The 72,089-nt window shown below is 35.6% G+C and overlaps 1 long non-coding RNA gene across 23 annotated transcripts; it reads right to left on the bottom strand.

Moving 5' to 3' along the window:
* Window positions 1-14,405: 14,405 nt before the first annotated feature.
* Window positions 14,406-63,991, bottom strand: LOC143238642 (uncharacterized). Of its 23 annotated transcripts, none has more exons than XR_013020684.1 (5): window positions 51,780-51,954; window positions 48,842-48,963; window positions 28,762-28,826; window positions 19,931-20,060; window positions 14,406-14,742 (listed from the first exon to the last, which is right to left on the bottom strand). It is a non-coding gene; the product is annotated as an uncharacterized LOC143238642 (long non-coding RNA). The 23 variants fall into 23 exon arrangements; XR_013020681.1 differs by lacking the exons at window positions 14,406-14,742; window positions 19,931-20,060 and adding exons at window positions 21,687-24,573; window positions 25,231-25,462 and having other exon boundaries at window positions 28,750-28,826; XR_013020686.1 differs by lacking the exons at window positions 14,406-14,742; window positions 19,931-20,060 and adding exons at window positions 21,687-24,573; window positions 25,231-25,341.
* Between the last annotated feature and the right edge of the window lie 8,098 nt (window positions 63,992-72,089).

Here is a 72,089-nt window from a genome sequence, read left to right as displayed (position 1 = left end):
ACATGAACATCAGTAGAGATTCGTGCTGCTGATTTTAACGCTAATATAATCATGTCATTCGTTCATTAAATTCAACTCCAGACATTTGTAACGTAGCCACAAAACGTGGTTTGTTTTCGTAATCCCCTAAGACTGGCTACTTCGGAACATCAGATATTACCATCATGTTTGTAGCTACGCAAGTCTCACCAGCATGAACACAAAGCACTTTAGAAAATGAGTTAACAACAACAGGAGCATTACGTATTAGTGAGATATGTGATGTTTATCAAACGAATTTACATATTTAACCTTTGAAACGGCGTCAAATGTATAATATTAGTTATATTTACATAAACAACGATGATATTTTTGAAAAGCTTAACATTTTCGGAGATTTCTTAAAAGACAAACGAAATATTTTAATTTCAAGTTTAAATTTGTATATAAATATTAAATGCAAAAACAGACAGCTTTGTTGAAATAATAATCAGTGATGTCGAGAAAACCCACTTGTTTTCTTGTTGTCGAGAAAAATATATATGTAAAAACATCTCGTTTGGTTTGAGATTTTTTTTTTTTTTTTACGTAGAGGGAAACTGACGATGACCGAAGAAGGACGAAACGTTGTTCGTTCCTCTCCTCTACGTAAAAAAATTTCTCAACCCAAACGAGCCGTTTTGACATACATAGCTTTGTTTAAAACCCATAGAGTGATGAGTTTATGCCTCACGTATATTTGCAGATCCTACGAGAAAAATTAATTGGGTGGTACTCTGGTAACGGAAACTTCCTACCAACGCTAAAGTTACCTCTCTTATGAAGGAAGGCTAAGGATGATTTACGTGGTAATTCTTCACCGTTTATCTTCTGCTGGCAACTCAAAACCCCTTAATAGTATTGTAATCCAAAAGACAAACGTATGGTTTGCAGTAAAATTTAAATCTTGAAACGTAAACATTTATTCAAATGTTTCGCATACAACAGCTCTCTTTCTATCGAAACAAACGAGATGGATATTTCTGCAGTTGATATGTTTGTTTGTTTTTTGAATTTCGCGCAAAGCTACCTGAGGGCTATCTGCGCTAATTGTCCGTAACTTAGGGAAGGCAGCTAGTCATAACCACCCACCGCCAACTGTTGGGCTACTCTTTTACCAACGAATAGTGGGATTGACCGTCACAGTATAACGCCCCCACGGCTGAAAGGGCTAGCATGTTCGGTGCGACCGGGATTAAAACCCGCAACCCTCGGATTACGAGTCGAACGCCTTAACACACTTGGCCATGCCGGGCCCTTCTATATTTGAAGAGGTCAACAAAAACTGACGGGTTGAGATGTTCAATCTCAACCCGTTCAATTTCGTTCAGAAAGGCCTCTTGGTAACTTGTAAGAGACACGAAATGGATCTGAAACATTATTATTATTTTTTACTCACCCATACCTCAGATTTTGAATCCAAATCCAAAGAAATGATTTTTGATAATAAATCATAGTTGATTTAATTTGATTGACTAACTAATACTATTACAGTGAGCTGCGTTATAATCAACTTAGTTAACAATTATTGCAGCAAATTTAAACTTCATTACCTAAATTCCTGAGTGATACAAACATTATAAACAAAAATTATATTGTTTGTTTTTGAATTTTCGCGCAACGCTACACGAGGAAACACTAGAGCAGTGCAAGACTAGAGGGAAGGCAGCTAGTCATCACCACCCACCGCCAACTCTTGGGCTACTCTTTTACCAACAAATAGTGGGATTAATCGTAATATTATAACGCCCCCACGGCTGAAAGGGCGAGTGTGTTTGGCGCGAAGGGGATTCGAACCCGCGACCCTCAGATTACGAGTCGCACGCATTAACACGCTTGGGCATGCCAGGCCTTGGTAAAAGAATAGCCCAAGAGTGGGCTGTGAGTGTTGATGAGTATTTGCCTTCCCTTCAGTTTGACATTGTTAAATCAGGGACGGCTAGCGCAGATGGCCCTCGTGTAGCAGCTGTGTGCAAAATTTGTAAAACAAACACATCATTGGAATTACCTCGGAGATTACATTTCTTTTGACAATGGGATAAAGAAACTTGCATTATATTTCTAATTTATTTTCTTCAGACATAATTTGATTTTTGCCCTATTCTGAAATATTAATAAATGTTTATAAAGTTATGTTTCAAGATATTTTTGTTACTCAAGTTTTGAAATAATTCGATAATTCGCCTAAAATTTTCAGATAAATGAAAAAAACTCACAATCTTCATCGTGAGGTAGACTTTAAATGTTTTTATTATCCGCTCTTTTTGTTTGTTTAAAATTAAGCACAAATTTACACAATAGGCTATCTATCGATGTGTTCTCTGCCCACCATGGCTATCGAAACCCGATGTTTAGCGATGTGAGTCCGCAGACATCCCGCTGCACCAGTGGAGGGCTTTATTTCCTTTGTTTTCTCTTTTCGTACTTAGTGTTTCCTATCTTATGACACGTGAGGAAGGGGATTAAGGGCTTTGTTTGTTTGTTTTTGAAATTCGTGCAAAGCTATACGAGTGATATCTGCGCTAGCTGTCACTAATTTAGCAGTGCAGAGGGAAGGGAGCTAGTCATCACCACTCACCGCCAACTCTTGGGCTATTCTTTTACTAGCGAATAGTGGGATTGACTGTAACATTATAACGCCCCCACGGCTGAAAGGGCGGGCATGTTTGGTGTGACGGGGATTTGAATCCGCGACCCTCGGTTTGCTAGTCGAGTGCCTTATCCAATTTGCCATACTGGGCAAAAAAATATTATATCTTAGGATAAAAGTAAAACTAACTGAAAAAAAATCAATGCATTTGGCTGTGATAATCACTTTAGTTATATCACAATATAGATCGGTAGTTATATGCACGTTTAAAGTATATATTTTAAAATAATATTCTTAATTTGAAAATACATTTAACATTACTTTTATTGGTTTAAGGAAACGTATATAGATACACGTAGTGTTGTTGTTGTTTTTTTATTATTTTGAATGGTTTCATGCGAAGAAAAATATTATAAAGGAGCGGCATTCTATCTATTTTAGAATCATTTTTCATTTTTACAAAGTCTATACGTTTCTTCAATTTCATGTAATTCGTGACATTTTGATATATTGTACACGCTTCAACGGGTCCGGCATGACCAGGTAGCTAAGGCACTCGATTCGTAATCCGAGTGTCGCAGGTTCGAATCCTTATCACACCAAACATGCTCGCCCTTTCAGCCGTGGGGGCGTTAGAATGTTACGATCAATCCCGTTATTCGTTGGTAAAAGAGTAGCCCAAGAGTTAGCGGTAGGTGGTGATGACTAGCTGCCTTCCCTCTAGTCTTGCACTGCAAAATTAGGGACGGCTAGCACAGATAGCCCTCGAGTAGCTTTGTACGAAATTCAAAACAAAATTCTTTTACCAACGAACACTGGGATTAACCGTATACTGTAATACCTCCACTGTTGAAAGAGGGGAGTATGTTTGGTGTGACCCTCAAATTACAAGTCGAGCGCCCGAACCACCTGGCCTTGGCGGATCTAATTCTCATCTCCTACATAAACAAGAACAAAAATTAAAACTAATTTAAATGGTGAGAGGACGTGTTGGTGTCAGTAGCTATCTTTTGTTACTTTGTTCTTCTGTTGAATTGGTCAGCATACTGTAGATTTGTCTTATTTATGGATCCAACTTTTTTATTTTATTACGTGAGATCTTCTTACTAAATAAAAGTTGTTTTATTAGCTTTTATTTAAACCTGTTTAGCTAGTTATAATCTGGAGATGTAAATCGATACATTGAATTAAACCTAAAATAAACTATAACCTATCTTATCTTTCCCCAACCCTCACAATTAGCTCGGAAGTAAATCTCAAGGCTTACAACGCTAAAAAAAGGAGGTCTCGATATACGCTTTTAGCAGAGCATAGATAGTCAGCCTCTCGTATAGCTGGCTTTGTGATTAATAATAATAACTCGTAACTTAGATAATACGGTAGAGTGGTGTTGATGTATTCTCCTTGTGAAAGGTAGATTTTTCTATTCATGCCGTGATTTCTATTTGCCAATGGGGTAAAATGGGTAATTTTTAAAGATTGTTGCTGATTTCAGTTTTTTTTTTTTTATCATTTCACGCACTGAGTGATCTTAATCATGAAACGTAAATATGAATAAATGAAACGACCATGAACTCCGAAGAACCTGTCAAGGTGCTTTTTTTTTTTTTAGTATTCGCTGCTCACTTTTTCAGTCTTACACCTTCCTCAGGAACGTAAATTATATGTTAGGAACTCTGTAATTCAACTCATTCTCTGTAATTCATATTCGTTTCATTTTTTCATCCAGTAAGTATCACGTAATTTAAGAAACGTAAAATTGAAAAACCATAATATTGAAATCTGCAAAAATAGGACTTGTACTGAGTTTGTTTTAATTATTCTTCCCCCCTATCACACCAAACATGCTCGTCCTTTCAGCCGTGAGAGCGTTATAAAGTGACAGTCAATCCCACTATTCGTTGGTAGTAAAAGAGTAACCCAAGAGCTGGCGGTGTGTGGTGATGACTAGCTGCCTTCCCTCTGCTATTACACTGCTAAATTAGGAACGGTTAGCTCAGATAGCCCTCGTGTAGTTTTGAGCGAAATTCAAAACAAACCAAAGTGCTGGTCAGTAGATAAAAGACCAAGAGTTCACACGATTTCTTCTTGATTTTTTAATCCAAGGTTTCTTGAAATGTGGCTTGTTAATTAGATATTTATCGACATACTGCGTAATTGTTGTCTGTTGAAAATATGTTGTTTGCATAAACGCAACGAACTGCTCGTCGTATAAATTTTGTTATGTTGGCTTTTTTATTACAACTTTACAAATTTACTGTCTTTATTTCCTTCACATATCTTATTCTATGTCCTCTTATAATGCCTTTTGCCCAATTAATTTGACAGTCTAAGAAAAAGTAAAGAAAAAACTAAAAGTGGTTGTAGATTTATGCTTAGTTTTCATAGTGATAATTTAAATATATATATAAATATGTTTGGCGTATTTTGTAAACAAAAAATAATAATATTAGAATAAATAATTTTTGTTATTCTTCTTTGTACACAGCAACACCTTGGGCTACCATCTGCATTCTGTCCACTTTAGTGAATCGAACAAGGGATTTTTGCATTGTAAGTCCATAACTTTACTTCTGACTAACTGGGGTACCTCGAATCATTCTTATTGGTTGACTAAACGAAACAATATTGTCTGGATGGAGGACCAGTAGGATGTGCGTCATTTCAAAAAATCGTTTCCATGTCTCGCACTAAATGTTATCTCTGCGAAATGTTCAAAGCGCTCTTGTTGACCAGTTACTAAGTGTTAAAAGTGTTTACCCTAATATACGTGAATTTAACTCAATAAACTCAATAATTCAAACGCTTTCGGAATGGAACCTTCTCTTTTTAGGGATGTGTCTTTTTTTTTAACCTCCTGGTGGTTGTGATTATAACTACCAATAAATTTTAATGCGAGCCTACCAATCGACATAGTTTGAGTCTGCTGAAAAAAAAATTACAATTTATATATATGTTTTGAGACAATCTCCTAAGAGATCCTGAGAGAGATAGTATGTTTGATAAGATCTTCTCAGTTGCTTAGGTAGGATTCTCTTGTAAGAAATTACCTAAAGGTTGAACGAGCCAATTTCGAGCTAAACATATACTATATCTTTGCTACACGTACTTGCTGTTACAATACGCTCAAGTATACGTATGCTCTAAAAGCTTCGGCGTAATGAATTTCTTGAATCATCAAGGTCTGTATTTTCTACTTTTACAGTTTCTATATTGCTTTGCATTGATGACGTTTTTGTTTCTTTTCCTTGTCGCAATAATGTGAGGAATTATCCTGTCTCACCAAGGACACTTTTAGTCCTGGCGCTAATCTGTCTAATATGAACAGAAATTGTTCGTGTTTAAAATGATTTGTGACAGCTTGAATTTTTCAAGCTTATCTTGTTTTTTTTTTTTTTTAACGTCGTTTCCTCTTTCGAATTGTCAGTGTGATCTCCACTTTAGAGGGCACTGTATAAATCATGTCTGAGTGATCCCGCAAGATTTTGTTTTTGAGAAGCTGCTTTATGGAATTGGAATAGTAGCCATTATTTAAGATAAAGTTAATTTTCTGTAACTCTTTTATATATATATATATGTCAATTTGACTTCTCTAGAAAAACGTTCAAGGCACATGCTATCAGATATAGAGAGAGATGTTAGCCTTTTTTATTTATTTTCACTTCAATGGGAAAATATGTCCATTTATTGAATCATTTTCGACTTTCTGGAAAGTAATGGTATATCCATAGCGCCAAATCGAATTCCGCTTTCACACAGAGTTTAAGTTTTTTCGTTTTTTTTACCAGTAATGTACGGTCTACTACTAAACTGTGCTAATATTTAAAGATTAAAAGGAGGGAAGCAAAAAACATTGAATTTAATTTAGAGGCATGATTAAATCACCCTCTGAAACATGAAATATGAACTAATTATACCACCCCTGATGTTTCAGCAGTAAGTGTGAAAGCTCATAACGCTAAAAATCGGGCTTCGATACCCACGGTGGGGAAGTATGGATCGCTCGTTGTGTAGCTTTCTTTTGTGTGCAACAAACGTTTCTCTTATAACCCAACCGTCATGTTTACTATCACATGAACGTTACAGGATCATTCTGGTTTGAGATATTATCGAATATAAAACCAAAGTGATGTATACTATAAATAGTAGGTTAACTTTTTACAGTAAAGCTAACTATATATATCATAAACGTACAGTAATCTGTAAATTAATTACCCCAATTCTACACGCACATACATGTCGTATAAAACTTTATCAATCCAGGTACAAGAAAAATAAAACCTATAACGGTTAGAACGCATCAATCATCAGTTGGGTACCCTTGACGCAAACGATATATTTTCTGCTGTACCAAAGTACGAAAAATGAAATAGTAATTTTTGAAGGAGCATTTTTGTTTGTTTTTAAAAGTTTTCACGCAAAGCTGTACAAAGATAAATCATGGTATAGGGCCCACCATGAACAAGCGTGTTAAGGCGTTCGACTCGTAATTCGAGGGTCGCGGGTTCGAATCCCGATCGCACCAAACATGCACGCCCTTTCAGCCCTTGGGCGTTATAATGTGACGGTGAATCCCACTATTCTTTGGTAAAAGAGTAGCCCAAGAGTTGGCGGTGGGTGGTGATGACTAGCTGCCTTCCCTCTAGTCTTACACTGCTAAATTAGGAACGGTTAGCGCAGATAGCCCTCGTGTAGCTTTGCGCGAAATTCAAAACAAACAAACATGGTATAGACGTCCATGATATTGAGCTGATAGGGTAGAGGAGAGCTGGCTAGTCAACCAACGCTTGGTCTGTTCTTTTCTGACCATTAGTGGAAACTGATTATCACTACTGTATTGAATTTATTTCCCTTATGTGCGGAGTGCGTTCTTGCGGCAACAGGCCGAGATCCGAACTGGGGATTCTCTGAAGAAAATAAAACGCCGGATAAAAGTAATAAAACTTTATACAATGTTTGTACTAAGGACTTAATTGCCAAGTTAATACGTTTCAAAAATTTCGGAAGTCTAGCAAAGTGGAAGACACTGTATGAGGGGTTGGAAGAATTATCGGAACAGGTAAGGTAAGAAGGGGAAGAGGTTCGATAACGTAAAATTGATATATTTATTTAGTATCTTGTTTTTATAACACATAATTTTAAAGTATATTAATCGATTAAAACAAAGCCAACAACCACTTGATGCAAAAATGTAGTTCTTATTTGTAAAGTACGTAACGACCAACACTCATTACATGTCAGAACCCTGTCTTCGTAATTATGTTTATAAACGTATCTATCTCTTCACGTGGCGGACAAATTATCTACTCTGGTTTTAAGAAAAACTACGGAAATTGATTTATTTTCTCGCGAAGTTTCTCTAAAAGCAGATTACTTAATGACAACAAAGCAAAGAGTAAAAATGCTTTTTCAAACTACGTGACCCATTGACCTTTCGTTGGTAATCTACCTTTAATTGGATAGTCATTTAAAATATTTTATTGAAATTGCACAACTAAATATTTATGAGCGCTAAACAACCGCAGAAGTTAATCGGTGGTGTTGCGATAGAGGTATTTTGTTCGGAAGAAAATGGTAGAAAAAAATACGGTGGTTAGTCTTAGACATTCCTGAGCGTAACTCAGAAATTAGTGTATCAAAGATCTGGGGCTTGTAACATGCGTTGTACTCTCAGCCTCGGGTGCATTATAAAAGTGACAGTCAATCGTTAATCCTACTGTTCATTTGATTATATCGCTGTGCCACTGGGGGCCAATAAGCAATAGACAACAGAAACCTTATTTTATAATAAATCTCGTGAATTTTGTATTTCACAAATGTTTGTTTGTTTCCGAAATTCGCGCAAAGCTACTCGAGGACTGTCTGCGCTAGCCATCCCTAACTTAGCAGTGTAAGATTAGAGGGAAGGTAACTAGTCATCACCACCCACCGCCAACTCTTGGGCTACTCTTTTACCAATGAATAGTGTGATTGACCGTAACATTATAATGTCCCTACGGCTGAAAGGAACGAGTATGTTTGGAGTGACGGGGATTCGAACTCGCGAACCTCGGATTATATATAATTCGAGTGTCTTAACCACTGGACCATGCCGGGCCCACTTCACAAGTCCTACAAAAGTGTAGACCGAGAGTTGCCTAGTGTTTAGTGCGAGCTCAAGCTGTGAACACGACGTTTCAAATTTCTCGTTGCGTTTCCTCAAAAACGCGCTCCGCGTCTTGAACCGTAGAAACGATATAAGAACGTCAGTGAAACTTTACAATTCGGTCGGATCAAAGTAACCCCAGCGTTGGTGGCTGAGTGCTGTAACATGTTGCCTTGTTACTAATCGCTCAGTTCCAAATCAGAGTCATTACTGTAGCTTTGCACAAAATTCTGAAAAAAAAACTGATTGTACAACTATCACGATATATTAGTTTAAGCTGTTTTAAAAGTAAAAATAAAACTCTTATGCGGTGTAAAGATACAGTTTTCACGATATTTAACTATTTTTTTTTCTGCTATAGAATGTTATTTTCAACGGTAATCCCCCCTAAAGTATCTCAGGTCTTATAATCGTACTAGAACCCCGTAATGGGCTTAAATTAAGTTCAATAATAATCAATGTATATACTTGTTTTTCATTGGATAAGCCCTTTAAAAAATCAGCGTATATATATACTTGTTTTTCATTGGGTAAATATTAAAAAATAAACCTGTGTATTAACTTGCTTTCCATTGGATAAGCCATAAATATAAACAACAAAAACAACACTTATTTCACAACACATCTGAGCTATTCTTCAGTTTAAAAAATTGTCGTTTGTAGATAAAACCGCAGTAGTTAACGTCGTGTTCAAATTTACTCTGATTGTCGATAATGGTACGTGTTTGATTTATGTTAGAAGTGTTAGCTTAAAATTAATAATTCTTGACATATATACCTACGTTTGTCTAGTAATTGTTTTTTGGCATCGGAAAGGCATGAGTGAACGTATGTGATATGATATAATAACCGGTGTATATAAATATTAACACAAGCGATATGCACCTATACGTATATTAGCTGCTCACACATGTGTGGTAGTTGGTGGCGTAAATACACATCTATAACATAAAAAATGTTGATATGTGGTTATCAGCTGTTTTTATATACTTGATAGCTGCTGGTTTGTAATATATATATATTATAACAAGGATTTAACGGACGTTAAACAGTGACTGTTGGTGACTGGTGAGTAGAGAGCTGAGTAGACAACTCGTGTTAATGTATAAAAAACTGTTCCTGAGTATTTTGTAAAGTTTTTGTTTGTCTGTTTTTTTCTCTTACTGGTAATTTCGCCTGAAACATTTTTGTTGTTAAGTGCATGTGTGACTTTGAATGAGATAAACAAAAGGTTACCGAGTAGCTTCGAAGTGACAATTAGTTACTCCAGGGACTTAAAGAACAAGAACAAAGAAAAAAAAAAGAAACAAAAACTCGTAATAGGTTTTCCTGCTTTTCGTGAATGTCAACTCCAACAAATTCCTTAAAAGTATTATGTTCTATTGTTGTTTTGAAAACGTGTTTCACCAAATGCAATTTCATAATCCTCATAATGTTGTTTTCTTCTTACACAACTGAATTCAAGCATAATTAGATATTTTTAGTTTTACAAATGGCATGTTATCATTATTTTCTTGTATAAAATGTGGTGTCTCATTGTTATATCTTCGTATGACGTATGACATTTCACTGTTATATCTTCGTATGACATATGACATTTCACTGTTATATCTTTGCATAAAGTACTTTAATTCAGAATTTTAGACCAGTCGAAAAACGTTTACTTTCTGTTTAAGTGCTTAGAAACCGTTGGAAGAACACTCTCAGAAAGTAATCAGAATTATAGATAATAAAAAGTAATAACAACAATAAACTTGGCTTACAAAACTTAAATCTAACCGGTTGAGCTTCAGATGTATACCTTGAATCGTAGACTTAACCTGGTGGGCCTAGTTATTTTTAAAATACTTCTATTAATAAACAACTCCATTGATTCATCAGATAAGTGCTTTCAGCTTTGGGCCGGGTGTATCTTAGTAGTTAGCGTGTTCTTGTTGTGAATCAGACGGTTCATGGTTCGCGGACCGTTGCCATGAAAAAACAACAACAAAAGAAAAACGTTCTTCCCTCTTTGGATACGTGGATGCACTGTAAGAGTAACAATTGAATTTCATTCTTCCTTCAGACAAAAGTAGCTCAAGAGTTGGCGGCCGGATGTTGGTAAAATGTAGTTAACTAGATATTCTTTAAGGTTATACTTGTGGTTAGTTCTACGTAGGTAGCTTTTGTGTAATAAATTTGCTCATAAAATTTAAACAAAAGCCTTCGGTTTTATACATAACACAGCATACTTTGGCTTTGAAGCATATTCATCAATACATTAAAATGTTTTCCCTCAGGAAGTAGTACTTAACATGTTCAGATGTTTTCGTTTAACACAGGACGTCACTGTATAAAATATAGCTACTTAAAAATAAAACTAAAATCTTATGGTGGGGTATAATCCTGATTTCAACATCGACAAACTATAGGCTTACTAAAAGGTCAACGTCATTGAAAGTACACATAAAATAATATTGTCTGCGTGTATCTGTGTATACAGTTTTACTTACTTTGGACTAGGGCCAGGTATACGCTTAAATGTCTAGTTATCTACAAGAAAATGGGTCTCGGCGGGCTTCTCATTCGTACCAATGTTATTCATCAAGCGAAAGCAAACAGGGAGGTGGGGTCTGATTAGTTTTAGAAACAAACAAAAACAGAGAAACCCTTATGAACAAGATCTAATATAAAAACAAATTGGTCTTGACTTTACACAATGATTGTTATGTTCTAAAATCAACCATTTAAGTTTCACTCTATAATTCGAAAATTCACTCTTAAAAATAAAATTAAAATACAAATATTTAATTCCTTGAACTGGCGCCAGAGTGTTAGTTTCAAACATTAAACTAACAGGTCACATCTTAATATTACGTTTCTTTAATGTAACATTTTAGTTAATTAACAGAACAAGATGTGTGTTTGTTGCGAATTGAACTAAATAAAATTTAAGACTCTGCACTTTGCGGTTTAAACGACCAAAGCTGGCGAAACATTAGAAATCATTAGGCCTAAAATTTAGGACAAAAATCATGTCAACTTGCAGATGTCTTTTGTACACATTTTTCTTAATTTGTCCAACATAGCTTCAAGTTCGGAGACGCGTACAAATATAATTTTAGATCTATCTTTTGTCTCCCACAAGTCATTGACCAAAAGGCCTTTCATTCAACACTAAAACTCTTCAACTGGGCTAGATGACGAAAGAAAGGAGCGTGTTTGCTTCTTTGTTTGTAATTAATCACAAAGCTACACAAAGGACTACCTGTGGTCATCACACCGTGGATATTACCACAACTTTATACATTTAAATAACATTTCTATAACGCAGCATAATATAACATTAAGTTAGATTTTCTCGAATACAGTAACTTAGCAGTGTATAAAACCTGAGGACTCCAGTAGGTGTTAGCGAAACAAATTAGAAAAGGAAAAATGGAGGATAAAGAATAACACAATACACACACACACACACATATATATATATATTTGTGTATTTATTCTTTGCATGATGTGTGAATATATGTATATACAAAGTATTACTATTTTTCTTCTTTTCGGATTGTTCTTCATTTCAGTTGTATGTTTTTCTGCGCGTTACCGAAGTAAGTACATTACGCCCCTAGCGACAGTTATCTTCGTAGTCTGAAATCCTCTCTATATGCAGTGTTTTGCTTTGAGATTACTGGGGAAGGGGGGAGTTGGCTTTTATCTAAAGAGGAATCGAGGCAGTGACAGATAGGATGACTTACTTTTCTTACAGTTATAACATTTATCCACAAGTGACGACTATAAGTCACTCTTAACTAGCCTTTCGTGATGACGAGAAACCCACTTGAAATAAAAACGTATCCACAAGAAAACAAAATTACGTCAACTCATTTCTGGCTGAAATATCTGCTTTTAATCAAGTCTTAAATGTAAGAACTTTGGAATATCCTTAAACTTAACTGATTTCACACTTGTTTGTTTTTCGCGCAAAGCTACACGAGGGCTATCTGCGCCAGCCGTACCTAATTTAGCATTGTAAGGCTAAAAAGAAGGTGGCTAGCCATCACCACCCACCGCCAACTCTTGGGCTACTCTTTCACCAACGAATAGTGGGATTGACCGTAACATTATAGCGCCTCTAAAGCTGGAAGGGCGAGCATGTTTGGTGTGATGGGGATTCGAACCCGCGTATTAGGAGTTGAACGCCTTAACCCACCTGGCTATGTCGGGCCTCTGATTTTACGTAATAAAGTAATAGTTTTTTTTTTTTTATTTGTCAAAATGCAATTATTTTTCATTTTCAGTTTGGTGGGTGTTACAAATAAAAGAGAGCAGTGAATGAGTAATTAACTGCGTTGAGTTTTGCATAATAGGTAGATAAAGTTTGTCGAAAGATTTGGTATGCAAATTTAATGTTATATGATAGCTCTGGACGAGAATCGTATTGTCCACAAAAATCCTTTTTTTTTAAACATGTATATTACCAAAACAAATTTCTTTCAGCACGCAGTCCGGCCAGGTGGTTAAGGCACTCTACTACATTGTGTCTTGGAGTAATTTTGAGTTGCATGAGATAACATTGTGAAGAACCCAGTTTCTTCTAGGAAGCTCATGGTTAAAACAACTCTTATCTTGGAACCGGAAAGAACCGTGCCTTCGTTTCCCACGTACCTTTTCAACGGGTGAACCTTGTTCGTGTGATTCACGTCCTCCGTTTAGTTCTCTATCATTCCTACGGGAATAAATAAAATATGTGTTATAAGTCATAAGCTTGTTTATTTTATTATTTTTTTAATTTCAGCAAAGCTACACGAGGGCTATCAGCGCTAGTCGTCCCTAATTGAGGGTCGCGGGTTCGCATCCCCGTCGCGAACAAACATGCTCGCCCTTTCAGCCGTGGGGACGTTATAATGTTACGGTCAATCCCACTATTCTTTGCTAAAAGAGTAGCTCAAGAGTCGGCGGTGGGTGGTGATGACAAGCTGCCTTCCGTCCAGTCTTACTCTACCAACAGTAGGGACGGCTAGCGTAGATACCCCTCGTGAAGTTTTGTGTGAAATTCAAACGAAACCAAACCAAACTTTCAATACGCTCTTCGTCTACTAGAACGTGCTATAGAGAGTTGGGCATGCTACTCTAAAACGATTTTTGAGACTCACCACGTCTCATGCCGGTACATCCAGTCGTATTCTATTTGACGACCGTGTATCGTGACAATAGTTCTGCATCTGCTTTCTAATGCAAAAGCTTCCGTTGTAAGAATGTCATTCCAAAGTTCATCACTCCCCTCTGTGTGCTTTCCAATGAAGCATCTGTACAAGCAGTTTTTTTTTTGTTCTTTAATATCCCTGACTAAGAGAAACAAAACTTTGCTCATATTTTGAGGGTGCAGTAGTCTTCAGTTCTCTTACGTTTTATAGCTTGCATGTTAATTCAATGTATTATCTGAATTTAAACTCAACATTTTGTCTGTCTTATGAGTATTTACTTTAGTAAGGCATTAACAAAAAAAGAGTAAAATGGAGTGTCGGTTTTCTCCGTTAAAAACCAAACGACATTACAGATCATGGCGCTGTTGTATTTCCGTGTTGGTGTCTTATATCATGACGTTATATATATACTAATATATCATATTTGTAATAGTTTATATATTACTATACAACACACAATACAGTTACATATAAGAAATAATTTCTTTTATTAATTTACTACATTTATATTTCTACATTATTTTGTCTTTTGAAGTATTTTTTACAAGTTGTTAAAAAACGGATTTGTTTTCACTCAAATTTATAGGTGAGTAAATCATGTAATATTAAGAGCGTAATTAATAACAAAGCATATGAATTAGTTTGGACCAGTGCTCCTCAGCCGGATCTACCAGACGACCACCGCATCCGGGCTTTAGTCGTCACAGTTCATAACAAAAGTGATATGTGCACCTCTAAGATACTTCTAGGACTAAAAAAAAAAATTGACTCAGGGCAGACAGCTCATGACCCGTGGGGTCGCAACCCTGGAATATATAATAAACACCTATGATAGCTGTGGCTGATTCAATAGAACTTTAGAGAGAGTATACATAGAAGGTTTGAGAACTTTAATAAACTGCGACTACCTCTTGAATGAAAAGAAGATGGCGGTTGTTGTTGTTGTTTTGTAGCGAGACCTAGACCTACCTTGACGTAGAAGACGAAACTTCCTTGTGCCCTTTTCATTCAACAGGTGGCTGCAGTTCATTAATGTTTTCAAATCCACTTAACCTGGCTGATATTACATCATCTTGAACCGTTAGCAATCTCTGGTTGTGTACGAATACTTATATATACTAAAACAGAATAAATAAGTTGGTTGATTAACAACGGGTATCTGAAAGAACTGATATTCTCAGACATTGCTCCTTGAACACTTTTATAGATATATTCTATGATTCAACACCTGTTATTTTATTTATTCTCAATGAAACCTCTGGCATACTTCCTAGTTATTTGATTGTTTCTACATTTTGAGTCAACATACAGTTGGTAAAATGTACCATGTGTCACGCTGTTTTAACGCACATACCTAAACTTGCAATTTAAAAAGTAATAAATTTATAAATGGTTGTGTGGTTTAAGCAAGCGTTACAATAACGTTGCGCAAATATATTTGTTTATTTTTGTAGTTATTGCATAGGCGTTTTGTTCGATGATGTCTTTGTATAAATACAGTTTGTCTGGAATTAAGCACAAAGATACTCAATGGGCTATCTGTGATATAGAGTTACTAATGGACATATGTATTCAGTAATGGGGTGTTTAGAAGGAATTTTTGTTTGTAACGCAGAGCTACACAATAGGCTACCTGCGCTTTGTCTGCCAGGGAAGGAGGGGAGAATCCTGGATTCTATTGTTTCAAGTCGTCCTTACCGTTCACCTTTCGGGGGTACATTTAGAAGAGAGCTAAGAATCTGGGACATTTCTACCATATTGTATTAGGCTTTGGAAAGTTGTTTGTCAAGATGGTTTGGTTTGTTTTGAATTACGAGCAAAGCTACACTAGGGCTATCTGCGCAAGCCATTCGTAATTTAGCAGTGTAAGGCTAGAGGTAAGGCAGCTAGTCATCACCACCCACCACAACTCTTGGACTACTCTTTTACCAACGAATTGTAGGATTGACCGTTACATTATAACGCCCCCACGGCTGAAAGGGCGAGCATGTTTGGCGCGATGGGGATGCGAACCCACGACCCTCAGATTACGAGTTGCACGCCTTAACACGCTTGGCCATGCTAAGCCTCTGACTAAACTTATGATATCACTCCAGCCATTCAGTATTTACTCGAAATATATTAATCAGTCCATTCCAACAAAGTTATGGAAGGAGGAAGAGGTCTAGTGTACCTGACCCTCCTGGGTATACAAATAAATATACCCATTATAAAAATTTGGCGAAGAATAAACTATGCTGGGAGTCTAACTGGTAAAAACTACTAACTACTACTTCGACAGAAAGAGGCGCTTCAGGGAAAAATATTTGGGTCGTCATTGACGTTTCACCCGTCTATTGCAGTATACAGTACATAAATGAATACCTTTTTTCAATGAAAACAAATATAAGTCCTTGAATAGTCTTCGACATAAATTTCAATATTTTATGTGTGTAACTTCTGCGCTGCATTTGTTATACATTTACTTATCTAGGACAAACTTGTTTGTCGCTTTGAAATAGTCTTTCAAACTCTGGCATTGTTTCCTCCGAGAAATACCTTCAGTCAGCAGTTACACGGCGGAAATACAAACAGAAGCAAAAATGTGTGCACTTAAAAATCGGAATGATCAAAGCGAAAGCCAGGGGGAAAAATAGAACACGGACTGAAATGCTAGTAAATGCTGGAGTGGCCAGCGAGAGACAGCGGGAAGAATTATACATATAGAGGGTATGACGGAATTGAACACCAACTGCGGTATATACATTCTTTTCAGAGCAATAGCAGATGGTAATCTGAAAATAGATGAGACAGTTGAATATTATATATTGAATAGATATGAGACAGTTACCACTGATACAGCACTAAATCTACAGACTTAACGCTAAAATCAGGGGTTCGATTCTTTGCTGTGAACTCAGAAGATAGCCCAAACTCAGTAGTCTAAAATTAGTAGTTTTGCCATAAATGTAGAAGTTAGAAAAATGCTGTCACACATTAAAAATAAAAGTGAATAAATAATTGTGTAAGCTGTTTAATGAATCATATTGATGAAGTTTAAATGTCAATAATATCTCAACTTCAATAGCCAACTTAATCTGTGTACAGTAACCGATAGCCAAGGTGGTGATGATTGCTGTAATTTGCATTTAAACCGAAAAATGTGGATACATTCTCAACGTTTCAGCAGGAACCTGATTAAGTTTTTTTTTACTATTACATCAGAGCAAAAAGTTGGTGTTTAAAAACAAGTATTTTTGTTTCTACGTGTAGAATAATTTAGAATTGATATAACACCACAAAGGACATACAGTTTACTCCTAAATAATGTTTTAATCCCATCTCGTGTTAAAATGTGAATACGATTGCGTCATCTTGTTTGACGGATGAATAGACGGAACCGATTATTATGGGCGTAGGATGTCGCAATAGAGGCATCACGAAAACATCTCCTGCACACAAAAAAGAAATGAAAGAAAAAAGAAGAGCTTATCTGAAAAGAAATGACAAATTGAGAGTTATGGCCAAGAACGTGGTTTGGGAAGCGGGCGTCAAAGAGAAATTAAAAATAAGAATGACTTGGAGCATTTTAATAGAGCGTGTGATTTTGCAGTACATCACGACGAATAATAAAAATAAAAAATGCTTCATTGGGCCTAACAAAACTAAATCCTCTCACGAGCATCATTATTCCCTATAGAGTATTATGTATGGTCCACGAGCAAAAAAAAGTTTAGTATCAATCCGGAATAAAATCTGCAGAACAAACGGATTATTTATGTCTTTGGTGGATTCAATAAGAGGCTTGAAAAGAAATTGTTTTTATCTTCTAGAGATAAGTTGCAAAGAAATAAAATCAATTTGATATTCACCATTTATTCAAACTCTTTCTTTATTTGGTTTCGGACATAAAAACATCTAGTTTGTGATTAGTATAAAAGTTGGGAAGATTCTACTCATGAAGGGAATATTAGATAAAACTTAAAACTAAAAAAAAAAAAAAAAAAAAAAGTGCTATCCATAAATTAGATGTTCGTGTTAGGTTTATTTTGTATTTCACGCAAAGCTACACGAGGACTATGTGCTAGCTGTCCCCAATTTCGCAGTGTAAGACTACAGGGGAGGCAGCTAGTTATCACTACCACCGCCAATTCTTTTACTAACGAATAGTGGGATTAACCATGAGATAATAATGCTACCACGGCTGAAATGGTGAGAATGTTTTGTGTGACGAAGATTCGAACCTGCGACCTTTGTATTACGACTCAATCGCCCTAACCACGTGGCCATGTAATACATGATATACAGCATTACTTAATTACAAGGTATTTTTAAACAGATAAATACACTGCTGGCCAAAATCTTAAGGCCAATGAACATAAAGAAAAAATATGCATTTTGCGTTGTTAGGCTCAACCACTTATTTGAGTAGAGCTTCAAATTCTTTTATTCAGATACATGTTCAGACATGTAAGATAAAGAAAATAAGATTTTCTTAGGTAGCGTTTTTTTTTTAATTTGCCATTAGGTAATTAATTAATAATCATACAATGAAACAGAACGGCCTTTTCCCTGAAATTTATGTATCGTGCTAATTTGTGTTTGTTTTTTGAGTTTCGCGCAAAGCTACTCGAGGGCTATCTGCACTAGCCGTCCCTAATTTAGCAGTGTAAGACTAGAGGGAAGGCAGCTAGTCATCACCAACCACTGCCAATTCTTGGGCTACTCTTTTATCAACGAATGGTGGGATTGATCGTTACATTATAACGCCCCCACGGCTAAAAGGGCGAGCATGTTTGGTGCAACCGGGATTCGAACCCGCGATCCTCAATTAGGGACGACTAGCGCTGATAGCCCTCGTGTAGCTTTGCTGAAATTAAAAAAATAATAAAATAAACAAGCTTATGACTTATAACACATATTTGTATTTATGTACAAACAGTTCCATACATAATTCAATTTCAAGTGGCTTCAGCGTTCTGAGTATAAAGTGGAGTGACAAGGTTTTGTTTGCTTAGACCCAAGTGAAGACTGCCTTAGTTGTAACCATACAAGGAAACCATTTAGTTCATGCATATAAAAAAGTTCCAGCGAGATGGCTGTCAGGATCTTACACAAGAGAAACAGGTCATGAAACTGTGTAGTTCAATAAGCATTTACGTTCTCTACCTCACATATTATAAACAACAGACAATGTCGTAAAACTGCACTAATTGCCTGTCTAACTGTATTTGACAGAGCAACAAATGTATGTAAAATATTTGTAATGGGAGCAGTCAGTATTGATATAATTTCAAAACTCCTTCATCAAACAAGTATATAAGAACCTCTGCATAAATCTACGCGGTAATAACGTAACTGGTCACGTGATTATATCATACCGTATTTTAAGTAACGAGTCACTAGGGTTTGGGTTTATTTATACGGTTAAGCCACACCTTATTTATATTAAAATGTTTTTCCCTATGACACATCCAAATATTAGTTTTAACAGCTTAAAGTGCAGTTTGTCCCCTTATTGGCTCAGCTGTCAGTCTGAAGGCTTATAACGCTAAAAAACTAGGTTTCGATAACCATGGTAGGCACAACACAGATACCCCATTGTTTAGCTCTGCACTTACCAAAAAACAAACCAAGCGTAACTTTTTATCATTGTTAACATAAGAATCACACATAAATTGGCAAGTTAATAATTTGTCAATCACATTAATTCCAAAACGTAGCAGTTTTTTTTCTTCATATTTCAACTTTATTACGACCACATATGGCTGAAACTAATTACAACATATGGAAAAGAAAGAAACGGATATTTAATTTGCAAATGTTCAGGTTATTTCTAATTTTCACATGCAATGTTCTTTTCTAGTCATATTCACAAATATACTCGTTTCTTGTACGAGTTTTAAATGAATAAAGTGCATATTTCTTACTTTACTTTTTGACGGAATGAACCACGTCCTTCTATCTATTTTACATTATGAGCATTGCTATGGAAGAATAATAATATATAGTCACCTTTGTCGCGTGTCTACAGTCGAAACTGTGATAAGTGTTTAGAAACACAACACCTCATCACGTCTCAAGTCTTGACTTCTTCGACACGCTGAACCACTAGTCCACAATGAGCTATCACTACTATAGTCTCCTTATACAAAGAAACGAATTTTTTGTGAAGAATAAAATTAAAATACCTGTGCTTATTTGTTTACTATTGTGTTACATTGATTATTTTTGTACTGTAGTGTACCACATTGTGAACCTTCTCGTGTTTCTTAGGTTATTGTGATTATTTTTATACTATAGTGTACTCTATTGTGAACCTTTTCGTGTTTCTCAGGTTATTGTGATTATTTTTATACTATAGTGTACTCTATTGTGAACTTTCTAGTCTTTATCAGGTTATTACGATTATTTTTATACTATAGTGTACTCTATTGTGAACTTTCTAGTCTTTATCAGGTTATTGTGATTATTTTTATACTATAGTGTACTCTATTGTGAATTTTCTTGTGTATCTCAGATTATTGTGATTATTTTTATACTATAGTGTACTCTATTGTGAACTTTCTAGTCTTTATCAGGTTATTACGATTATTTTTATACTATAGTGTACTCTATTGTGAACCTTTTCGTGTTTCTCAGGTTATTGTGATTATTTTTATACTATAGTGTACTCTATTGTGAACTTTCTAGTCTTTATCAGGTTATTACGATTATTTTTATACTATAGTGTACTCTATTGTGAATTTTCTTGTGTATCTCAGATTACTGTGATTATTATCGGATATAAGTTCATTACAATACCCACCCAATAGCTAAGAAGTGAAATGGATGTACAATTGTTTTAAATAGTTCTCGGTGGATCGCAAAGGTTTAGTGAACTACATTTTCTTTTGACATTTCAAAAATTTATTTTATCACGAAGGACTACAATGTTATACTTAAAATCTCTCTCTCAGGACTACTGTTAATTACCGTCTTTTTTTTTTTTCATTACTAAAATCGATTCTCACGGACGAAACGCATAATTGTAATTTCTGTGAAACATATTACATTGGTACAAGTTGCAACATTCGTTTCTCGTTAGACCATTTTAGAATGTAAAAATAAAATAACACATCCATAAAAACTAGTATATCTCCCTTAATTAGTTTGTTGGTTCACTGTGATGGATTGTATAGATGTAGAATGTGTTAAATTATCCTACAGAGCATTCACTGGCAGAGACAAAATGATCAGTTACGATAGAACAAATTAGAGTGGTGGTCAAGTTTCTTTTTAGGTCCATGATTTTATCTTCTTGTCCTTACTACGTGTGTTATATTACCTCAAATCTGCTACTTTGATGGGCGTGTGTGCGTTTTTTTATAGCAAAGCCACATCCGTCTATCTGCTACTTTGATAAAGATATCCTTGTTTATGGAACAGGAGTGTACAATTAGCAGGCATAATAGTTACAACTGTGGGATTCTCTTTGTTTCTTAGATCCTAAAAACTGAAAGGATCCTTGCAGTAATTTGGCGAAATCATTGCATCGGAGTTGTTGATACTTAAGTTTACCTTTATCTACCAATCAACCAGTGAGAAAAAATATTAGTTTAATATGTGTATTTCTTATTAATAACAGTAATTCCACTAAAAAATCAGCTATATTATTTAATAAAAACTCTTATAACAAAAACAGCGGTAAGTCTAAGGATTTACAGTGTTAAAATCCGGGGTTCGATTCCCTGTGGTGGGCACAGCAGATAGCTGCTCTGTTCTGAAATAATCAAACGAAGAAAAATTTATGCAAAGTGTATAAATACAAAATACTTGGAGTAAAAATCCATACTTTTTTTCTCTTAGTATTTGACACGCGTGTATTTAACAACACGTGCATTACGTAGACACATTATAACTTTATCACTTCGCTCAACAGTGGAATTTATAAATGTATTACGAGCAACTCCAGCCACATTCAAAAATATACCTATAAAAATATTGTTTTAAATTCTAAAATAAAAGACTGTAATTGATTAGAATTAACGTTCTAAAAGGTGATGAATTTTAAAATATTCAGACCTTAACTGTTCGCGAATATAAAACTAAACAATACTTAAAAACTATTCTTTACTTAAAAAATTCGTATCGAATTAGTACATTAGTGATGGCGTTCTGAAGGAATAGACTGGCCCACCGGGATACGTGACAATTACCCGGTGGGTTATTGCATTTGACGCATTCTTAGAAATTGACTTTAATTACTTAGCATGTGATATTTATACAAATATACGTACAAACGTTTGCATTTCGTATTTCTTGGTACCGAACTACAATTTAGTAGTTTACGTATTTACTTTCAATATTTATTTAATTTTTGGTGGATTTTCACATTCCAGAGACCTCATAATTAATGGCTCTAATACATTTGTTTTTATTAGTCAATGAAAGTTGAGAAAATAGGATACTAATTGAGATTATTCTTTATTTTCTAAGTTATTGCAACGTCTCATCCAAAGTATACTATTAAGAATATGGTACGTGTGTGTTTTCTTATAGCAAAGCCACATTGAAGTATCTGCTGAGTCCACTGAGGGGAATCGAACCCCTGGTTTTAGCGTTGTAAGTCCGTAAGCTTACCGCTGTACTAGCGGAAGACTATTAACCAGAAATTCAGATCTTTTTCTATGATATTTACAGAACTTGTGACATAGTCATTACATAGATATTGTTATAAAAGGAAACACTGTATATTATTCTAAAGTTCTGATGACTTACTGAAATGGTATTTCAAATATCATTTCGATGAACAATCCGAGCCATCCCTCCAACTCCCCCACCCACCCACCTAGTGACACAACGGTAAGTCTGCGGACTTATAACGCTAGAATCCGGGTTTCGATACCCGTGGTGGGCAAAGCCCAAATAGCCCATTGTGTTGCTTTGTGATTAACTTCAAACAAGTCATTTCTACGTTGGCAGTGCTACCGTCTACCTGATAAAGTCTTAAATGTTCTATACAATACTGCAGTGTTACGTCGGAATAACATCCTAGAAGTACATACATTTTTTAAAGAAATTAATTATATAATTATATTATGTAACTTATTTTTGTTATGAATCTAAGAGGAAAAGGTCTAGCATGTCCCTTCTCTGGGTACGGTATAATTATGTTCAGCTGTATATCGTTCTGTTTATTAAACAGCGGAAACACAGGCATGGCCAAGTAGTTAATGCATTCGATTCGTAATCTGAAGGTCACAGGTTCGAATCCCCGTCGCACCAAACATGCTCGCCATTTCAGCCGTGGGGGTGTTATATGTGACGGTTAATCCCACTATTAGTTGGTAAAAGAGTAGCCCAACAGTTGACGGTGGGTGGTGATGACTAGCTGCCTTCTCTCTAGTCTTACACTGTTAAATTAGGGACGAGTAGTGCAGATAGCCCTCGTGTACCCTTGCGCGAAATTTAATACAAACCAAACTTACACTATAAATTAGGAATGGCTAACGCAAATAGCCCTCGTGTAGTGCTCCCTGCTAATACAACGGTAAGTCTGCGAATTTACAATGCAAAAATCATGGGTTCGATTCCCCTCGGCAGGCTCAGCAGATCGCCTGATGCGGCTTAGCTAAAAGAAAACACACACACCCTCGTGTAGCTTTGCGCGAAATTCAAAAAACATTAAACAGCGGATTTGTCTCATGACATTAAAAAAGCCAAATTTATAATGAAATTACATTAAATAATTAATGTTCCACTTTTCATTTCCCTCTATAAACTATATTCAATTAAAAGAAAAGAGTAGTAAAACAAAAAGCATCATATTTTTTTGGGGAGGTAAATAAATAGCTTTTAAGTTTATTAATTGCAACCTATTTTTGTGTGAGGGTTAAGGAAGACATTTTCAAAACATTTCACTTGTAAAAACCTGACGCAATGTTGATAAGTTTTAAAATCTATCTTATACTAGCATATTATAATTTTATCTTTTAAATATCGATAATTCAATATATATAAATATGTTATTTCCTTGATTGCAAGTTCTTTTGAAATGCTTTAATTATGATTTATATTCATTTTCTTTTTTACTACTTCTTATGCTACTAAGAAATGAGAAACAGCATACTTTTGATTTGGCCGTAATATATAAAACAGTACTTCAATTTTTATTTGAAAATTGTAACAATTTTCCTGTAAATTCTATAGTCATCACATCTAGTTTTTTCTCTTTTTTTTTTTCATGCCCAGAATGGCCAGGTGGTTAAGGCGCTCGCCTCGCAATCTGAGGGTAGCAGGTTCCCATTCCTGTCACACCAAACATTCTCACCCTTTCACCGGTGGGGGTGTTATAAAGTAATAATCAATCCCACTATTCGTTGATAAAAGAGTAGCCCAGGAGTTGACGGTGGGTGATGATGACTAGCTGCCTTTGTTCTAGTTTTACACTGCTAAATTAGGGACGGGTAGTACAGATAGTCCTCATGCAGTCTTGAGCGAAATTCAAAACCACACTTTTTTTTTTTTGACCGCTGTTTGTCGTTCGTAGGTGTGTTTGTAAGAAGCGTTGGAAATCCCGAACTATTTTCGGTTCATCTTTCTCTGTTGTATTTTAGACATATATGAGCAGCATAAACAATATGTGTTAAACTCCCAGTTGACACAGGTACAGATATCTGTCAAAAATTCCATAGATCAGGTTTATTATAAGATTTTCGAAACGTGTATCAATCTATTTTATTAAATACGTCGAACAACATTATATTTTAAATTCTATGTCCTCAAGTTGACCTCAAGTGGAGGGCACCAGTTGGTAAAAATTTATTTAGCAGGTCTTGAATAAATAAGCCTAGTAAATCCGTTTGTAGCTATGTACTACATTCTTAACGACCAGAAAAGTAATTCATTCCAAAAATGTAACCTCCTCCAAAGTCTTCATGTACCCTTCTCCCTAGTCTTCATGTATCCCTTCTCCCAAGGAAACAAATATTCAAAAAACATTAAATCGATAAGATCAATTCGATTCCATAAAGAACGTTATCGATATTATGTTATTAAACAGAAGAAATATCTGTTTTAGAGCATTTTTGCTGAACATAATTTATATAACATCTAACAAATTTCAACATAATCGATAAGTACATACAAGTTCAGCTGCTAATAGCGATACTGGGAAAAACAACAACAATCAACAATAAACGTTTATAAATTTTGTGTAAATTGACAAACACGTTAAAATATATGCTTTTATCTGTACAGAATGATATACAATAGTTGCTTCTCGGTTAATTTTATGGTTCTGGTCACACTCTTTCTTCCCCCCTCTCCCTTACCATTAGTTTTCACTGTCGGCAACTTAGTCTTATGATGGACGGCGCTGTTCAGTCAATAACATTTTCCAGGCAGCTAGCTGCACACTTCATCGATCTAGCTATAGATTCTTCCTATATGTCAGAAAAGGAATTAATCACCTACCAAAAGAGTGTCAGTCTTACTGTTCCAAACCAACATGCACAGTCTGTGTTTGTGGTTAAGCTTACTTTTTCTTTCGACCATACTTTCATCCTATAATTCAAACAACGTTTTGTTTAAAGGCAGATAGATAAAAGAACAAATTTGGTAAATTATTTTTCCCAAATACACAACAATAATCCACATAAACTGTCCTACATCCATTGTTTAACATATAAAGTATATAAAAGAACAAATTTGGTAAATTATTTTTCACAAATACACAACAATAATCCACATAAACTGTCCTGCATCCCTTGTTTAGCATATGAAGTATATAAAAGAACAAACTTGGTAAATTATTTTTCACAAATACACAACAATAATCCACATAAACTGTCCTGCATCCCTTGTTTAACATATGAAGTATATAAAAGAACAAATTTGGTAAATTATTTTTCACAAATACACAACAATAATCCACATAAACTGTCCTACATCCATTGTTTAACATATAAAGTATATAAAAGAACAAATTTGGTAAATTATTTTTCACAAATACACAACAATAATCCACATAAACTGTCCTACATCCCTTGTTTAGCATATGAAGTATATAAAAGAACAAACTTGGTAAATTATTTTTCACAAATACACAACAATAATCCACATAAACTGTCCTACATCCATTGTTTAACATATAAAGTATATAAAAGAACAAATTTGGTAAATTATTTTTCACAAATACACAACAATAATCCACATAAACTGTCCTACATCCCTTGTTTAGCATATGAAGTATATAAAAGAACAAACTTGGTAAATTATTTTTCACAAATACACAACAATAATCCACATAAACTGTCCTACATCCATTGTTTAGCATATGAAGTATATAAAAGAACAAATTTGGTGAATCATTTTTCACAAATACACAACAATAATCCACATAAACTGTCCTACATCCCTTGTTTAACATATGAAGTATATAAAAGAACAAACTTGGTAAATTATTTTTCACAAATACACAACAATAATCCACATAAACTGTCCTACACCCCTTGTTTAACATATGAAGTATATAAAAGAACAAATCTGGTAAATTATTTTTCACAAATACACAACAATAATCCACATAAACTGTCCTACATCCCTTGTTTAGCATATGAAGTATATAAAAGAACAAACTTGGTGAATTATTTTTCACAAATACACAACAATAATCCACATAAACTGTCCTACATCCACTGTTTAACATATGAAGTATATAAAAGAACAAATCTGGTAAATTATTTTTCACAAATACACAACAATAATCCACATAAACTGTCCTACATCCATTGTTTAACATATAAAGTATATAAAAGAACAAATTTGGTAAATTATTTTTCACAAATACACAACAATAATCCACATAAACTGTCCTACATCCATTGTTTAGCATATGAAGTATATAAAGAACAAACTTGGTAAATTATTTTCACAAATACACAACAATAATCCACATAAACTGTCCTACATCCCTTGTTTAGCATATGAAGTATATAAAAGAACAAACTTGGTGAATTATTTTCACAAATACACAACAATAATCCACATAAACTGTCCTACATCCACTGTTTAACATATGAAGTATATAAAGAACAAATCTGGTAAATTATTTTTCACAAATACACAACAATAATCCACATAAACTGTCCTACATCCATTGTTTAACATATGAAGTATATAAAAGAACAAATTTGGTAAATTATTTTTCACAAATACACAACAATAATCCACATAAACTGTCCTACATCCATTGTTTAGCATATGAAGTATATAAAAGAACAAACTTGGTAAATTATTTTTCACAAATACACAACAATAATCCACATAAACTGTCCTACATCCATTGTTTAGCATATGAAGTATATAAAAGAACAAACTTGGTAAATTATTTTTCACAAATACACAACAATAATCCACATAAACTGTCCTACATCCATTGTTTAACATATGAAGTATATAAACGAACAAACTTGGTAAATTATTTTTCACAATTACACAACAATAATCCACATAAACTGTCCTACATCCATTGTTTAACATATGAAGTATATAAACGAACAAACTTGGTAAATTACTTTTCACAAATACACTACAATAATCCACATAAACTGTCCTACATCCATTGTTTAACATATGAAGTATATAAAAGAACAAACTTGGTAAATTATTTTTCACAAATACACTACAATAATCCACATAAACTGTCCTACATCCATTGTTTAACATATGAAGTATATAAAAGAACAAACTTGGTAAATTATTTTTCACAAATGCATAACAATAATCCACATGAAATGTCCTACATCCATTGTTTCAGTGTTTTAACCCAATTCACTATAACAAAGATAAATTTAAGATAACCTGCTGTGTTGCCTTAAAAACAGTTATCATATCTTTCCTAACATGCCTGATAACAATGATACAAAAAGCAGTAATATGATTGTATCTGTGAACAGTGAGGTTTAGAGATTACTGGTGACTATCCACTTAACACGCTATGTTCAGGTAGCTTTAGACATGTTATACATCTATGAGATCTCTAACTTCATAAATGGTGATACTAAACTCTGATCAATAGCGGAGTACTAATCTAGATAAAAACAAAAAAATAATTTCTAAACTAATAACGTGATTTTTATATAACGAACTAACTAGAAGTTTTGTTTGTTTGTTTTAGAATTTCACGCAAAGCTACGCGAGGGCTATCTGCGCTAACCGTCCCTAATTTAGCAGTGTAAGACTAGAGGGAAGGCAGCTAGTCATCACCACCCACCGCCAACTGTTGGGCTACTCTTTTACCAACGAATAGTGGGATTGACCGTCACATTGTAACACCCCCACCGCTGAAAGGGCGAGCATGTTTGGTGCGACGGGGATTCGAACCCGCGAACCTCAGATTATGAGTCGAACGCCTTAACCCACTTGGCCATGCCGGGCCTGTCTAGAAAGAAGTACACAGCGTCATAAAATGATACACAAAAAAAAAAAAAAAAACCTTAAACTTAAAATGACTGTAATTTACCGACGTCTATCACTGCTAACAGTATTTTCAACCGTAAACCCAATAATAGCTCAAGAGGTTCAGTACATCACGATTTTTGGATATTTAAATTAGTCCTAAGTTTTTTAGCTAACCGTGGAAAATACTCCTTATGAACAAATTATGAATAAATAACATCCAACATTACTGAAACATCAGTTAACCTAACCTGAAAAAAATATTGTTCTATTACTTATATAAATAACTATATATTTATAGGAGCTCTAATCGTAACATTATAATCATTCAATAATTCTAAAGAGCTTACAAGCAAAACCAAAAAATAATATGTTAATTACACTTGATGTACCATATTCTGTACCTTCAAGGCCTTTGTTCGGTACCAACACTCGTCAAGCTGGATGGGATACGAGACATAGTAGTGACCTAGACGATATTTATACCATTAATTGCATGAACAACGGTATGAACCAGATTAACCAAATTAAATAGAATTACAGTCAGTTTTATTTAAGCCATTTACAAATCAGAACTTACTTAAATGAATTAACTGAAGTTTAGAAGAAATTGGACTTCTTTAATTCATAGTGTGTGTCAAGCAACTAAAGCATGAATAGAAGAAAATTACGTCAGCAATTTAAAGATGTTGTAAGTGAAAGCAAACAAGAAAATATAATAATATGTCAACCAAACATCCATTTCATGCCTGTAATTATTGCTAATTGCAGTTTCTGTTCATATTACAATAATGTCATTAAAACAAACCTTGCGACGAATACCTCTAAAACTCCCGCACCGATCACCACCAATCATAACTGGGTAATAACTAGGCAGTATTTTTGTAACTGAGCAATAAATAAAACAGCTGAAATTTCTACAAAAAATGATATGTTTAAAGTTTAATTAACAAAAATTACAAAAAAGGAGTAAATTTCAGATTTAACTAATAAAAATTACCAACAAAAGAGAGCAAGTTTCAGATTTAACCAATAAAAATTACCAACAAAATGAGAAAGCTTCAAATATAAAATATTCTAAAAACGAACTTTAAAAAAAAAGAATTTGTTTGTTCTTTAGTAAAAATCTCATGAGTGGTGCAATAGAACAAGTCCGGCATGGCCAGCTGGTTAAGGCACTCGACTCGTAATCCGAGGGTCGCGGGTTCGAATCCCGGTCGCACCAAACATGCTCGCCCTTTCAGCCGTGGGAGCGTTATAATGTTACGATAAATCCCACTATTCGTTGGTAAAAGAGTAGCCCAAGAGGTGTCAGTGGGTGGTGATGACTAGTTGCCTTCCCTCTACTCTTACACTGCTAAATTAGAAATGGCTAGCGCAGATAGCCCTTGTGTAGCTTTGCTCGAAATTCAAAACAGAAAAGCAAGATATTTTCATTGATATATATCTAGAAAGAAATAAAACCTAATCTATGACGTAATACTTTGATGACAGATCATCTTCAATCTAAAAATTTTATTAAAATTATTTTCGTCATGGATGGTAAACATTATTGTAGAAGTAGATTGTTGTCGAAATGTCAGACAATTCCAGAAAAGGACGAAGTCACAATAACCTTCAGAAGGAACTAGCAGCTATATCTGACCAAGGGGCAGGTATTTCTGCTAGTAAGATTAATAATGGTAAAAAGTTCATTACTCAAGAGTCACAAATCTTAGAGATTCTTCAACTAACTCAAGAGTCACAAATCTTAGAGATTCTACAACTAATTTACTGATTTGTCACAATTCTATCACCATATCAATGGCTGGTAAACGAACGTCTGTTTTCATTTACAATTGTATTATGTTTTTTAAACTATTGTATAGACTTTAATATTGAAATGAGGGGTGACGAAAGGTTTTAATTTAAATAAATATTTGTTTCAAAGGCAAGATAATAAAGATGTAAGGCAGGAAATCCTAACTACCGCCAGTAAAACCTATAAAGAACGACCGACACCTGTGGGCTAAAATCCTGTGTTTAACCAAGCCTTAATAGTTTACGACAATTATACACGTGCTGGTTTCAGCGGCAAAATATTAAGTTTTTCGAAAGACGTGTATTGATCGTTGCCTACACTTACCAATCGATAATTTCAACTAATATTTAAATTTGATCTTTATAAGGTAAGTTGTTCTACTTGTAATAAATTACCATTACAGAATAGTAATGCAAGTGTGCAGTGCAGTAAGTCGTATCTGACTTACGAGGGAGTTGTTGGTACAATGAGGCAATGATCACTTCACAAATTATATCTCGAAAATATTGTGTATCGACGTAAATTAACTTAAACGTTTTCTAACTACGAATTGAACAAAGCACAAATGAGAGAGAATTTGTTGTTGTATCGACCAGCATTCTTATTGTTTCATAGCGTGTGTCATCTGTCTCTAGCAGGTGCTACAGAGATCGTACTTAACAGCTGGAGTACTTCTGTACAGGTGTTTGTTTACTTGGTTGGTGGAATATTTGGATGTTTCTTGTACAAAACAAATTCCTCTTATCAAACACGTAAAACTGATTAAAAGACTCGCATATCGAAGTTTCATGTATTGTATCGAGTATTGTAAAGGTCAACGGATGTTACCTTTGATGTAATTAATATTAATTATGTGCCACTAACTTTCGTTTTACTGAAAGTTTCTATATAGAGTGGCTGAACTTAAAAAAATGCTACGAGGAAAACGTTAACCTTTTGGACACTGGGATATTTTCACATTATTGTTTGTTCACACCAGGAGTCATTTTTCAACTAAATTGCTACGTTGTTATGAATATAGCGAAAGAATGAAAAGGACTTGTGTGTTCCTTTGTTTTTATGAACCCCCACTCAGGAGCTCAGCGATAAGTCTGAAGATTTATTATGTTAAAAATCTGGTTTCGATGCCCGTGGTGGGCACCGCGTACTTAGCTTATTGTATAACTTTACGACAGATAAACATCATGAAAAAAACCCAACTAAATATGCTATTAATAATGTTTTATTTGATACAAATATTGTGACACAATAGTATGTCCTGAGGCTTGCGACTTTAAAAGAGGGGTTTCTATATCCATGATGGGCAGACTAGAAATAGCTTGATGTACGGCTTAACTCACTTAACAACAACAACAAAAAGATAAAAATATTCTAACTTAGATTCCTTTTTATCATTATGTGTGTTGTTGTTGTTCTATTTTAACATTAATATTATTCTTTTTGGTGCCCTCTGGTGGTGTCCCGATATGGCCATGTGGTTAAGGCACTCGACTTGTAATCCGATAGTCGCGGGTTCGAATCCCCGTCACACCAAACGTGCTCGCCTTTTCAGCTGTGATGGCGTTATAATGTGACGGTCAATTTCACTATTCGTTAGTAAAAGAGTAGCCCAAAAATTCGCGGTGGGTGGTGAAGACTAGCTACCTTCCTTCAGGTCTTACACTGCTAAATTAGGGACGGTTAGCGCAGATAGCTCTCGTGTAACAGCTGCTTTGCGCAAAATTCAAAACAAACCAAGCGACCATAACAAGGAAAACAAAACAAAAAGCAGTTTACCTAGTATACTTGTATCAATGTTTACAGCTTCAAATCCACTCTCAAGAAATGTTAGTGAGTTTTATAAAATCAAGAATTATGACGAAGAACTATGATTATATATTAATGTAACGAGTTCGGAAATCACAATTGTGTTTTGTACCTGTTTCTTACTCGCAGCTTCCTTGACAGATAAAGATAGATACAACGAGTCATCGGTATATGAAGTTTGTACTTCTAGGACACCCTGGTGAGAGACTTAGGTTGTTAATGATATTTGAAGTGTTTGTTGCCTGATGCGAATGTGAAGCTTTGGAATTTTGGGTGTTTTTTTTGGTTTTTTTTCGAAAACCAATGAAAAAGTTTCTTTTTAGTGCTCATTTCTAGTAGGAAATTAATCGACTCAGATGCTGACTAAAGGCCTAGGAATATCAAAAACACAGACTGTACGAAACTCATTCATCAATGATACTGACATTTTCAGTTCGATTCGAAAGCTGGTACCGACATAGCTTGAGTTGTTTTGGACTAGTTAGGGGTTACATTTTTAATTCGAATGATAAAAGTTTTGGATTAGTACACATTAAAGATAACTTCATAGTTCACAATGGAAGTACGCCGATATAAAAATAAAAAATTGTCAGTCTCGCCGATGCTACTAAATACACCCATCTGCACACACTCATATGTACATATATCTAATATTAAGAAAAACGACCGTGGATTCACGAATTACCTCAATAAATAAAATAGGTTAGTCCACAGCTCTCTTCCAACTAAATTATTATTAAACGACCCAACATGGTTTACGTGTTAGGTGCGTGTTTGCAAGAACGTTTTTAAATTGTACAGAGTTTAGTACGTCTAGTAATAACCTATAGCAATAATCCAGCTGTACGGTGGGTACCATATGTCAGTTGGAAGATTAACCTGCGTTGGAAGACATCCGTCCATGGAAAACCTGTCACCATTTTCATCCGCTTGTGCAAATAAACTTAATAAAGCAGGAGTTCAGCACCGGTCCTCTAAGGGATTTAACCTTTCTAATTTCCGCCAAAGAACATTAGACGCTTACTTTACGATTCTGGGCCACTGGAGACGCCTTTGAAAGTTTAATCCCAGGAGTTTCAAAACAATCAATTTTAACGATAATTCCTGAAGTGTGTGGCACAGCTATGTTACAGTTTGCCACTTACTTAAAGGCGAATACAACCACAACTCGTTTGCTTAACTCACTTTGCGTACAATACAGTTTTGTCACGTGTCCATCTTTGTCTTATCTGAATAACGCAACGCAATACGTCGAAAGGAAAACGTTGCCTATGTTCTGTTCTTGGAACAAACCTGCAAAGCATCGTAAGTGTCAGGATAATAATAATAAATGTTAAACCAGTCGTAAACTTTCTTCACAAGTAAAGATATCATAAGAAAAGATCTATAGTTCGAATATACTTTTATCTTTCCGATCTCCATCTTAACAGAGAGAGGAGATTTTCTTAGCACTCAGTGATGATGAGAAAACCCACTTGTAGAGAAATATATATGTAAAAACGGCTGGTTTGGGTTGAGAAAATTTTTTTTATGTAGAGGAGCGAACAACGTTTCGACCTTCCTCGGTCATCGTCAGGTTCACAAAGAAAGAAAGAGGTAACTGACCGATAGCTGACCACATGTTTGAAGGGGGTTGTGTAATTGAGTGTACGGATGTAGAAGGCGTGCTTAGACGTTTCATTATATTTATTAATATATTTCTTAGCATTATTCTTATATTATCTCCTTAAAATTTCTGTTATTAAAATTACTAACGAAAAACCACGAGCTTCTAAAAACTCCACACGTGCTACAAGAAAATCTCACTCCAATCGATTTGTTAACTGAGTTGGAGCAGAAAGCTCGTGGATCAATGCTCATCCTCGCCTGAGGAAGGCTAGAAAATTCCAATATAGCTCGCATACAGTGAATGCTACCGTCTGAACTTATTTAAATTTTATATTGTAAGTTTTATTTGGTTAATTAATCCATTTTTATTTCCCAGTACAGTGTTCGGTCATAGTTGTTTAGAAACTTTAGAACAACGGTATCAATACATTTTTTTTCCCATGAAATCTACAAGGGCTGATTAAAAAAAAACACAAGAAACAACATAGTTAAATCGTTGTTGTTCATAACCTGACGTCATATTTTATGGAGCTAGATAATGCACTTGATCGGATAAGGTCGTGTCACGTGAAGTGCTGCTTCATGTGTTGTCAAACATTAGGCCTTTCAACTTGTACACGTGTAACATCTAACAGCCCAACTCTAGCATAATAGTGTCATGCGCAAAGGGGCGGTATATATCTGAACGAATCCAGGGAAATTATGACAGTTATTCGACCTAATGCACGAAATGTTAAAGTGAGTGTTCAAAAGCTCGTACTCCAGCGCGATCACGTGCGATTTTCCCCTCACCCAAGTTCGACTCCTTTTTTCTCACTAACTCTGGCTGTAGAAAACCTAACGATCTTACTCGGTCCCTCTCTGCTTCCTGCGATAATAGCACAATTACCATTGAATAGGCCGGCAATTTTACAAGGCAGCGGACAACATCAGTTGCCATGACAACAAGCTTAACGACCGTCTCTTTCAATTGTCTATTTGTGCGTAAAAGCACGAGTTTTATCGCGATAATGGCTGCGAAGATATACTAGCTACAATGCCAAATAGATTACGATAAACTACGAGGAAATAATTTTCAACAAGGAGAGCAGGAAAATCATTACGTAGCAATTTCGAATACTTTTTTTTTTTTTTTTTTTGCGTTTCCACCAATCACATTTACACAAATTATGAGGTGAGCTGTTAGACGAGGGGTTTTGCAAACATTTATAAGTAATTAAATATTTTACTAAAGTTTTGGATAACACAACTGAAAATGTTATGAAAAAAATAACACGGAAATGTAAACAAAAAAAGAAGAAAAAAACACCTTCCGAGCTTCGCAGTTCTGAAATATATTTCACTAACTGTTCTTTGTTGTGAAGGTAATGTGGTCGAAAAAAAATATGTCCGGCATGGCCAGGTGGTTAAGGCACTCGACTAGTAAGTAGTCTGAGGGTCGTGGGTTCGGATCCCGTCGCACCAAACATGCTCGCCCTTTCAGTCGTGGGGGCGATATAATGTGACAGTCAATCCCACTATTCGTTGGTAAAAGAATAGCTCAAGAGTTGGCGGTGGGCGGTGATGACTAGCTGCCTTCCCTCTAGTCTTACACTGCTAAATTAGGGACGGCTATCGCAGATAGCCCTCGTGTAGCTTTGCGCGAAATTCAAAACAGACCAACATAATACTATATCTTTCATTGAAATATTTTTTTCAAATCTGCTGTAATTTAGTGTTTTATGGGAAAATAATTCGATGGTGTCTAGAAGACCCTAGGTCATATTAATATAGAAACATTCGTAATAATATATATATATATATAAGTACTTTGTATATTATGTAGAATTAAATCTTGTTCAGAATACACTTGGTGAGGGAATTATAAGAATACAAAGAAATTACAGACACGCATTAAACTGAAACGGCGCCTTCGCTGACCCGTGGGTTAATGGGTCAGGTCAGAGACCTCAAGGTTCAGGCTTAGCCATCCCTAATTTAGAACTACTGACCAGATGTTAGGATAACCAGTCAAAAGGACTAACCACTGCTAATATTAACCGAATGACGAAATAGAGCGTTAGGTTTATAATGAAACAAATTCAACGATATTCGAACACAATGATATCAGTTCTGCGCACTAACCATCACGCCACACTCAACCTCTTTTGAGTGAGAAACAAAGGAAGTGACGTCAAAGGGGACAACGTATAAAAATTAGTGATAAATATATGTTGAAAGAACTGCCGTACGATGATGGTTCAAATAGAACTGGTGAATGCACCACATATAAAAGAAAACATCTATTGATTAGAATATTCAAATTAATATGCAAAATGAAAATAATTTTCTTTCAAAACATTTTTAATGATATTAGGTACTGTTAATTATATACATGAAGGGTTTAGAACATGAAAACAAGGAACCCACTTTTAAAAAAGTGGTATGTTTATAATAAAGTATATATACAATACTTTTTATATACCTTTGAAGATTTTGGCATTGTCTAATAATTAGCATGCTCGGATTATAAATTCATAGGTTTATGGTTCGTGTCCTGTTGTCACAAAAACGTTTGGGTAAAATCCTTTTATACGGCCCAAGAAAAGTAACGTAATGAGTTAGCGATGGCGCTGTTGCCAAGTTAGCTGTCTTCCCCTTTAGTCTGTAAGGTAATAATTAGGGTCGGCTATGCACAAACAGTAGACATATAAAAGACATAACTGCTTGTGAAACGTTGCACAAAAATTATTCTAAAATTTGTTACTGCAATGGATGACAAATGTCTTGTCCATCTTATCTGCAACAGTTATGTCAGAGAATGGAGTATTGTTTGAAACATGGTTGTTCCCCATAATAGAGATAGAGAGTCAAACTTCAAATATTGTATGTAGTTAGGTGGCCTTGCTGGTTTCAAACGGATGTATTTATATGTCTAGCCCTTGCATTGCAAAAACGTGTTTTCAGCCGCCAAGTATAGGTCTAAGCATTCATTCCGTTCAAAGGGTATAATTTACTACTAATTCTAGTCTTTTGTAAAATATGAACAGAGTTTAGCCGCTCAGTAGGATTTGTTTTTGTCTTCTTAATGGACGAACAACATGGTAAAAACTGTTTAACTAACTAATATTGTTCAGATTTTCACTTCATTTCATCTGCTTTTGAACTAATCGAAAGACAGCCGAAAGACTTGTAGAAGTTTTCCCCACCAGAATACAACAAATCCGTATTTTCAGATTCAATTTCTACTGAGACTTTTGTTTCCTTCGAAAAGTTTTCATTCGTTATGTTAAAATTTTAACTCCTATGAGTTTAAAGAATGTGTTTTCACTACAAACTTTGAAAGTGCAGCTGGTAATAGTGACCTTACATAATAAGTTCGTATTATCAATGTAATACAATTCACAATGCAGTTGTATTGTGTCTGTTGTAATTCAAATTAATTTATCTGTATGCTAATTAAATATCTTATCATTCGTTGGCTTGTTTCGAAATAAACTTTGTGCTAAAAATTGAAACATATGATTTTACCTCAAAATGAAATCGCTATTTTAAGTTAAATGCCAATCGGCCTGCATCGTGTCTTGGTGTAATTTTGTGTTGCATGAGATAGCATTGTGACGATCCCAGTTTCTTCTAGGAAGCTCACGTTTAAAACAGCTCTTATCTTAGTACCGAAAAGAAGCGTGCCCTCGTTCCCCGTGTACACTTTCAACAAGGGAATCCTGTTCGAGTGATACATGTTCCCCGTTTGGTTCTCTAACATTCCTACCGGCCCGACACAGCCAGGTGGTTAAGGCACTCGACTCGTAATCAGAGGGTCGCGGGTTCGAATCCCCGTCACATCAAACGTGCTCACCCTTTCAGCCGTGGGTGCGTTATAATGTGACGTTCAATCCCACTATTCGTTGGTAAAAGAGTAGCCCAAGATATGGCGGTAGGTGATGATGACAAGCTTCCTTCCCTCTAGTCTTACGCTGCTAAATTAGGAACGGCTAGCACAGATAGCCCTCGTGTAGTTTTGCGCGAAATTCAAACCAAACCAAACATCCCCCCCCTCTCTTCATGTCCTCTCTCCTCAATTCGTCTATAAATTATATGTATATCATTTACATGTGGTACTCTAACCGTTGTGAAAACCAGCCGCTGCACTAAACCTCTAATTGTCTCCCGCCTGTCATACGAGTCAAAATTACCAGCTAAATCCAATTAACTCACTTAGTCTGGTCGCCAGCTGGTTGAGTTCCCGAGTCTGACGAACTGAAAACCAGATTAACGATCTTTTTGTTGCTCGAGTAAAGCGGTTGCCGTGGCAACGCGAGAAGTAGAGTTTTTCACGTGACATTACGGTGAACACCCACATGTGAAGAGACCATGTTTCCTCAATAAAATAATGACTCCAAGTTGAAGCTAATAAGGGTTACTTACCCCTTTAAGTATGGATCTTAGAAAGAATGGAATTTAAACATGGACTTTTGTTGCATTTTGTAATAAAAATGTAAACTTGTGGATAATTTTCATACATACATACATATACATATAAAAATATAATCAAAAATAGTTACTTTACTAAGAGATGCTCCTGCACGCAAACTACACAGTTTAAGGAGAATTCCTTTTGATTTTTCACAAAACTAAGTCCAAGATTACAGTCAGAAAGAGAACGTACTTTGGATACTAGAATTACGATGTTAAAAAAACCTGATATTGAAATATTACACGAAGTACCAATAGCAATGTCTTTGGTTTATCTTTCCAGTCTCTTGCGTCGTCATGTTCTCAACTGTTTATCTTTGTGGACATCAGTATTCCCACCATGTTTGTTTAAAACAGATTAATGTCTTATTAACATTAGGTTCGGTGGGTTAATTCAGGCCGGAATCACATCGTTAACTTCTTCTCTCTTCCTCAGTTTAATTATGAAATAGACTTGAACTCCTTGCGACATCTCGATTCTTAATTAGTCACCAGTGTAGCGAATTTGCACTGGTCTCCAGGTTATAATGGAGTAATGTTTATACCTTCATTCCCAACTCTACATAATATCCTGTAGTGACCGTACATGTTGAGCAATACAATATGTGGTTCCTCAATTCTATAAAACTATTTTCTTCGTATTTTTCGAAAGTTCTCTTGATAGAAATGGTCGATGAAGGTGCAGTGAAGCTAATATAAGATGGCTAAGTGTTGTACTTGCTTGAGCAAGAACACTTCTATTTTGTGCAAGAACACTCCCACCAACTCCCTAAGTTCTGTATCCTTGTGGCTGAACACTGTTAAGAAGTGATTTTTTTTTTTGGCAGTAAGCCAGTAACATACCCTCTTTTATTTTTTTTTCTGCTCTAACTTGAATACCGGAAACCGTAATACACCTTTGTATCTCACCCAATCTCCCGAATCCGGTTTCATTAACGCGCAGGTTTGGAACTAAAGAAAAGGGAAAAATCACTGTATTATGTTTTTTTTGGTTTTTTTTTCGACCACGGATTTGTTACCAATGTATAAAATATTCTGATAAGTAACAGCTTAACTCTAACAGCCTCACTATGTGTTAAACAGTTTTATGATTAATTTTTTAGAATCAAATTATTCACAGCTATAGACAAGATCACAGAAAGATAAAGTGTGACAATTACACTTTACTATCCGAACCACTAAAAGTGAGATTTTATGCATCTATATTAAGACCTTTTATAAGTTCCTTAAAGACAGCGACATCTATCAAACCATCATGCATTAAGTAATGAACTGAGTTTATAATTTCCCTTAAAAATAGAAGTTTATATGAAGTAATGTTAAATTGCTCATTCTTCGTGTATTCAACCTGTGCTTTATTAAAATGAACTAAAGACAAGAATGTGCAGCATTTGAAATAAGAAAGTTTCAGTGTAGGTTAGCCTCACCTATCATAAATAACCAGCTTAAACGTTCAAAATAAACGTCTTGAGTTCTGAGAAGGGGAAAACCTAGGGTAATTAAATGCTGTAAACGTGAATATCTTATGAATGGATTAAAAATAATAATTAAAACGTATTTTCAGTTATTCCAGCAAGAAATTATATTTATCAACTTACATACTATTTTACGAATCTGTATTATACAACACCATGCATATAAAGTAAATATCTGGAAGCCGCTGTCCACTTAGTTAAATATACTTATAAATGGAAGTAGAAAATACCAACAAAGTACACATAACTGTTCGTAGGTGAATAACGAATTTTATATCATGAGTATATAGTTGTATTTAATTATTACAACATGACTGGTTTGTTTTGATTTTCGCGCAAAGCTACACGAAGGCTATCTAAGATTGCTGTCCCTAATTTTGCAGTGTAAGACTAGAGAGAAGGCAGCTAGTCATCACCATCCACCGCCAACTCTTGGGCTATTCTTTTACCAACGAATAGTTGGATTGACCGTAACATTATAACACCCCCACGGCTGAAAGGGCGAGCATGTTTGGTGTGACGGGGATTCGAATCCGCGACCGACAGATTACTACTAGTCGAGTATTACAACACGAAAATTCAATAGATATAGTTAAAAAGAACGGTACGATTGGATTTACAAATGGACATTTATCTATTGCTCAGGTACTTAAAAAGTAATACGTTTGGATATAAAGGCTGTAGTACACAAGCTTGGTGAACGGTTCCTCATCTGTAAGACTGTCAAGTTATGTGAATATTTTAGTATCTACAGAAGAACTAATTTTAAAAACATAATAATAACGTACCATTATTGGTGAGTCAGATAATACTAGTATTTTAAGTTTTCTTAGATATAAGAAATAAGATGTTAATTTCCCCAAGTGTTTGGCCTTTTGTCATCGAAATATTTAAAAGTAAACAACTACAGTTTTTCTACTAATGGAGGAAACATAATGGAAGCTTAGTTTATTGGATGTTGTTGTGTTTGTACTGTCTGAGACTAACTGTCTGCGTACCTGAGAATCCTAGGATTTTATCTCTTTCTTCATCAAGAGACTTATACAGTTGAACAAAAGAAACTTGAGAGTTACTACTATAACACATTGTTTTCTGTATTATGAATAAATATTTTCCATTTTAGTTTCATTTAATTTAAGTGTAGTAATGCATACTTGAATGAAGATATGCATATATAAGAAACTGATTAAATGCTTTATGTTGTTAACCGATACATTAAAAACTAAAACGTATAATGGTCAGATTATGTTAAAGCCGGATATCCTCTCTGTCAACTATATTTTCGATCGTAATTCCAATGACGTATCAAAAACTTTTAAAGTAACTAAAAATGACTTTTGTCTCAGTGTAACAAAAAAGATGGTTGCTATTCTCGAAATTTCCACCATTATCATTTTCATTAGATATTTTCAACCAACATGGTACTAAACAAATTCGAACTTGGATTTATTTTCTTCGTATTAAACAATGAAAACGGCTCCATTCCATATTTCACTCCTTCAGAAAATTTTCTTTTATATAACCGGATTTAGATAATTGTGGTGGGCAGAGCACAAGTAGCCCATTATGTATCTTTGTGTTTTACAAACCAAACGAAAGTATTAATTATAAAACTGGGGCCCGTCATGGCCAGGTGGGTTAAGACGTTCGACTCATAACCCGCGGGTTCGAATCCCGGTCGCACCAAACATCCTCGCCCTTTCAGCCATGGGGGCGTTATAATATGACGGTCAATCCCACTATTCGTTGGTAAAAGAGTAGCCCAAGAGTTGGCAGTGGGTGGTGATGACTAGCTGCCTTTCCTCCACTCTTACTCTACTAAATTAGGGAAGGCTAGCGCAGATAGCCCTCGTGTAGCTTTGTGCGAAATTCCAAAACAAACAAACAAACAATTATAAAACGCCGCCTATCAACCTGAACGTATGCGGAACATACTAGCAAATAGCTTATTAATCTACAAAGAGAAGGAACTCGCGAGCTCCCATAACTTGTTGCAGTTCTTTCTATTGGTTAAGTATGCATATGTATTCAATTCTTACCACATTTTCCTGTGAGAAATAATTGGCAAGTACGGGTTCTGCGTACGTACAGTTATACTTGTAACGGATCACATGCAACTGTACGCACTTTCAATTAGGTAGCTTGGACGTACCCATGACGTTGGAAAACCAATAGATAATCTAATTCATTTTGTTTTTCATAGTATATCCGACGTTGCGATTAGACATTTTGCTTCTCGCGAGGGCTACAACGGTAACTTATATGTAGAGAATACCTCTCATAAAGTACAACACGTGTTTCTGATTATATGTTTATATGATTATATGTTTGTTTTGTTCTCATCTTGTGTGGGGCTCAGTGAGAGTTTTAGCGTTGGGCGCGTTAAGCGTTGTAAGGGTAAGCACAAAGAATTCAGCACTGTGGAAAGGAAACACATATCAATCCAAAAGTAAAAATACTGCGCGTTAATCCATAAGGGCGTTGTTGTTGTTCGGTTACTTCTATTCGGGTGTAATTAAGTTTTTCAGCTACAGCCATCAGACAAGGAAGTAAATAAACGGGCTAACGCCTGGGCGTTTTCAGCAAAGTACGTTAATGTAAGCATTATGTATGATTACTGTACTGCCAGTGTTACAGAACTGTTTTTGTGGGAAAGTTTAAAACTTTATCTATACAAGCACATAATGGGCAAAACATAATACTCAGAGATCCCTAATGGTCAAGGCAAAGTCATCCTTTTTCTCCGAGCCAGAGGGAAGTCAACCAGATGATAGTAACCACCCCCTGCAGCAACTGCTCTTAACCAAATTGGTTGAAAATGCCAAGTATACTCCGTAATACCACCTCTCCACCCCTTTTGACCCATGGATTCTCATTCCGAAACCCTAACCCCTTTTTAAAAACTTTTTCTTTTCGCGCAAAGCTATTCGAGGGCTATCTGCGCAGCCGTCCCTAATTTTGCAGTGTAAGGCTAGAGGGAAGACAGCTAGTTATCACCACCCACCGCCAACTCTTGGGCTACTCTTTTACCAAAGAATAGTGGGATTGACCGTCACATTATAACGCACCCACGGCTGAGAGGACGAGCATGTTTGGTGCGACCAGAACTCGAACCCGCGACCCTCAGATTACAAGTCGAACGCAATAAACAAATAAAGTCTAAACGTTTTAAATATTCGAATGTGTAATATTATGAGCAGAGATATTTAGTATATGTGTTTGTAAATTATATATTTATCAACTCCCAAAATTACATTATTGGAAGCTATATATTTGTTAGTAATAACTGTCAGCAGACCACACATGGTTAATATATATATATATATGTATAATGAATGTGTGTGAAAAAACACGGTGTTTAAAATTCGTGTGCAATGTTGTATCTTGTATCTGCTCAAAGTAGAAAACAAGTGTGCAATAATTGATCACAAAAACCATAATTGTGTGAGTGTGTGTGTGTGCCTTCTACGTTACTAAAACTTGGTCGACCTAATCTGATGACCTAGAATAAACTGCTAATTGCAATTGTATGTATGCGAAACAAATCTATTATATGTTAATGTATAGGCTTCTATATGCTCAACGCTCTTAAACAATGGCATGAAAACAATGTCGTAAGAACAAATTAAAACAATAGTTTTTGATATAAACGACCTGACACGTTTCAATAGCACCTGGTTGCTGTATTTATTTTTAAAAAAACAAGTAGTCCTGTACAAGGCAACTTCGGACCACCGAAACATTTTAAGCCACTTATATTAAAATCAGCTAAGGAAAAAAAAACACAAAAAAACTTAAAGGATAATATTAAGTATCGTCCGTTTTTTTTCCTTCTTTTCTTATAAAATACCTAATGACTTCACACCAGGCTTTGTGGAAGGTAGTAATTGACACATCTAACTGATTAAGTACTTGTTATCTTTAAATTGAAAGCCAAAAGCCTGTAAAAAGTGGAAATGTGTCCTTTTGTTTTTCAAATTCGCGCAAAGCTTTTGTTTTGTTTTGAATTTCGCACAAAGTTACACGAGAGCTATCTCGGCTAGCCGACCCTCAGTTAACAGTATAAGACAAGAGGGAAGGCAGCTAGTCATCACCACCCACCGCCAACTCTTGGGCTACTCTTTTACCAACGAAAAGTGGGATTGATCGAACATTATAATGCCCCCACGGCTGAAAGGGTGACCATCTTTGGTGTGACGGGGATTCTAACCCAGGATCCATGCCGGGCCGGTAATGTACATATATACATATTTGATGTTCTCATAGCATGTCACTTGTACGAAATTCTTAATATTTTATAATCCTTTATATTATATTATGGTGCGTTACTATGGAAACGTCTGATGTCGCGACAGTCACGAAGCAGGTTTTTGCTCGCTTTGAATAATTAGTACGTGTCGCGTATACTTATTGTTAATTAGCTTAACTTTCCAACTTTCCATAAAATATAATTTCTTGCAAGGTAACAAATATTTTTTGTATTTCGGAAAATTTTAGAGAAAAGCTATTCCTAAATTTGAACTGATACAATAGGGTAAAGGCGGCAAGCCGGTTAACAGCACCCATCGCCAACTGTTGTGCCACTCATGTGTGACCAAATAATGGGACTTGATCCCAAAGTACAGACAGGACAAGTTTTTGTTGTTGTTGTTGTTTTTGGCGAAATTACGGTTGGAGAATGATAAACCATAGGCCACGCCCGGATCATAAGTTAAAAAAAAAGCTTTAAAGAAAAATAGTGAGAACTGTTCTCGTTTCTTTTTAAATGAGTCATGTTTTATTTTTTAAAAACTATCTACGTTGGAAATGAACCAGAAACTTCTAGAAAGAAAGAATCTTCCTGATTGTGCACATTTCGCATGAGAATAAATTGAATATTTTTTTTATTACTAAAACGTTTTTATTCCTCTCAAAAGAAGCTCTTCAAGCAAATTCATCAACAGGGCTGGTCTTAATCTGACTTAATTTAAGAAAAATACTGGTTCAGTAAACATTACATTCAGATTTTCAACTATCTAACAGTTTCCATCGATCAATTCAGCTCGTATAAAATTACACGCCCAAAGAATTCAATTACGTATATAATGCTCATGCTATATAGCCTTATTTCGGTATCATATATGCCTGAAATCAATACTGTCACGCATTTTATCCGTCTATCTCACTGGCTATCAATTCTAAGAATCTTATGAATGTTTGATATCTGTGAGTGTGACGTGTTATGAAACTTTATTATGACAGTTATTATTATTATTATTAGTGTTTAAAATAATATTTAATGGACGTCAGTAACACTGACATAGTTTTTACAAAGTCAGTCACATAATATTTTGATGTCATAACCCATGTTCCAAGCTTGGCCAAACCAAGTTTTTATTTTCTTTTTGGCCCGGCATGGCCAGGTGGTTAAGGCACTCGACTCGTAATCCGAGAGTCGCGGGTTCGAATCCCCGTCACACCAAACATGCTCGCCCTTTCAGCCGTGGGAGCGTTGTAATGTTACGGTCAATCCCACTATTCATTGTTTAAAGAGTAGCCCAAGAGTTGGCGGTGGATGGTGATGACTAGCTGCCTTCCCTCTTGTCTTATACTGTTAACTGAGGGTCGGCTAGCCGAGATAGCTCTCGTGTAACTTTGTGCGAAATTCAAAACAAAACAAAAGCTTTGCGCGAATTTGAAATACAAAAGGACACATTTCCACTTTTTACAGGCTTTTGGCTTTCAATTTAAAGATAACAAGTACTTAATCAGTTAGATGTGTCAATTACTACCTTCCACAAAGCCGGGTGTGAAGTCATTAGGTATTTTATAACAAAAGAAGGAAGAAAACGGAACGTGATTTAATATCATCCTTTATTAGGGAGGACTAGCAGAGATAGCCCTTGTGTAGCTTTGCTCGAAATTCAAAAACAAACAAACATACTCTCTATATATGTAAAAACGGCTGGTTTGGGTTGAGAAAATTGTTATGTAGAGGAGAGAACAACGTTTCGACCTTCTTCGGTCATCGTCAGGTTCACAATTTTCCCAACCCAAACCAGCCGTTTTTGCATATATATTTTTCTCTACATGTGGGTTTTCTCGTCATCACTGATTATTAAACATACTCTATAACGTCACTTATTTTTCTCCGAGCTACCTTGAAATGGTGAAAGGAAAAAAAAAAAGTCAAATTTTATTTCAATACGCTGTCTTCAAGGATACTAATTTATCATCAGTTCTGTGCATTACTTTATTGAAACTGACTGACATATTTTCTTTGGAAAAAAGCACTCAACAACTTACCTTCCTGTTAAATAAAGACGCAAGAAAAGGGGTAAACTTTTATATAGAAGTGGTTGTAAAGATATACGTGTTTGTACTGCGACTCTCCTGGATTCCTTGAAAGATCCCCTTTCTGAGTTCACGATGTAGTGTTTTTAAATGGAATTTCTTATACCTTAAAAAAAAAAAAACAATGAAAAAAATCATTGCTTCTATTTCCACCTGGTAAAGAGATTCGTGGTTTATTGACTAAAAGGTTGCGTGACGTGCAATACTACCGAAGTGTGTTTGTGTGTGTTTTCTTTTAGCAAAGCCACAAAGGCTATCTGCTCAGCCCACCGAGGGGAATCGAACCCCTGATTTTAGCGTTGTAAATCCGGAGACATACCGCTGTACTAGCGGGGGGCGTAAGGCATACAAAGTCATTGATTCTGAATTTTATACTAAATTATAAAAACAAAATAAGCAAACAAAACGAACCTCTACAAACACGAGACTGCTGTTACAAAAAAACTTTAGGTATGTAAATACAGATCCTGTATGTAAATACAGATCCTTATGTTTCAAACTAAATTATTCCAAACATTTTTCCTACTTCAAGTATTGGTAACATGAAAAAAAAATCCGTTTACTGAACTACACATAAATGTTAAAGAAAATAAACATAGTATCTCACAGGAAGGATAAAAAAACACAAACAAAGCCGGTATTCAAGAAACTGAAATGTCTAACACTACAGTAATAGACAAACGGAGTAACAAACTCCTTATCTCAGGAAACGAACAATAAATATTTTACTTCAGCATAATCTACGATGTTTACGTAGCTCAAATAGTTTCATAAACTAAGGTTGTATTCGTTAAGTCACGTATATTATGTTGATGTTAGAATTCCCTCAAGTGAGACAGTAATACAAAAGTCTAAATTAACAATGAAAAAAATATATTGTTGTAACATGCTCTTCCGTTGAGCAGATTATTTTGGATTACATAATAACAATAACGAAATAGTTTATTCTTTCTTTAGTGTTTGTCACAGGTTAATTTCACTTGTAGTTGTAGGCCTAAGTATACAAATACTCTTAATCTTATTTAGAAGATTATCTCTCTAATGGTTCGACAAAGGTCACTTATAACTGACCTCTGAGTTACTGCTACCCTGGTGCTGAACTCATAACTCATTAAACTCACTAAGTGATCAACCATAGTTATAAATACTATACCCTAGGGCCTGTGGATATCAGAAGAAGCAAACAGCTCCGTTTAGTAAACTAAATTATAATATTTAAAATGCAGCTTAAAACAGCATATGTTTTCTGTTAGCATTAGAAAGTTCTGCCTGTATAAATAACTATCCGCTTACCACATGAGATAAGGAAGTCATTAATATTTATCTCTATTGCAATCCCTCTGTGAAGTGTAACTTTTATGAGACACAATTTTCTGTCAAAAACAAACAAACTATACTTGAACAATAAATTACCAAAACTGACTGATTGTTCGGTCCTTTTATTAATTTCACTTGCCATCCTCAGCGCACTGGACATCTCGAATGCCATGACAGTCAGTTTGTTGTTAAACTCAAACCCACACAATGGGCTGGTTATCTCTGTTTTGCCAACTACTGGTATCGAAACTCAGTTTTTAGCTTTATAAACCTTTAGACTTACCGCTAAGCCACTGAGGGGAGAGCGGTGTTATACTCACAATAATTCCAAGAGAACTGCAAAACTATTGATTTTAGTATAAATCTATCGTTCGTGTAATTTGTTAGAGGTACTTTGTAGACGGGCCAACGTATTCCTTTGAAATTCATTAAGGGCTTGTTGTTTGCTTTTGTCACCAAGTAAACATTTTGTACATCAGTGATTTCTTTACGCATGTGCATGAAGAATCAACCAAACAACGTTTGATAATATTACTTCTATGCAAACACCGTCTAGTTTAAAACAAAGAAAAATGTTATGTAATGCATTAGACTTGCTTAACTTGCGCATATACAACCATATAAAAATAGTGTTACTATAAGCATAATAAAAGTATTCAATCAATAAATACCGTAATTTTTATAAGTTCAGTAACAGCGTATATCTTAGGTTTTTGTGTGGTAATATTTTATAATCATTTGTTAGAGTTTTCGTAGTAACTATTGTATGCACAATATTGCAGATATATTGTAAATATGATTTTTTTTAATTGTTAATTACTCATAGAGGTTCAAAACCCGCAAAGCCTAATATTTATTATTTTCAAAATTTCATATTCCTTATTCAACCAATATCTGATTGCGTTGCTTTCAATTTTAAAAATCCCTCAAACTATTATTAGCGTAGTAAAAAGATATTTTGGTGTGTAAAAATACACTCACGAGAAGAGGGGGGGAAGTATAGGGGTAGGCACAGTTTGTGGCATTTTTGGTCTTCATAATAGTTTCTCATGACATCCGCCAAACTGAAATTCTATGAATTGGGCTGGGTCTACTTCTGGGTCGTAGAGATAACATCTTTAACCCACCGTCTTCACCTCTCTAATTAGCCTTAGGCCACTGATTTTCTGTATTTACAAGCTGTACTAACGGATGTCAGAGTACAAGGACTTATTCTACAGACGTTCATTGTCGTTGGCTGCTTTCCAAGTCTGACAGCTTGGTTGAAGCTTTCTAGCTTATTCATTCCATGAACAACGATTACTCAAAGGAAAATACGAATACAGCAGTTTAATAAATGCTAATATTATGAAAGCTTCATGATGTTTAAATAACATTTATTTTGCTTGAATTTTCTTATTTTATCTTTACCAGATGTCAAAGTAACTGATTTCCACGTGTCAACTTTCAAATATGAATTAAAAACAACAACAGTCTATTATGTTGAATATTTCTGCATTTTCCAATTCGCGAAAGTTTATAACCCCGTGTCAGATAAGATTTTATATTTTCTTAACAATTAGCTTCATCATTATTGTGTTGTTGTTTTTTTGCAAAATACACTCTACTTCTCACATATTATTTTTTAATGCTGTGCGTATGTACGTATTTAAACGAATCAATCGCCTCTTATATAAAATAGTTACATACAGGATCGTTCATCCCAGGTGAGTCTTCTGGTATTGAGGAAAGACCTCCCGGGCAGCGAGTAACTCATGGGATAAAAAGATATAATCTGTAAAGCTGCTTCCATACAGTTTTGATTTGAAGTTCTAAAAAATAAAAAAAAATGCTGAAAAAATTGCGGTATAACGTGACGTTTTTGTTTACGAATTTCAGACCTACCTTCACAAACAGTTATACATATCAATACACAATTAAAAATGAAGTTCTGTTTTCATTCTGTTTAACATTCGTTCTACTGTTCCTCAATATGACTTAACATTTTAGAGAAACGTTTAAGTTATTAGCTTAAGATTTTTTATACAAAAATGTTCACGTGGATCTGGAATCAAATGATTACGATAAAAAATATTTACAATGTATTTCGCTACATAACTTGTCTGTCCTTACACTGATATTCAATAGATTGTATAATTTAGAACAAATTCTATGTGAATCGAAATTTTATTCTCCAGAAATATTTCTGAAATGATACGATATCAAATCCTGGGGCCCGGCATGGCCAGGTGGGTTAAGGCGTTCGACTCGTAATCCGAGGGTCGCGGGTTCGAATCCCGGTCGCACAAAACATGCTCGCCCTTTCAGCCGTGGGGGCGTTATAAAGTTCGGTCAATCCCACTATTCATTAGTAAAAAAGTAGCCCAAGAGTTGGCGGGGGGTGGTGACTAGCTGCCTTCCCGCTAGTCTTACGCTGCTAAATTAGAGATGGCTAGCGCAGATAGTCCTTGAGTTGCTTTGCGCGAAATTCAAAAACAAACCAAATACTGGTAGGATAAATATTTACAGTTTAGCTCTCTTTCAATGTTTAAAAAAATTGTGTTGAAACAAAAAAATATAATACTGTTGTAAGCTATATTTTAATTTATATGTTTGTTTGCTAAAGGGAGCTCGTCGTTACGTAATGATGATGAATTTATGATCTAAAAAGTTCGTGTAATATTGAGAAAACGAATATAATATAAACGCGAGAAACAGTGAAACAACGAGTACAGTGACTATTGATTGAGTTCGGTACCAGTTAAACAACGAGAGTTATTACGTTTTTGAACGAAATCTTGTAAGCAAGTTTATTCGTAGGTGAGTTAGTTGTATGGCAGTTTTCGGAAGTCCTCTTAAACGTTATTTGAACCGTTGTATTTCAAGTCTACAAATGAAGGTAATTTTTCTCGGAGGAAAGTGATAAGATAAAAAGGCTTCCCAGGAAGAAAACTAATAAAAGTTTGTTTTCAGTACAGGCAGCATGCTTGTTTTGATGTATAGTTAAAAGAAGTTAAACAACAGTTTAGGTCAGAACTATAGGGCTTGTTATTTCCCGCAAAACCAAGTTTTACTGATAAATTACTTTTGATACTGTACAGTAAGGGATTCCACATCTCAAACCTTCTTTTCATCGGTCCATTACACATCAAAACGATATCAATTCGTTTTTCTAGTGCTTGGGACAATTCTGAACAATGGTTTTGTTTATGTTGAATTTCGCACAAAGCTACACCAGGGCTATTTGAGTTAGCCGTTTCTAATTTATTCAGCTATGAAAGACTAGAAGGAAAGCAGTTATTCACCACCACCTGCCGCCATCTCGTAGGGTACTGGTTTATCAACAAATAGTGAAATTGTCCGGTACTTTATAACGTTCACATGGCTGAAAAGGCTAGCATGTTCGGTGAGTGGGAATCGAATTCGTGACCTGCAGACTGCGAGTCAAACGTCTTGACCACTAAGCCTTTGTATAATGATGGTGCTTATAAACAAATAAAATAATTTTATGTAAGGATGTTAACCAATTCTTAGACATCCTTTGTTTTCCAGAGTCGTGTATATCAATGCTCAAACAACAAACTTTACTTTTAAACAAAAGTAAAAGTTGAAGTAAATAATATAATATATTTGGTAACATGTATGAAGTGTTACTGACTGAATAAACAATGCTTGCTAAATATATGTTATCTACCTCTGATGGGTCAGCGATAATTGTTGGTCTTAAAATAATGCTAAAATCTGGAGTTCTAACTACTGTGCAGAGCGCAGATAGCCCATTGTGTTGCTCTGCGCTCAAAGTAAACTTTCCAGACATAGTATTTTAAATCTTTAAAAAAAGGAAAATTAAATGCTACTTTCCAACTTTCCTTTAACTATATCGCCCCCCCCCCTGTGGCTCAAGGGTAAGTCTGAGGACTTATAACGTTAAAATGTGGATTTAGATAATAGCAGTGGACACAGTAGCGCAGAAAGCCAGTTGTTTAGCTTTGGGCTTAATGACAAACAATATAGCCTAGTAAATTTTAAGTTGATTAAAAACGCGGCAGTTATATTGTTGTTTTTTCGCACAAATCTACGCAGCGGCTACCTGCACATAACCATCTCTAATTTTGAACTTACAGGGGTTTGTTGCTGGTTATTAAGTAAAAAGCTATGCAAAGGGCTGACCCACCACGGATATTGAAACCCGGTTTCTAGTAGTGTAAGTCCGCAGACATACCACTGTATCATTGGGGGTCTAAAATTACAGACTACAGGGAAGGAAAATAGTCAAAGCACCCACCACCACTTATTGTGCTGCTTTTGTTTGAAAACTAGATTTGATTATTAACCACTCTTATAGCGTACTTATGTCCTCAAAGTGCAGGGAGAGAGTTTTGCAGGCACACAAACCACTAAGCCACTACCAGCCCCATCAATTAGGAAACAGAAATCCTCAACATAAAACGGGCTCGTTTGTTGTAATCATTCATTAAAACCTATACGAAAATGTAAGTAGTGAATGGTTTTCTGGGCTGAGAGGGAAAATGTTCCATTTACACGTCTCGTGGATTATTTCTAATTAACTTTCTTATCGCATACGGGAAAAGCATTTAATAACCACAAGATATAAGGAACTCTATAAAAAGATGAAAAAAGTACTTACATATCCGCAATAGTGTCATTCGTTAGGTTCTGGTTTTTATTTTGTCACGTTTAATCCTTAATAATAAACTATAATGACAGCAAGATTTACTATGGATTAAAAAAATCACTGATTACAGATAAGATTTCTTTGTGCTAAGGTTAAACTAATTGCGTTTGTTGTGGTTCAGGCACGACTTATAGACAGGTTTATCAGGTCCAGTGACAGTGACTATCACGAAGTCTACAGAGTTAACCGAAGGAAAAAAAAGCAAATGGTGTGGTATTTTGAAATAACACGTTTATTATACATAGTATTTTGCTTTGGCACGCAGTCACTTAACTTTATGTACGTGTAAGTATTTATAAATAGAGAAGCCAAACAGTTGAGTATTTCTGACAAGTGCCTTTTTCTGTGGATGTTTTTGTTTGTTTGTTTTTCCAATACGAAGGTGATTATTTTGTTTTTTATTACTTAGCACATAGAATTTTGTTTGTTTGGAATTTCGCTCAAAGCTACTCGAGGGTTATCTGCATTAGCCGTTCCTGATTTTGCAGTGTAACACTAGAGGGAAGGCAGCTGCTGGTCATCACCACCCACCGTCAACTCTTGGGCTATGCTTTTACCAACGAATAGTGGGATTGATCGAGATATTATAACGCACCCTCGACTTAAAGGGCGAGCATGTTTGGTGTGACGGGGATTCGAACCCGCGACCCTCAGATTACGAGTCCCGTGCCTTCACCACCTAGCCGTGCCAGGCTGGTACATAAAAAGCCAGACAACAAGTGTTTGTGTGATTTGAGCTCAAACAGTTAAAATAAAATTAATATGAAAATATGTGGTATTGATTGTTTGCAATTAGGTATAAAGCTACACAATGGGCTAGCGGTGTGAATCCGCAAAGTTAGCGCTGTGCCACTGGTGGGCAAGACGTAGTAAATACGTAGGACAAATTTTTATCTTGCTTCTTACAAAGGGACAGTGACTTTACATTAATGTCACTACATTTCCAGATCACATACAGTGTTCATTTAGTTCGTAGATTTTAGAACAAAACTACATTGAGCTATCTGCTCCGGCTATCACGGGGAATTGAACCTGACATTTTAGCGTTTTAGGTTCGTAAATTTACCGCTGTTTCTCTTGCTGGACTATAATATATGTATATATGTCTAAAACCATGATCTTTGTTGTTAACACTCATTGAAACTTTGATTTAAACGCAGCTTTTAATAAAGCCAGTACAACTGGCATATTGCCAAAAAGGTTAGTTATTCTTTGGTTAAACAGTGTGCGATAGTTTTTCAATAAGTCACGTATTTTGATCTCTTAGGGTTTATTAATGAGGATTATAAAGAACCTGATAGCATTATTATGGTTTCCAGTGGAACCGATTTAGGGAGTCAAAGCCGCATTGGCACTAAAAAGGAAAAGTTGGGCTTTAAAAAATTAATAGATAACAACGTGTACTTAAAGTAATCACTGACAGGATGATATAATATGAGAAGTGACGAAATAGAACGAGATGATTGAAAGAACAAGAACAACAAAAACTGAACCAGAAAGACATGTTAGTCCAAACAACTACGGAGAAAAAGCAACATCAGTATTAAGAACAGTAATAACATCAAATACATACTTAAAGAAACTTGCTACAGAATTGCACACAAAGCTATGATTTGAGAATTGTATTTAATATCTCTTCCCGCTGCTAAATATTCATATAAGTCAAAGATATGTTTAGATAGAGGACTTTCCAGGCTTTGTAAAACAAAAAAATATGAATCAACTTGGGGAGTCCAGAACCATCTAGAAAGTGACCTGCAACAAGTCGTGTCCTTGCTTGAGTAAGCAAAATATCGCATCTTGTAAGACGTAAGAAAGCGGCCCGGCAAGACCAGGTGGGTTAAGGCATTCGACTCGTAATCTGAGGATCGTGGGTTCGAATCCCTGTCGCACCAAAAATGCTCGCCCTTTCAGTCGTGGGGGCGTTATAATGTGAAGGGCAATCCCACTATTCGTTGGTAAAAGTGTAGCTCAAAAGTTGGCGACGGGTGGTGATGACTAGCTGCCTTCCCTCTAGTCTTACACTGCTAAGTTAGAGAGAGCTAGCGCAGATAGCCCTCGAGTAGCTTTGCGCGAAATTCAAAAACAAACAAACAAGACGTGAGAAACCACGAACACAAAGATCGGTGATTGGCAAAATATGCCCACACGTTCCAGTCACGTTTTTTGTTTTTTTTTTTGCGGATGAGTAAAATAGTATAGATTATGTAATATAAAAAAAAACGTTGTATAACTATTATTAGTCATAATAATTAGTGTAGCTGTAAGTTCATGTTTTCTCGAAAAGTCATTGCAAATGTTGAAGTCCTGCGAATTACAGGACATGTTCTGTAATGCTAATGTGTTTGCTTCCATAAATCTTCATAGATTGCTATAGAGAGACAAAAAGAGTCGGAACCAAATTATACATGAAAGTACAATGAAGAAGAACTGATCATTTTTATCTTGCATATCCATTGGATGAGCATCAAGATAGTAAGGAGATAATGGAATACAGCAGATCAACACTGGTTTTAATTAAAATATAGTTTTTAAAGCGTAACGATAAAAACAAAATATTTTTAAACATAAAAGATCCATGAATAGAATCGTTCATTACGTGATCGGAACGCACATTTACAAAGCAGCCAAGAACCCCTGTACCTATTTCCAAGTCATTAAAATTTAATGAACTTACAAATTAAAGTATATATATATATATATATATATGTTTCTACGTCCTAGTAATAAATGCTTTATGGCTCACTTGAATGTAGCTTCTTTATCCGCAAACATTCCACTAGATGAGGCCATCAACAGCTGCTTGGAAAAGTTCTTTCGAAAGGATTCCTCTGGTTTCGATAAAACACAATTTAGTTTCTTTATTTGCCACCCATCCCCGTCGCACCAAAAATGTTCGCCCTTTCAGCCGTGGGGGCGTTATAATGTGACTGTCAATCCCACTATTCATTGGTAAAAGAGTAGCCCAAGAGTTGGTGGTGGGTGGTGATGACTGGCTGCCTTCCCTCTAGTCTTACACTGCTAAATTAGGGACGGCTAGCGCAGATAGCCCTTGAGTAGCTTTGCGCGAAATTCAAAAACAAAACAAACAAACAAACAAACAAACTAATTACCTACCCCGTTTAAAAATCTGTGTTAAGTTCATAATAGTTTCACATATACCAATAGAGTATACGATAAGAACAATAAAATCTTTATTAAGAAAGTTCAGCATATATTCTGCCACCCTACTCCCAATAACGTTAGTCAAGTCTAAACTGGACTGACTGTTGTTGGTTTTTATCTGCACTCCATATACCACAAGTATCGAACTCAGGATTTTAATGGTGTAAATCTGCAAATTTGCCTCTGAATATATGGGGGACATAGATACACACGTATGAATAACCACGTGAGAAACACAGAAGTAAAAAGTAGCTTTGCACTATTCAATTTTAATCTATTCCCAATAGGTACACAGATAAATGTATACACTTGTAGATATCTATATATATTCGTTGGTAAAAGAGTAGCCCAAGAGTTGGCGGTGGGTAGTGAAGAGTAGCTGTCTTCCCTCTAGTCTTACACTGCTAAATTAGGGACGGCTTGCGCAGATAGCCCTCGTGTAGCTCTGCGAAGAATTCAAAAACAAACAAACAAGCATCTATATATATATATATATATATACTTATAATCCACAGAAGATTCCTATTTATTTGTGCGGAGTAAAAGTAGTAAGCAAAAAAAGATATGTGTTTGATATATGTTGATGGAGAAGTCTAGCGAAATAAAAGAAAAAAAGCGGTATAAAGCAAATAACAAAGTGCTTCGAGTTCAATAAATAAGGTTCATGGAAGAATCTTACGAAGGAGAAACGATTGGATAATACAGCTGATGCTTGTGGTTGCAGTGGCAAATGCAAGGGTTGTCAGCATTCGTACGTGGTACCCTCTTCCTCGATGGTACAAAGTGGTGCTAGGTGTCATTTGCTTGTGTTGTTGTTTAGCAAATAACTATATAATGGGCTGTCTGTGTTGTGCCTGCCAAGGGTATTGAAACCCTTGGTGTGTTTTTTTTGCGTTACAATTCCGTAGATTCATCTCTGTGCAACTGGGAGGTATTTGGGTAAGTACTTGAACTTGGAGTATATGTGTATTAAAATTTCAGTGCAACCACTCTTATTTGTTTTTTAAAATGGTTTTAAGGCATTATAATGTGTATGTGTTTATTGTTTTTGGATAGAGTTCTAAGGCAGTTTAACTTTTTTATTCCCATTTAAGACAGGTGTGAGTGGTTTGTGTCAAATTTATTCTGAAATTGTAGTTCAAAATAATTAGCAAACCTTTTGTTGTGTTACGCAACCCCGGATTAAGGCATGGATTTATTAAGCTGAAGCTCAGGGCCTCACATTGATTAAGGACATTAAACTATGACTATAAACATATTAAACGTAGAGGTTCTGTCTCGAGGGGGCTTCTATATGTTGAACAGCCTAGGGCCGATAAAACCTTTAATCCGACCTTGGTGCTACGACTACAAATTAGAAGAATCAAAGTCCCAGTTTATGTTGTATATTGGTGAAGTTTTACTGGATATAAAACTATAGCTACACAATAAGCTATCTATGCTGTGCCTCATGATTATCGAAACCCTGTTTCAAGCGCTATAAGTTCACAGATTTAACGCTGTTCGGCCTGGGAAAAATGATTAACACACTCGGACTGTTAATCTGAAGATTTATGGCTAGCCTCCCTTTACCGTAAAAAATGCGCTTTCCACACCTTCGAGCTATTGAAGCGCTGTTGTCTACTCTCTTGTCTATCAGTTCAAAATAGGCCCGGCATGGGCAGGTGGGTTAAGGCATTTTACTCGTAATCTGAGGGTCGCGGGTTCGAATCCCCGTCGCATCAAATATGCTCGCCCTTTCAGTCGTGAGGGCGTTATAATGTGATGGTCAATCCAACTGTTCATTGGTAAAAGAGTAGCCCAAGAATTGGCGGTGGGTGGTGATGACTAGCTGCCTTCCCTTTAGTCTTACACTGCTAAATTAGGGATGGCTAACGCAGATAGCCCTCGTGTAGCTTTGCGTGAAATTCAAAAACAAATAGTTCAAAATTAGAAAAGGTTATGCGCAGATAGAGAGATTTCCCTTTATTTTGTACATTGGTGAATTATTTGCTTACATTGAAATGACATTGCCCGAAATCAGTGACAATGGATAGAAGTGGACTTAAATAGAATCTACATTGTACTCTCTAAATTATGTTTTGTTTACTTCAGATGAAAGAGATTCATCCAAAATCATTAACGCAGTGTATACGGTTTAGATGAAATCACAGTAGGAACAATAAAACACCGCTTCAGATGTGAAGCTATATTGTTGAAAAAGTATTTATACTGATTACAAAACGTGATGTATAACAGTGCAGAAGCTTTGAAATCCGTATGAATAAGCTTACTCAATACTTTAATAACTTGGACTTATGTGTAATAGACTAAAGAGACGTGTTTTTTTTTTTGTGTGGCACGTTTATTCTTCAATTGGAATTTATATTTGTCTTACGTATAGTAATATAATTCAAGTTAATCCACAATAATCATTATTAAGGCTACTAATGTGTAACACATACGCAAAGATAGAGATGAGCAATAGTTATCAATAACACCAAAGAAATATCCGGATTTTTCTTTACTTAAATAACGAGAAAATAAAGAAAAAATAAGGTTATAATAATTGTTGTTATATATATATATATGAATATGTTTTTCTTTTCATCCCATGTTTTTATTGCAAACCTTCACACAAATTAAGTTTTAAAATTCCTTATTTCTTTAGTTATAGTAAAAACTGAGTTTTTCTTTTCTTTTCTAAAACTTACTCTGGTATAATACATAAATAATTTGGTGAGATAAATGTTATCGTGTCATCTTGCCTCGTCAGTTCTTTGGAGTCAGTCGCGCGTACGCAATAAACTGGCACTGACGAACGCCAGTGATTCACAAAAGTAAGAGGAAGTGGGGGCCCGCAGTGGGTGAGAGGTGTGATGACAAAGACGGGTAATGACTAATTTTGTGTTTGTGGCTTTTAGAAATTGATAACAGTAGGCTAACTGCCAGCTCAACAAACTAAACAGGAAAGTTCATTTTTCATTCACGACTCTCTGAACTTTCCCTCCCACCAGTACCTTTCCTTGTCAGCCACTTTGTTTCTTTATATCTTTTCTTAGCTTTGAGTTTAAAATTAAAACAGGAGATATAATATTAGCACGTGGCGTCTTTTCTTATTTCCTAATTAATTAAGCAGCTATTTCTAAAACCTTGAAAGCTACGTTGACAAAACGGGTTATTTGCGAGCATAAGCTAAAAACTACCTCAAGAAAAAAAAATTAGGTACTGTTTTCTATGTGTGTGGTAACTTGTTTCACAAGAAATAAAGGATATAATTCAACAAAAAACCTTTAGGATTTGAATTTGATAATTTTTTTAGACATGGAAGACTAGAAGTCACAATAATGAAACATCACAACAATTATAAGAGATTGTGTGATAGGTGAACATGACTGTTATCGGCATTGGTTTTGTTTTTTTGCTTCTGTTTTGTTTCGTATTTTTAGTCAATTTTAACCACAAATAATTTTTTTGCAGCAAGATATAACTGTCAGTTTGTACGTACCGTGAAGACGTGTAATTTTTGTGTAAAGTAATAATGATGTTAAAAATATGGAATTTTATAAGTTTTTTTTTTTTACGAACTTACAGATATTTAGAATAAATTTATATGTAGTGAGTTATGGCAAAGATAAGAACACTTGAACATTGTGCGCCCTAATAAACAAGAAACAACGCAACAATTAATGGCAATTTGTCTACAAGACATTCAAAAGTTATCTATTACAAACGTCAATTCATTGTTGACGAACTTACCTGCATTTGTCTTTGGGTTGTATAATCAAACCTTGTCAGCATGGATATAACAGTATCTTTTTAATTTGTTACTTCAACATTTCTCGGAAAACATTCGCTTCCACTTCCAATGAAATTTCTCAGTAATACGATTCAGTTGTATAAGTAATACCTGGAGAGAAGGGTCTTTATTTGTCTTGTTCTCAGATAGCGAGGGAAGAGTTTTTATTGGTCTTGTTTTCAGAGGGATGGAGAATGGTCTTTATTGGTTTTGTTTTCAGAGAGACGGGGAAGGGTCTTTATTGGTATTGTTTTCAGAGGGAATGGAAGGGTCTTTATTGGTTTTATTTTCAGAGAGGATGGAAGGGTCTTTATTGGTCTTGTATTTGGAGAGGAAGGAGAGAGTTTTTATTGACCTTGTTTTCAGATAGGTTGGAAAGGGTCTTTATTGGTATTGTTTTCAGAGAGGGAGGAAAGGACCTTTATTGGTTTTGTTTTCAGAGAGAATAGAAGGGTCTTTATTGGTCTTGCTTTCATTCCTAATATTTATTCATATTACAATAAATACCAAAGGAAATGAAAGAAAAAAAGACACAGATATATAAGTCAGAAGAGACTGATATCTTATATGAAAACAGTTGTTTCCCTTAGAAAAAAATGCTTAAACTCGAAATTATTTTGGCATGATTACAAAAGCAAGACTACTTTTGTGTTCACCTTTGGGTTTTAATTTTTCTCTCTTTTACGACCTCACAGCATGTAAACAGTTAAGCGCAATTATTCATTTACCACATGCTTACTCGAATAATCCGCAAAGTGAGATGTTAATATTTCGAAACTAAATTACTATAATCGATTAACGAAAATTACATAAATTTGCAACTTACGACAGAGTTAGAAGAATAGATAAACTATCAAATAAATAAATAAATAAACACCACATATCTTGTAGGTCAATACAAGTGTGTTGTCGGCGTTAGCATTTCTGTTAACATAAAAAATGTTTGTCTTTTTTGTTCTATGCTTAAAAAATAAAAATAATGTTTTCGCTAACTGTTTCCGTTATGTTAGCACTTAGATAGTTTAGGTAAACTAAATTCTATATTCTGGTTCTAAATATCTAAAAGAGTTATTTAGTGGCCCACAGTTAAGACAATAACCACAAATAATGTTTTGTCTAACTTTTCATTTAAAAAAGGAACAAAAATACCCATAATTATTTGTTCATGTACTGTCGAACACAATGCTGCTCAGTTAGCTATTTGTGCTCTGCTGGTATCGAAACCCGATTTTTAGCGTATAATTCCACAGATTTACTGCTGAACCACTAGAAGGGGGGCAGTTCCAATTGCCTAATTTGTAATTAACTAATCTGTTTCACGTGTTGTACAACCGAACCTCAACGTTATTTTTGAGGCAAGCAGGGATTAGGAAGGCCGCTCGCTGCTCGTTGTCTTGACAGCGATAAAAAAAAAGTAAAAAAAAAAATGCATTTCGTAGGAATAGATTTTGACATATGGAGGTTGGTGAAACGGTCGAGGGAAGAATATGCAAATCCTTTATAAGGGAAGGGGGAAGAGGTTGGGAATTATGTATTTCGAATGGAAGTAATTTTCCATAATTGCCCTATCGAATTTTAATACACGGATGAGCTTAGCCCATCCCAGATTTAGACCTGTCACCCCTAGTACCAACGCCTACTTTGTTATAAATCAGCAATAATACACTAGCGAGTTGTCATTTGAGTCCTTCTGGTATGAAACACTTGTAAACTTGACTTTAAGAACCACATATTGTTGTATCCAATGGTGCAGAAACACTTACGGAATGTAAGACAAGAAAAAATAAGATAAATATATACATAAAAGTTTAATCACAACACTAGAAGTTTTTTTTACATAACAAAGAACTGCGGAATTCAATAAAGGTAACGAAAACTGTAGTCACAACCTCCACGTCTTTCAATTTTGTTGGCCTGGCATGGCCAAGCGCGTAAGGCGTGCGACTCGTAATCCGAGGGTCGCGGGTTCGCGCCCGCGTCGCGCTAAATATGCTCGCCCTCTCAGCCGTGGGGGTGTATAATGTGACGGTCAATCCCACTATTCGTTGGTAAAAGAGTAGCCCAAGAGTTGGCGGTGGGTGGTGATGACTAGCTGCCTTCCCTCTAGTCTTACACTGCTAAATTAGGGACGGCTAGCATAGATAGCCCTCGAGTAGCTTTGTGCGAAATTCCAAAACAAACAAACAAACAAAACAATTCAATTTTGTCTAAAAATCGTGAAAAGCTACAATAAGGCTGTCTTTGCTTGTTGTGTCTAATGTAGCAGTGAAAGACTAGAGGAATGGTAACTAATGATCACCACCCACGCCAACTCTTGGGCAACCCGTTTATCAACAAATAGTAGGATTGACTGTTACATTATAACGTCCCCAAGGCTGAAAGTGCATGTTTGGTGTGACGGGATTCGAACCAGCAACCCACAAATTACGAGTCGAGTGCTCTCACCGCCTCGCACTCAAATTGTGTTTTAAGCAAATCGAAAGAGGTGTTCAGTTCGATCGACTCTGAATCTCATGAATGACGATTGAACGTGTTTTTAATTTGTAACATACACTACTAAATAAATATACAAGAATCAGTAAAGAAACCAAGTAGGTTACTTATTTATATAAGTTTACGCTCATATGTTCAAAACAGCAACGTAATTTTCCAAATACTAGGTAAGTGAAATATACGTTACTGAACTTTATTAAGACAACAATTATGCACTACTAAAAACACATTTCCACCTGATCTCGGGGCAAGGGGAGATTTATTCTCGTGAGGAAGCAATACCTCTCAAGACATTTAAAATATCACTAGGATCGGTAGCAGTTCTCAAGAAGTCCAGTTAATCCTCATTCATAGTTGACTAAAACGTATTTTGTTTCATCTTATTGAAGACTGTTGAAGTGTTTGTTTTTGAATTTCACGCAAAGCCACACGAGGGCTGTCTGCGCTAGCCGTCCATAATTTAGCAGTGTAAGACTAGAGGGAAGGCAACTAGTCATCACATCCCATCGCCAACTCTCGGGCTACTCTTTTACCAACGAATAGTGGGATTAATTGTAACATTATAACGCCCCCATGACTGAAAGGGCGAGCATTTTTGGTGACAGGGGGATTCGAACCCGCAAACCTTAGATTACGAATAGATCGTCTTAACCACCTGGCCATGCCGGGCCAACCTGTTAATGTGATTGGGAAGTTCGTTAATGTATACTTATTCAGTCATGTCTTGTTCGTATATGAAGAGAAAATAAACACATAAGGTCAAGAAGAGTAATACAACATCGAATGCAACACGATAAAATAATTAAATAAAAAAGAATCTTAATTTGCATCATGGATTCCCAGGGAATTATGTAAAATTGACGTTTTCTTTGTTGATTAGTATTGAAATTTTGAAAACCTGAGGTAATAGTGAAAAGTAATTCGGTATAATCGTAGCTGACTAGGCCCCGGCATGGCCAGGTGGTCATGGCAATTGACTCGCAATCCGAGGGTCGCGGGTTCGAATCCCCGTCACACCAAACATGTTCGCCCTTTCAGCCGTGGGGGCGTTATAATGTGACGGTGAATTCCACTATTCCTTGGCAAAAGAGTAGCCCAAGAGTTGGCAGTAGGTGGTGATGACCAGCTGCCTTCCCTGTGCTAAATTAGGGACGGCTAGCGCAGATATCCCTCCTGTAGCTTCGCGTGAATTTAGAAAAAAAAACAAAAACAAACTTGGATGAATCATGTTTTTGGAATCGAACAAGACAGTTTACTGTTCTATACATAAACTGTCTCAGTTTAGCTTGAAAACTTGTGATACATACTGAAATAATGGCTTAGTCACTTATCCTAAAATCCAAAAACTATGTCACTAATTACAAATAAGTGATTATACTGAAATAATACATTAGTCAATTAATTAACTATCCTATATTCATAAATATAACTGAGGGTATCACGTTCTTTTTGTAGTTATAAATAAGTCCATTATTGGTGGTTAATTCCTCACGTTATGGTTATGGTTAGACTGGATGCGCTATGGTTACATATAGGTTAAACATATCTAACAAGAAACGTTATTGGAATGCGACTGCCCCTGATGGCTCAGCGGTATGTCTTAGGGGCGTATAATGCTAAAAAATTGAATTTCGATAGCCAGCCCATTGTGTAGCTTTGCGTTTAACAACAAAGGAACTTGATTATCTGGTGCACCGGAGTCGATGTCGGTACTGATACAGTGCAACCGAAATATCGACAAGAAATCGTGAATCTGTAATTATTGACATCACGAGTGTACGACTGCAATTAGAAATACTAGCCGACTTCTCGTGGCGAAGGTGCATTATATTCGCGTGTGACGTATCTATGATGTCATATCTGCACACTGAGAATGGAGAAAAATAAAGTTCTCTGTGACGGGAAATGGAGGCGAAACGGGAAAAATCGTGATCCCTATCCCAAGTCTACGTGCATAGAGAATAACAGTTTCGCGAAGTTGTAGGCTACGCGTCGCGTAATAAAATACGTTTTTACAGTATCATATAAGCAAGAGTTCCTTTGTAGTATGATAGCCATAACAGTTATACTTTCTAATATTATAATAAACATTACTTTGAGTGAAATATTCCAAAACAAAATTCATTCGTTAGTATTACATTTATTGGCTGCACCTTTCTTATGTATTTGGAATTATTACTTTGACTGAGTCTGGTATCGCTTACAGTACAGAACCCACAATAACTGATCTTACTACACAGATGAACTAACTGGTACAGAATTTAACGTGATGTACTTTTATTGTATTAGCCAAAAGTATCCATATAACTGGCTAAAATAGCATGAGAAATTTTGAACTAGTCAGCTATTTTCATAAAGATATACAAATTATTATGAAAATAATAATTTTATTCTTGAAATTCATAATCCCAATGTGTTATATATGTTTATATCTATATTCAATACTTATGCCAACAAGCTGTTATACTCAAAATATGTAGTCTTCAAAATCATTTGTGCAGTTTGAAAACAAAGGTTAGCCAGTACTATCGAAATTTAAATTTTTCCCCTCAAAATTTTACAAAGAAATGAATGAATTCTACTTTTATCTACTCAAATCAAATCTACCATTACCTGTAGATGAATGAAAATAATTTACCGCCTTTGCCACTCGGAACTTTATGTTTGTCTCCTCGAGGCAAGCTGCTGAAGTTTACCTAATTTTCTAGCTTTATTCTGCTGGCATTCGAGTCGCATAGCAACTGTACGCTCTATTGCTCTAGAGAATAAATAGCGCTCACGTGTTTGATACGTTTTGCCGACTTGTAGATTAGATGTCAGTTTAAAATTTGAATGAACGTAAGTAGCAAAAAAAATGTTTCTAAAATTAGTATGATTTTTAACCCACTAAAGATGTTGAACTAAATAGGTTCATTTAAACAAGTCTCTATTACATTCGTAACGTGTAAAATTCACTATTCAAGGGGCGAATTTTAGATGCTCAAAAACAGAAACGTCAACTCGATCTACGTGCGATCAGATTTTTTTCCATAAGTAAAGATAACTTTTTTCTGCCATATAACGACCGTCTAGATACAAAAATAAAATAAAATAACATAACAATGAAGCTAAAAAAAATAAGTTTAATCTGTTCGTTTTATTTTGTAAAACTGGGAGAAGGCCCCGAAGACACGAGAATTAAGGAAAGCAGAAACCTTAGAAAACGTTCGTGCTGATAACAGCTTACCGATAGCGCCCTCTTTCAAAAATTGTTATAAAAAAAACCAAAAAACTTTGAATCTAGCTTTCCCAGCTTAAGTCGTTAGCCCCGGAGGTACGCCCAGATTATCACGTGCCTTTTAAAACAAGCAACATGAGGTAGAATCTGTCAAATCAATGACAGTTAAAGACACACCCTTAAGTCAAGGACGATTTTATCTGGGAAATGCATTGTTTGCCGCCGCTTTTGTTTCTTTCATGCCTTCCTTTAGCTAAATGTTATTCGTATTGATACGTAAGTATTAGAAATAAAACCGAAAACTTATGAATTACGGTGATAAAACCACCATGTTCAGTAAATTACACGGTAGGTATGATCGTGTATTTGCTGTTTAAACTTCATTCGTGATGTAACGTTATCAGTTTTCCTACTTACATCTATGAAGATGAAAGATTATACGGCGATATTTAAAAAAAGCAAATTTCTTAAACGAAGTGTTTTTAGTAAGATTTACATGAAAATAAAATACGTTTACAGCGTTTTACATTTTGGATAACGTACATATAATGTGAAATTGCAGAATAAGAATATTTCTTTTCACGACCCCCCCCCTCAAAATGCATATACCTTTACGTTTCTTTACCAGTTTTAGAATTTTCGCACAAAGCTGTTTGTTTGTTTGTGTTTTTTTTAATTTTGCGCAAAGCTACACGAGGGTTATCTGCGCTAGCCGTCCCTAATTTTGCAGTATAAGACTAGTGGTAAGGCAGCTAGTCATCACCACCCACCGCCAATTCTTTGGCTTCTCTTTTACTAACGAATAGTAGGATTGACCGTCATATTATAATACCCCCATGGCTGAAAGGGCGAGCATGTTTGGTATGATGGGAATTCGAACACGCGACCCTTGGATTTGGAGTCGAGTACCTTAACCACCTGGCCCTGCTGGGCCCAGAATTAAGGCAACTAATCAATAATATCCATGGCCAATCACTGAGTTATCTTGTTCGCTCGACTGAATAATGGAATTTCATCGTCATACGACCCCGAAGTGCGAGACGATATTTTGCAGCGAAGAAAGGGGAAGTGAGACTTGCATCCATAGTTTGGGTAACAGTATTTTCGACGTACTTGATGAGTGTTGTACTTTGTATCATGTCTGCTACTTGAGAGTTTTAAGAAAATAATGGTGGGGTGTAGACGACATTTTTCTACTCCTTATATGTCTTTGCTTCTGGCTTCAGAATAGAAAACGCATGCGTAATAAGTAGCTTCGTGCTCAAGAATAAGCAATTCAAAGAAACGCTCACCACGCTAGCACCATAAAAGCTTACGTTTTTGATGATTACTTACCGAAACGTCAGGGTGTCAATAAGACATGCGTAAGTAATGCCATAAAAGTAAGAGTGTGAATATTCACTGGCATATTTTCATTGGCACAGATGAATGGTTCATTTCATAAACGGATAGATAGCAGGCTGCAATTTACCTGGTAGCAAAATACCTTTCTTCATTGTATGGGAGTACCTAAACAGATAGCAAGAGTATCTTAGCTCTCTATCATCTATATAATTTTAAAACAATGCTCATGTAGCAGTTTTCACGGTAACAAAAATCTTTCTTTAATGCATAGTAAAGTTCAAAGAGACAACGTGAACACGCTATTTCATTTGATGCCCTTTCCTAGCTAGAGCCGTGAGAAGTAGTCAAAGTTCTATGCAGGTGTAGGCTTAGCTAAATAAGGTCATGCCTGCATGTTGAGAGAGTTGGCATGGCTGAACTTGTGGTAACCTACACAATAGTGTCCTTCTGGCACGACATTAGAAATGCTTCTTGGAACCTACCTCTGTGGAAATATGTCCACAGGGCTCTCTCCTTCACCCTTGGCCCCTGCTGAACAAAGGAATGTTTTTCGTGAGAGCTAACTTTTAAGCAGGGGTGTACAATTAGCTATCCTGATGCTATCTTTTGTTGAAGAAGTGATTATGGTTACCAGCAATGAGAAGATGGTCCGAAAACCCTAAATTGTTTTGGTTCTATCAGGAAATGCTAGCATTATTCATTTAACCGTAAACTATTCCTACGTCTGAGAGCTAGATTATTAAATTAAAATACCTTTCCCGAGAATATTAAAAAATACGTTCACACGAATGCAATTTTTCACTGGGCTAGTTTAATATAAATTACATTAGTTTGATCAATCTGGAATCTAGTTAGTTTAAATAGTACGTTTCAATACTTTAAATTTACATTTAATTGTAAAATAATAAACCTATAAGGCGAAATGTCATGTAATAACATTTTACCTGGTGACCTAAAATATATTTTCTAATACAGAGTGTTCGGAAAGTCACTGTGCAGTTTTGTAATCATATGTCTATTCAGTCTATTTCAAGTCAGTAACTGATAGCGGTGTTTAAAAAACAAAATAAGAAGGATCCAGGCCTGTATTGATGCCAACGGGAGTCACTTTCAACATTGTTTATAATTGTCATTCATAGTTGCCTCCTGTTTTCTATATTGAAACATGTCTGTTAATAAATATATAAGTGCACAGTGACTTTCCGAACACCCTGTAGTAAGCACACTTCGTTGCACTTTAAAAACACTTCGATGTGCAAAAATTACTTCTTGTTGTCGGTATTCTTTGCTTAAATTAACTTTGCTAACCATTCAGGATAATTAACGAGTCCAAGCAAACACAGAGTCATGAGTAATTTTAACAACATACGAGTAAACGTAAAGAGTTATTTATGTGTCATCCACACTACTGTATATATCTGTTATATCCAGTGCTGAAGAAGGCCCTAATACCAGGGCTTGTCGAGCTCATGGACATGCATGCGTGTTGTTACACAAAAATCAGATTTAAATTGGAAAATATATCATAACGTCAGCTTTATAAGAAAGTAATCGGTTAACATATTGCGTAACGAACGTTTCTAATCAAAAACATTTTACTTCTGGGGAGAACCTTTCCTCTATGTTGAAACTTCAGCAAACAAACTGTGTAACATCTCGTACCGTAATACTTGTGTGTGCGTGTGTGTATATGTTCTTTACACAAGATGTTAACACTTCAAAAATTATACATTTACTCTTGTTTATCAAGTTGAACTGCAAGTGTTCGTGTCCTTGACTGTCATTAATACATATATATATATATTATCTAGGATACAATTGTATATAAAAATAAGTCCCCTGAGGGCCGTTGTTACTATGTTGGCTTGTTAACGTTGAATAGAGCAGCCTGTGATGGAAATCCATAAAGCTATCAAAAACATCGGCGAACCTGAGTTGAGGGGTTTCACAGTATCTATGGTAGCGAGCAGTCACGCGCACTTAAGTGTGACGTCACATCAGCCACGCTCAATATCTCTGTTTCTGTGACTGCTTTGCTAAGAGATTCTGTCGTACACGAACTTTTTCTTTTAGTATTTTATTATTACAGTCATTAAGAATGCTAATTGAACTACTCAAGAGTATTTTCACTTCTGCAATTTCCGAATTTTAGATAAAAACAGTGAAGTGTTATTTGATAGGATGGTCGTCTTACGTTTTCGTAACGAGGTTTGACGTTTCGAACAACTCGGGTTCTACTGAGTGTGGTTCTCATGTACACGTTTCAAACGACAAGATCCTTTTCCGCTTTCATTCGAATGTCCATGTTTGTGACTCAAGAGGGTTAATACAATGGTTGAAACGTAGCTTTCTCCGGAGATCGGAGAGTCTTGCGTTACAACTATTGAAATAGTAGACACAAGATATCGAGTTTGTGTTTATATATATTTTGGTTCATATTGTAAAGAATACATATATGAATTTTAAAATTTAACGAGTGAACTAATGTCTTTAATATAACACCTCCGTTTATATTGAAAAAAATCTTGGTACAATATACTAGAATATGAGGTCAATATTAAACAATAACCTTGAGGTTATAGTGTTTAATATTGTTGTACTTCAGAAATCCAGCTGGGCTCTATGGTTGTAATGTTTGGTATTGTTGTACTTCATAAATACAACCAGGTTCTGTGTTTATGGTGTTTAATATTGTCGTATTTTAGTAACCTAGCTGGATCCATCGTTGTACAACTTAATATTAGCACATTTCAAAAGCCAAACTAAGTCCATGCCCCATTCAGCAAGATTCTGCTGTCAAATTTAAGAATTTGTTTGGCCAACACCAAGCAAAATCGGAGGTTTTTTTTTCGTAATGAAAATACGTACATTAAACTATTCAGTTTTAGTTATCCTTGAGGCTTAAAAGAACACTGAAAACTGGCCATGTGTTGGTAATGTAAAAACAAATTTGGCGAAAGTATTGGGAAGAAGGTAGAAAAACTTGGAGAACGAGCTAGAAAAAAAATGATTGTTTTTTAAAGAAAACTTTCAACAAACATCTGATGAAATTCGACAACTTTCTAGAATGTATGTTATATTATTATTTTATATTATTCATTTCCAGCACACGTTTTTTTTTACCAAATATTAATCAGACTTTGGTGATTTTTAATTTTTTTTACAAAAATCGAAGAGAATTCGAAGTCGTCATGTTACTGTTTAAAACGGCTGGTATGGTTACGTAAAATACGTTAACCCTTTTGTGAAACAAACAACCCATCTGTGAAAATAACCTTGATGCATTTCTGTATTCTTTTTAAAAATGTTTTTCGATAAGATTACAACTTGAGATTTAATATGGTAAACCACATACCTGATTACTCTCTCCCCATACACAGTATATTAACCCTCATTATTTTGCCTACAGTCTGTAAAAAATGCAATCACAGTGTTGTCAAATGCATAGCAGTAAGCTCCCTAGCGGCCCAGCGGTAAGTTTGAAAGCTTATAACGTTAAAAACCGGGTACTTTGTGCTTGAGTACTAAAGAAACAGACAAATAAATAAGCCTACCTATAAATGTCAGTAACATTATCTATATACATATTTATTTATCAAAAGCCAAGTTGAGAAAAGGATGAACTGAAAATTTTCTTAAGTAATCTCATCGGCAGGGGCGTAGATCCTGGGAAGGATGGAGGGTATACATCCCCCCCTTTATTTTAGGTGGGGGTATGGTGCATACAATCATTCCCCCCCTACAGTTTGGTCTGTTGAATTGTTTTATTGCATCACAGGCCAACAAATTGTGTGTTTGTTCTTGTGATTTTCGTGTTCTTACCTATCGAATTACATAATTAGGCCTAGATGCAGGCTTTTTCAGTAGCCGAAATGTACATCTTTAATATAGGTGTGCTTCTAAGCTTTTCGATCTAAGTTATAGTTCGTAACTTCGTAAGTATCAGTCAGTAGGCCTAACTATACACCCAAGTATCGTGGCAACAAGATTACTCTGTGACTGCATGTTCACAGCTTTCAGGTTCACGTAATCAGAGATTACCAATTTTCAAATTGAACAGTCCACATAAGTGGTTGCAAAAATCATCCCCCCCATCGGGTGTAAAAAATCTACGCCCCTGCTCATCGGATATCGGGATGTGCTGTGAACATTATTACTCCGGTGGCTTAGTTCTTGTAGACTGATTGGTTTGGTTTGTTCTGAATTTCGCACAAAGCTTCTCGAGCTAGCCATCCCTAACTTTGCAGTGTATGACTAGATGGAAAGCAACTAGTCAACACCACCCACCGCCAACTCGTGGGCTACTTTTTTACCAACAAATAGTAGAATTGACCGTAAAATTATAACGCCCACACAGCTAAAAGGGCGAACATGTTTAGTGTAACGGGGATTCGAACCAGCAACCCTCAGATTACAAGTCGAATGCCTTAACCACCTGCCCATGCTGGGCCTGTAGACTGATATCAAGTCTAGAACTTTTTAAATCTTTTCTTTAAAAAAAATACAGTCATTATTCTGATGAAATCAGAAGAGGCTGAAGAAAAGTAATACAATTAAACGAAAGTTTGATGTTACTTGAATGTCTTTTGTCTTCATTAATAATAGAACCAAAGTTTTTCAAAGGGTTGTGAATAGCCAGAGGATTTAAAGTTCACTTCGAATACTTTAATATTCATTCAAAGACTTGCGAATTTAAAATTCATAAAGGTTTTTTGGGTTTTAATATAAAGCATTTTCATAATTCAGCTACACAGATTTCGAAAATAATATATTTTTTCTACCATGTAAGGAATTTTTTACAAATCGGGAAGAAAAAAAACAGTTACTTATATAAAATTTACCACGAATATAACATAATATGACTGGGTCATTTACACAACCTCTTGTTTCCATAGCGACGAATAAACAGTGTTGAAAATAACAAAATTATGTCAAGATGCACGCACAAGTAAATAGTATCTAGAAATGTGTTCTATTAATTGTTTATATGCTAGCGGTGTATCTTTCGTGTGTTTCAGAACGATCGAATAGACTCTAACGCCGTGATCGGTGTAAAAGTACGTTTGGTTAAATTATGTACGTGATAGGGAAAAATGAATATAATTTTCGGATTTAGTGTACAGGAATGAATCACCGTATCACAAAATTTTCAAGACAATAACAGAGATGCCTGTGGTATTAGTAACAAACTAAAGATCGTTAACTTGGTTTGTCGTTATACGTAAATATTTATCCAACTATCCATTTTTAATACATATATATATCATTATTTTCACTGTCACAGCATATTTATTTATTATAGTATTCCATCTGATTTCCCCCTTTTTACAAATTTATTCAGAGTGCATTTACCTCTTTAGCTTGGGATCGAATCCCCGTCACAACAAATATGTTCGTCTTTTCAGCTGTGGGGGCATTATAATGTGACGGTCGATCCCACTATTTGTTGGTAAAATAGTAGCCCAAAAGTTTACGGTGGGTGGTTATGAGTACCTGCCTTCCTCTAGTCTTTCACTGGTAAATTAGGAACGGTGTAGCTTTACGCGAAATCCATACTGAACAACCCTCAGTGGCACAGCAAAATGTCTGCGGACTTGCAACATTAGAAATAAGGCTTCGATACCCATAGTGCAGGTTTTTGTTTAACTACAAACAAACAATCAATTAATATTATTGTCATGTTTATTATATTCAAACAACGCATACAAATAAAATAATTTGTCATTAGTTCAAATGAAAAGGGCCCGGCATGGCCAAGTGGTTAAGGCACTCGACTCGTAATCTGAGGGTCGGAGGTTTGAATTCCTGTCACATCAAACATGCTCACCCTTTAAGCCGTGGGGTGTTTTATAATGTGACGGTCAATCCCACTATTCGTTGGTAAAAGAGTAGCCCAAGAGTTGGCGGTGGGTGATGATCACTAGCTGCCTTTCCTCTAGTTTTACACTGCTAAAATAGGGACGGCTAGCGCAGATAGCCCTCGTGTAGCTTTGCGCGAAATTCAAAACAAAACAAACCAAATCCTCTGCAGCATTGCCCGCTCTGTTAACTACTTCCCTAGGCTTCACGTATTCGCAGTGACCTTCTAACCTTTGCAAAAGGATTTATATCGTGAGACTTTTTGTTTCTAATCTCTTCTTTCAAAGATTCGTCGATTTTGAAGTAGCAGACATAGCGCGTGCATCTACCATCTTCTTTTATAAGCTTCTCGAAGAATCCGTTTTCAGCCGAACATGGTGTTTGTTTTTTTCCTCAAGATTGATCG

Source organism: Tachypleus tridentatus, chromosome 13, assembly GCF_004210375.1.
Source record: "Tachypleus tridentatus isolate NWPU-2018 chromosome 13, ASM421037v1, whole genome shotgun sequence".
NCBI lineage: Eukaryota > Metazoa > Arthropoda > Merostomata > Xiphosura > Limulidae > Tachypleus > Tachypleus tridentatus.
The sequence above is the reverse complement of the archived record's forward strand: the minus strand, read 5'-3'. Positions and strand labels throughout refer to the sequence as shown.